Below are 71940 nucleotides of genomic sequence, written 5' to 3'. Positions count from 1 at the left end.
TACGAAATACTGTATCTTTCACCTTGACCGAGGCCTCATTCTCGGTCGGGATATTAATTAAAATCGATAAAAAAAAATTTATGTAAATATTTTTAGGCAAACATACAATAATTTTACTTGTATAAGTAAATTTTTTTGTAACTCCAAAAATATCTTTTGACTTATTACGTCATTTTCAACCATTCTGTGTGTGAGATATCAAGAGTCATACAGGGTACGTGAGTGCGTGCGAGTGCATACAGAGTGCGTGGGTCCGTACGAAGTGCGTACAGAGTGCGTGGGTGCGCGCGGAGTGGGCACAGGGTGCGCGCGGAGTGTGCAGGGTGTGTGGGTGCGTGAAGAGTGCGTTAGGGTGCGCAAGTGGACAACTAATGAGTGGGGTACACAGCTCTGGGAAAATGGTGAGCCAACAACTATAAAAAATTGATCAATAATATATTTAAAAATTATTATTACTATTATTTATATATATTATTTACGCACCCACGTACCTTGCACGCACTCATGCATCTTGCACACTCTGCACTCATGCACCTTGTACGCACCCTGCACGCACTCACGCACCTTGTACGCACCCTGCACGCATTCACGCACCTACTCACTCTATATACTATGCACCTTACGCACACATAAGTTGCTGAAAGTGACTAATAAGCAGGGAGAGTATTTTTTGAATTAAAAGTAAATTTATTTATAAAAATAAAACCGCTATACATTTGCCTAAAAAAGTTTATACGAAAAAAATTTTATCGATTTTAATTAATACCTCTTCTCGGCCAGTGTCCCAAATATGTGGATAGAAATCTGAGGGTCGTACGCCCGTTGGCAGATTAATAAGCTTAGATTGTTGAGATTACCACTTGATTTTCTTTTTTTATCTGAAATAGTTTAAATTATTTGCAATTTTAATTAAATTTGTCAATCCTTTTATATTAAAACATGTGTAGAAACTATTAGTAGTGAATCAAATTTGAAAATGAGAGATTTTTGGTGATATTCCTCACCATGTATGATTTGCAATCCCTATATGAATCACATGTGGGCACGAAGATTGAAAATGGAAAGTTTTTTATATTTTTTAACAACGCATGATCCAGATGGTAGGTGATTTAAGACAATTTCCATCATATGGGGGGTTTTAGATGTGCAAATGATGCGTGTTACGAGTATGGTGGGGATTCTTTGGTCATTTTTCATCATACTATAAGGGTTTTAATATTCAACATGTGGGTCACACGTGATAAGTGTTTTTTTATATTTTTTGGCACATTTTTTATTCTATATATATAACATCGTGGAGGTATTTTTGTTATTACCATTGTAAGAAATTTATTGATATTTTTCATTTTATAGGGTAATTAATATTTTCTAGTTTGTACTATTTTATCGGGAGAACAACTAGTTCACCCCTAACTTTTGATGCATTCTCAAACTGTCACCCACGGTAGATAAAAATCTATTTTTCTTACCCATGACTAAACTATCGTTCAATTTTTCAGTACTATTTAAAATATTAAAACTTTAAAATTTTATCATTTCCCCCCTCTAGGTTTTAAAAACTAATAACTAACTCATCCTCAAAGTTTGAAAAATTTAAATTTCACCCCTAGGGTTTGCTTCCTTCTCCAGCCACCACCGACGGCTGACGCATTCGATCGATCTCTCATCTCCGACTATAAAGGACAACCCTTCGTCGCCCAGATCTGGACGACGAAGCGTCGTCCAGATCTGGAAGAACAAACGAAGGACGACGCTTCGTCGTCTCTTCTGGACGACGCGACCAGTGATGAAGGACGGCGAAGCGTCGTCCTTCGTCGTCTGGGTGAAGCGACGAAGAGACCTCTTCATAGCACCACCGCCATCCCACCAGGAGAAGGAGGAGGCCGATGACGATGTCGGAGAAGACGTCGGGAGATGAAGTTGAAGAATGAGGGTGAAATGCTAGTTTTGAAAGTTATGGGGGGCGGTTGTATTTTCAAAAATATGGAAACCCTAGGTTTGGGGGTGAAAATGTTAGTTTTCAAAGTTTAAAAACTTTAGACAAGGTGAAATGTTAGTTTCTAAAACCTAAGGGGGGTGAATGGTAAAACTATCACATCAATTTTGGGATAAATTTTACAGATTAAATTTAGGGGTATTTTTGTCATTTCATCTAATAAGGGTAAAATAGATATTTTACCCTTATACAAATAGATATCATTCATCTTAACGGCTCATGGGTGGAAAAAGTGGATTTTCATCTGTCGTGGGTGGGAGTTTGAGAACGCATCAAAAGTTGGGGGTGAAATAGTCCTTCTCCCTATTTGATCATGTTTTGTTTTTGCAAATGTTTAGTTTTTTTAAATAAAGTATGAAATGTGCATATGTCATAAAAATTAACAGGTTTTTTTTTTATAAAATATCATTGATAGATACTAACAAAAAAACACGAATCCATATTTGGTAATTTGAGATTTTTACCTCAACGCCACTTTATAGCACAGGTCACCACATGAGGTCACTTATATGTGATGACCAAGATTGCATGACTTTGACCTAGGAGGAGTTTCAAATCACCAAATTTTTTTTAATATATTTATTAATATATTAGCTTTTTAACCGGTGAGAAAAAAAGCATAAGTTTTGGTACTAAATAATGTTATGAGTATATATTTTTAATATATAATTTCAATACAAGGGTAATATATCATCATATTATTAAATATTATTTTATCTTTAATTTAAAATTAATCAATGATATAATAATATATAATTTATATACTCAAATTATATATTTTGTACACATAGTTTTATTGTTTGGCATTTGAAAGTTATTTAAAATCTATTATTCTTAGTAGGTTGAGTATATTTATAGAAAACATATAAATTAAGTTATTTTTCAATTCATTGTTTTGTTCATATGGTTTATTTGACGGCCGAAGGACTATTTCCCATTTAAATTTTAGTGTATTCTCAAAAAAATCTGTGATATTTCAAATACTTAAATATATATCCTAAACAAACTTATTTTAGAATTTTTTATAAGAGACAAAGGTAAATTATCATTTTACTACTAAACCCTAAAAATTTATATCATTTTCTCCCTTTGGTTTGAAAAACTAATAATTTTTCCTCATTATTGAGTTTTGAAAAATTCATTTTTTCCCCATTTTTAAGGTTTCATTTCCAGTGGCTCTAGGAATCTGACCGTCGACTAATCTACTCCGCCAAATTGTTGACTCTAAATTGTTTCATCATCCGCTAGTCTTCTCTAACGAAAGACGATGCTTTGTCATTTAGATCTAGACATCCTTTTGTCGAATTTTCAGATGATGTTCCTTTTGTCAATCAAATCGTCATCATTCGAACATTGTTCATTCGTCTGATTAGTTTTCCAAACCTTAGGGGGAATATGGTAACTTTTCAAAATTTAATGTTGGAAGGAATTGTTAATTTTTTAAAGTAAGGGGGAAATGAGTAAACTTTGACATAGGAGAAGAAGAAAGTTTTCAAGTTACCAAATTTTTTTTTATAAATTTATTAATATATTAGCTTCTTTATCAATGAGAAGAAAAAGGCTAAGTTTTGGTTTTGAGTAATGTTATGTTATATATATATATTATATATAATTTAATATATAAATAATATATATATATATTAAATATTATTTATATTTAATTTAAAATAATTAATTATATTATAATTAATTGATTTTAAATTAAAGATAAAATAATATTTAATCACATGATGATATATTATTTATATATTCAAATTGTATATAATATATATATATATATATATATATTATTATATATATATATATATATATATATAATTTTATTATTTGGTATTTTAAAGTTATTTCAAATCTATTATTATTAGTATGTTGAGTATACTTATAGGAAACATATAAATTAAGTTATTTTCAATTCATTGTTTGTTCTTATGGATTATTTGACGGCCAAAGAATTATTTCCCACTCAAGTTTTAGTCTATTCTTAAAAATACATTAACGGTATTTTAAAAACTCAAATACTTACCTATAGGTTAACTTCTGTTAAAATTTTTTGTAAAAGACAAAAGTAAAATTGTCATTTTACCACTAAACCCTAAAAATTTATATCAGTTTTTTCCTTTTGGTTTGGAAAACCAATAATTTTTCTCATGATTAAGTTTTAAAAAAATTATTTTTCCTCTAATTTCTAAGGCTTCATCTCTAATGACTCTAGGGAATTCGACCATTAGCCACAATTGTCGACTCTAAATCGTTTCATCTTTTGTCAATCTTCTTTGAGGAAGGACGACACTTTGTTATCTAAATCTAGATGTCTTTTTGTCAAATTTTTAGATAACGTTTTCCATTATTCGGATTAGTTTTCCAAACCCTAGGGGAAAAATATAACTTTTCAAAACTTAATCCTGAGGAGAACTGTTAGTTTTTCAAAGTAAAGAGAAAAATAATATAAACTTTTAAGATTTTAAAGTTTATAAGTAAAATGATAATTTTATCTTTATATTTAACTAAAAATTTAACAAGTTTTGGGATAGATGGGTGTTTGAGTTTTTGAAACACTTTGGGTGTATTTTTAAAAATGGGTTAAAACTTGGGTGAGAAATAATCATTTGGCCTTTATTTGACACATCTTTCAGTAGATATTGAAAATGGATTGTTCAGGAGTGAGATGGGTATGGATTTCAACGTACTTTTATATATTTAGCTTAAAATTTGAAGAAGGTCTCTTTTTTTTTTGGTTTTTTGTCGAATTCAACCAAAGTAGGTTATATTCAAATGGGCTAATCTCATCTGACTGACACTGGCGAAAATGTAGGCTTGGCCGAACGCTTGATCTTTAATCTTGATTTATACGAGTTTTGGTTGAAACTTACTTCTTCTTCTTCTTTTTTTTAATTTTTTTTTCTTCTAGGTGTGCTAATGAAGAAATGATTAAAAGAATTGAAAGATCATCTAAATTTTAAAAATTTTGGTATGGTCTAAGTTTTTTATTTGAAATATAGGAAAATAATATTCTTACATTATATTATATTGTATAAAAACATATAATTAGGGCTGAAAATTAAGAAAGAAATGTTGTTAGATTTTTCTAAATGACAATGACATTTTCTGTACTTTAAGTTTAGTCGAAAATTTAAAAATACTATAAATATAAAATATGATATATAATTCGTGTTTAATACAGGAAGAGCGTAAAACACGTGTTTAATACATTTTAGGTTTAAAAGTTTTTTTAAACGTGTTTAATACGTGATTAATATGAAAATACAAATAAGACATGTATTTACTAACTAGGAGTGTTACAACAATTTTCAAATTTAGTTTATATATTTTTTTTTTTTCCTAATGATTCAATTCTTGGTAATTAACTATATATTTTTAATCAAAAACTATTGATATATCATTATATTTGACCGATTCATTTATCAATATAATCCATAAACAAATAATATATTCTCCTTAACCATATGAACAAATTCTGGTTTAATAAATAAATAAATAATGAAATATTGAACTATACATGAAAAATCTTTGTATAATATTATAACAATTGAGTTATACATAATTTAAAACATTATGAATACAATCTTATGGTAAATAGGATGTGAATTGACTTGGACGGACTCAAAGCCCAAAAAAGGTGTAACGGGCTGAACTAAAATTAGGGTTCAACATTTTAATTATTCAAAATTTTATTCAGATTTGGGCTAGGTTGTTTAAGCCCAAATGGGCCCAAAAAAAATCTATTTATATGATTAACCCTTTTCGGTTTTTTCAAGTAAGAATATATTAAGATATCAAGATAGGACATAAGATATCAAGACCATACAAAAGGAGTATTAATTCTTTTTATATAATCTTACAATCTTATGTCCTATTTCACGTTTATAGAGATATTTAATAAGATGAGTTTTAGTTGTTTAATAAGATGAGTTTTGGTTGTTCATTTTGTCGTTTAACATTTCTTAATATGATTTACTTATCCAAAAAAAAAAAAAAAGGTTAATCATATAATTAAATTTATTCCTAGCCCATTCAAGCTTGAACAACCTAGCTTGAACCCAAATAAAATTTTAAAATTTTAAATTTATTTTATTTAATAATCCAAGTTACAATTCGACAGGGTGGGTTTTCGTTGTTTAATAAAATAATATTTAATAAGATAAGTTTTGGTTATTCGTTTTACCATTTAACCTGTTTTAATATAATTCAACTTTCAAGAAAAAAAAGATTAATTATATAATTAAATTTATCTTGGACTCATTCAAACTTGAACAATCTAACTCGAACCGTATGAAATTTTGAATAATTCAATTTATTTTATTTAATAATCTAAGTTACAGTTCAACGAAGTGGGCTGATTCCCTGAATAAGTAAAAGAGCTATATTTTATATTCTGGTCAATTGATAATGTTAAAGTCATATTTATTAATATTAATACCATAATGGTGCATGAATTGACCAACAAACTCTATTTTGGTGATTAAAATACTAATACGGCATTGACTCCCTTAATACAGCTTTTAGGTTGCCTTTTTTTTTTTTTCTGGGTTTTAATATTAATCAATGTTAGAACAGGATTTGGTGACTTAAATTTCCTGGAATTTAACTAATACTAACAACTCCAGCATGTAATGTTAAGAGATTCATAGAGACGTTATCCATGTTCTCATCAATCACCCATCTTTTTTTTGAATTAACATGGATATTCATTCAAGATCTTCAAAACTACAAAGTTTGGACAGATGGAACACCCATTTTATTTTATTTAAGTAAATAAGTGAATACATATTTAACATGGGTCTATTATCCTAACACAATTCAGCATGGTACATTTAGGAACGACAATTATATTTTAATCGGTTAATCTATTTTTTGCAAATAAGAGGTTTTTCAAAATAAACAAAAATATAGATAGAAAAATCTTTGTAAATATGGATGAAGTATGAATGGAGAGATATCTATCCCCGTTTTTTGCCTTATTTCCATACTATCCTGTACCATTTACCCACGTAATTTACAAAAATACCAATTGAATTTTTAAATAATTACAAAAATACTATTAATATATAAATCCCAACCCTAATTTATTGTCTTCTTAAATCCCTATGTATCTCATTACTATAACTTGTCAATCGTCACTCTTGTTTTGTTTTCTCTCTTTTGGTTCATCAAAGAGTTTGTAATTGTTGCTCCTCAAACAGCACATTGTAAAGCTTCACTTTAGCCCTTTTTCTTTAAGTTTTCTTGTTTGTTGATTTTTGGATTTGATAGCATTCATATATGATTATTCTTGTTGAATAATAATGATTGTACAATTACAATTAGACATGAGGATTGAAGATTGAATTTGAGATAAATTGGTTCATTTCTCAGAGAGAATCCTAAATGAGTTGAAATATAAAATTGCACCATGCAAATATAAACGATTCAAATTTGAATTTGTGGGATAGAATTTGTTGTTGATTAATAGATGGGGTCGGGACGGATTTAGGATGAGATGAGAAAAGAGATTATAATTTTCCCATGGTATGAGATAACGATTTTCTATCATTCTTGCATTGGAGACTAGGTGGGAATAAAACAAAGCTTACTATTTAAGGATGGGACAAAGAATAGAATATTTGACCCTCACTTTGTTGTCGTCTCTTGGTATAGTGATAATTCACGATAATACTAATTAATTATTATGCATGGTGGATTTTTCCACCACATGTTTTTGACTTTAGCCAAATGGTAATGTAAAGGCATTAAATTAAATGCCTTGAAAACTTGGTTTGGAAGAAAACCATTTTTGTTGATTGAAGAGATGACAAATTCCCTATAAATACCCTCTCCTCTCCTCATGAATATACACACTTCTTCATCCAAGATTTGCTTCTTGTCTCTTCACTCTTGCCTCTTTCTTCTTCCTTCGTAGCTTTGGCTTAATGAGATAATAATTCTCCTTTTGCAATTCACTCATTTTGCCATTTATTTCATTATATTTATAACACGTTATCAGCACGATTAATTCAGATATATTATATCTTTCCATTAAGTTATTATGTTGCTTATATATTATAAATACGAATATCCTAGTTGTGATATTCTAGTTATCTTTTAATTTTTGTTATGTTTTTATTTAATTTTTCTTTATAATTGAATCATATTTGCAACCCGAAGTTTGTAAAATTGTAAATCTGGACCTGAAGTCCTAAAACCCTTGAATCTAGACCTGAAGTCTGGAATATCATAAATCTGGACCCGAAGTCCTGAATATTATTTGTAACCTAAAGATTACAAAATTATGAATTTAGACCTGAAGTCTGAAATATTATAAATCTGGACCTGAAGTTTTGAATCTTATTTGTAACTTGAAGTTTACAAAATTATGAATCTGGACCAGTAGTCCTGAATATCATGAATCTGGATCTGAAATCCTGAATATCATTCGTAACCCAAAGTTTACGAAATCATAAATTTAGACCTGAATCATAAATATCATTTGTAACTTGAAGTTTACAAAAACCAAGAATCTGGACCAGAAGTCCTGATATTATTTAAATATTTATTTTTATTGTATTCCATTTATTTGAATATTTATTTAGTTTTATATTTATTTATTTGAATCTTTTATTTTTATTTATATCCGATTTACAACTTGAAGCTTGTAAAATCATGAGAATATATATATGAGTTTGAAGTCCTAAGTTTTACGATTTACAATTTGAAGTTTATGAAATCATGAGAATACATATATATGGGTCGGAAGTCCCAAATTTCATCAAAGTTTTTATTTTAGAATAATGATATCACTTTTACAACCTGAAGTTTGCATAAAATGTAAAAAATATGGACTTGAAGTCCAAAATATAATCAGAATACTATTATAATATTCTGAATACTAATTACAAAACCAGAAGTTTTGTAGATATAAGATAATATATGAACCTGAAGCTTCCAAAATTAATCCCAATATTTCTCCTACAAAATCAGCTATTTTATAATTATGAGATAATATTTGAACCTGAAGTTTCAAAAAATTAACTCATATATATTGTTTATAAAACCAGAAGCTTTGTAAATATAATAATAATTAAACCTGAAGTTCCTAAAATTGGATAGATAATATTAAATGAGCTTTTTATATGAGTCTTCACTTAGAATTTATGAGCCTTGAAAAACTAACTAAATAAAATGTTCCAGAAGGATAAATACAAGACTATCATTTTTCGACGTCATATCCCTGAAAGAGTGCAAGTCGAAATATGGATATAATGATAAATCCATTAAATTTGTAGAGAAATTTGAAAGATTGATTTGAACATCAGATTCAATAATACTCTCAATGGCTCTATAATTTAGTATAACTCTGCAATGTTCAGAATCTTTTCTTGAATATGGAAGATAAAATGTTCTCCACATTTTATTTTATGCTCCTATAGTAGCAATATCGGAACAAAAAATTCTGAATTAATATTTTTTTATTATACATCGTTCCTTGAAGTGAACGTAACTACCAGAGGTAGTTATCATGGATGTAAGAAATAATAAAAAATTTCAGTCACACCACCAGAAGTGGACTAAGGCTGAGACGAAGTAAATTATAATACAGAGTAAACCACAAAATAATAAGTGTGATTATAAATGTTATTGGTGGTGTACCTGTAGTACACACAAACATTGGGTGAATCTATATTAAACACCCATAAGAATTAAATTTTTTGATAAGTTAAATTTTGTCAATCTAATGATTCTTGATATTTCAAATCCTTTTTCAAAGAATAACAATATGGGTCACTTGAATAGTGATAAAGATGCCCAAAATTTTTATTAGTCCATCATATATATTTTGAAGTCATAAATATTATTTTGTCTTTTAGTATTATATTCTTTTTCTTTCAATATTCTGTGTACGTTATAACTAACGTAATTTTTAAATAAAAAGAAATGAACTCCAAAATTGAAGCGTTGACTTCAAAAGTTGATTTGGGAGACATATGTTTGGTAGATAGTGCAACAACGCATACAATTTTCAAGGAAAAGAAATTTTTCTTATCTTTAGCATTAATTGAAGCTAAAGTAAATACTATATCAAGATCAATTAATTTGATAGAAGGCTTCGGAAGAGCTATAATTATGTTAAATAATAAGACCAAATTAAACATCAATGATGCATTATATTCAAGTAGATCTAGAAGAAATCTACTGAGTTTAAAGATATAAGAAAAAATGATTATCATTTTGAAACCATGAGTGAAAATGGTGTAAAATTTATCTATATAGCTAGTAATGCCTCCAGAAGAAGGGTTATATTAGAAAAATTTTCTGCTTTATCATCTGAATTGTATTATACAATCATAAAGACAATTGAAACCTATGCAGTATCAAACTAGAAGTTCGTTGATCTAAAAACATTTATGTTTTGACATGACCGTTTAGGCCACCCGAGATGTACAATGATGCGTAGGGTTATTGAAAATTCACATGGACATACATTACAGAATCATAAAATTTTATTATTGAGTTAGACCACTTTAAAAATATTATAGAATATTTTGTTTATTCATAGTTGATTATATGAAGTTAACTACTATTTATTCCATCCACCACCATACCTTGCAAAAGATTACACCTTTGATCTTGCATTCTTCTCGTTGGTGCAAATTTGTACGTCAACATTATAAGATCATTCCTTTTTTTAATGATCTTTGTTAATGATTGGAATTAGAAAGTGCTTGCACCAAACTTTAACATAAGATTGTATGCAACCCTTCATTGCTTGCAAACTTATGTAGGTAACCGATATTACATGAAGTGTATAGCTAGATTTTGATGCTTCTCACTTGAATCATTTGTACACAACACAAAAAATAAATAAATAAAATACTTCAATACTAAACCATGTTTTCAAAAAACTACAACACAACATCATATTTGGATAGAATTGATATGGAAAAGAGAAACAAAGTGCATTAAACTCGTTGAAACACCTATTCGGCTAACTGTATCTAAAGAAACTTTTTTTCCACCTTCACCAAATTCAACCGATCAAAAGGTTTTGGTCAGATTTTACCAAACAAGCAAAACCTATGCTAGATAGTGTGACACATGATTAAACCAATTCAATTTTTTGCGTCCAATTCTTTTATTATAATATATAAAAGAATGGCAGGTGTATGCTTGATTAGGCGTATCCAATTCTTTGCATCCTTTACAAAGGTGTGCAAAACCTCTTGATTACCCTATTTGCTTAACAATAGAACTATTTGTATTAATAATGAATATTTATTTGTATACTAATAATATTGTATCATTATATAATTATATAATTTTAAATTAAAAAAAACTAATATCCAGTTATATAGTGACACATCATTGTTAAAACATAAATTAGTATTCACTGTTAATGCACATAATTTTACTCTTTGCTTAAAGCCCTTCACAATTTTTATATTTCAAGTAATTTGGATAATCTTTGGAACATTCTTGCATTTACAATAAATGTGTACTGACAAGAATCGCTTAGTGTAAAAAAAACCAACTCTACAAGTTGTTTGATGTACCATGAGCTATGAGACAGTCACAATCCATCTTACTAAACTCAATCCTGCCAAACCATTTCTTGTCCAGATTGTTTGCCAAGTGAGTAGGTGGATTGACTTAATGTTGCTAAATTCCACTATCTTTTACAAGAGATTCATTCACGTGAGAGAAAGATAAAGTGAAATTCAAGAACATTGAGTCAAAATCACCTACTTGACATCTAGATGTATACAAAAATAGTTTGGCGAGATAAAGTTCGATGAGATGGAACACAGTTGGCTCATTGCTCATGAAATTTTAACCAACTTGCATGAATAGCTTTTTACATTGACTGCTTTCTCTATTGTACATATTTTCTTTAGATGCAAGAATGTAGCAAATGTGATCCAAATTACCTGAAATAGAAAGTATCTAAGCATAGAGGGCAATCACAAAGTTTTGGTTTAGACAATATCCAAGAAACAAAACCATTTTTGTAAGAAGTTGGTCGAATATATATTGTTTTAATATAATTCTGATACATTTTTAAATATAGTTGGTCAAAACTCTAAGTTTTGTAGGATTTGACGAAAATATGACATATAAAATTATCAAAATTTAGTCAAAAAAGAGGATGTTGATCAAATTCAATCAAATTTGATCAATTCGGTTTTATCTAGTCAAAACTTCATAATTGACACTTTACTTTTGGTCAACTTCTTCTTCATTTTCTAGTACTAAAACTTGAAATTTGGCCAAATCCATGGGTTTCAGCTAAAATATGTAGGTTTAGTACTTAAACCCCATATTTTAACTCCAAACTTAAGGAACATATGATTTTGCCCATGGTTGAATTCGATCGAAACATTGTGATTCGACTAATATCCCTTTCTACCAACCTTTTTCTTCCTCCTACCCTATGTTTTTTTTAATCGAAACTTGGAATGTGATTGAATTCATAAGTTTCAGCTAGAAAACACAAGCTTAGTATATAAACCTTATATTTTGAATTTAAAGTCAAGGTAGAATAATATTATACATCTTAAATTTGAAAACACATCAATGTAGAGATAAAGTGAAAATAAGGAGATTCGGTAAAAATGACAAGATCCACTGAAGATAAAGAATCAAACGAAAATGAAGAGATAGAGTGAATAATGAAGTCAATATAGAGATTGAGTGAAGATAAAAAGTGTTTTATTTATATTTAAATGTATTTTTGTTAATAGATCAATCGAAGCCAAAATATGGTATTGTCAAAAGAGAAAGTTAAAAATATCAGTTTTTAGTTTTAGTTTTGGGGTTAAAATAGCATTGTTTAATATAATTTCTCAACATATTAACTCATCAAAAAAATTCATGACATTGATTACTTTTTGTTGCTGAATAGATAATAATATTTAAATTAACTCAGAAATTTTGCTTTTGGAGATGAACCAAGGTGAAGGGTTTAGAAGTCGATTAGGCACAAATTAATTGGATAAATCTTGATCTTTTACAACGGTGAAGGGAAAAAAAAAATTGATTGGTCAAATCAATTCACAAAAATGTTTGTATGAATTACTATAAAACTATATGTTTAAATAAAGAATACAAACTTATGTATAAATAATAATTAGAAATAAAATAATATTTAATCATACGATGATATGTCATCATTTATACACAAGTTTATATTTATTATTTGTGTATATAATATTATTTTACGAATAAACTGGGTTTAATTTTTTTTTTCTATATCATGTTTGTGTTATCCAATTCAGTTATGCGTAAGGGGGGCTAAATGTTTCTCATCGATGCAAGGTCGTTGTTACTAGAGTTGGATTATATCTGCGTTGTTTAAACTTTGATTTAATAGGTTAAAGTTCAAAATAAGCATTGATTTTGTTTTTATAAAACAAGTTAGTTTGAATTGATTTGAACATCTTAGTTAAATTGATTTAGATCAAATCTAATATAAAATTATTTTAAAATAAAGTTTGAATCTTAACTCATCGATTTGGAGCTAATTTTTTTGTTCATTTAACTTTTTTTTAAATCAAGTTTTACAATATTAACCCACTTTTATGTGTTGCATAGATACATCCAAGGTCTCAACTTAATATATGTTTTATGTACATCCTTATCCTTAAAAACCTTAGCCTGTTAAACTTATTTTCGTTCCTATTTTTATTTTAAAATCAATTCAAAATCATAAAAAAAAAAATATTGCATCAAAATCATCTTAATTCAAGTAAGTAACACTTTATCATATTATTTGTTATTTTATTTGAAGATTTGTAAGACATTTTATCTTAATATCCTTTTTGGCAACCCCTCAACATGGCCTATGGATAGATTTAATTGAATGAGTTGATAGAGAATCGAAGATAATAGTGTGCGCTATGAAGAATGGAAGAAAATCACTATGATATTTATAGTAAAAATTTAGAAAAAATAACTACGAAGTTGTTAATGTTATATGGGTACTTTCTCTTTTATTGTGTTTTGTTTATATTATTTAACCTTCTTGTGAGACCTCAACACATACTATGATTTTTTTGGGACCGTGTCCAATTGATACGGGCTGGCATGGTCGTTTACCTCATCTAATTTGGTGAAGCGAAAGTGTCAATATGAGTAGTGTATATGTTTGTGAACTTCATTTTAATGGTTGTATATACATATGTGTCCTCCATAAAAGCCCGTCTAGCTCAGTCGTAAAGCACACGGTTGTTAACCTTGTGGTCATGGAGCCTCACGTCGGGCGAAGTTCTAATTTTCTGGTTACTTCCTCCGCAACTCGAGGCACAAACTCACAAAAATTTTGTTACATAATTGGAGGGATAAGGTGAATGAATATTACAGAGTCTCCAGTACTCGTTTGAAACGTTTCTTCTATGGGCTTACGCTACTGAATTTTCTAAAATGGTCAGTGTCGAAAATGAGTGGAGAAGATTTGAATAAATAAATTCGTTAATATAATTATAACAACGACATAACTTAATGTCATCTTATTTATATAATGATAAATTTTATTTGAATCACATTTTTTTAGAACGAAATTAATTATATTGAATAAGTTAAATTCTGAATTCAGTAATTAATTTCATAATTATTATATCAGGTAAATAAATTTTAACAAATTTTACCATTCTCCTTTAATTCACTATGCTTTTCTACTCTTTCTTTAGTTTCCTTTTCTTTCTTTTAAAATATTCAAAAGTTGATTATTTTTAATTTGGGTCAACAAAGTAAATTCCCCGGAGACAATTAAAAAAAAAAAAAAAAGAACAATTCAAAACTTGCAAAAGCAAAGCAATCCATAAATGTCAATGTGAACCATTAAGCTAGTCGATGAATATTAATGATACAACGCCCAAAATGGAACGCTAACAAGCATGGTCAAGTCTTTGAAATTTTATATATAAAAATTAATGTTGGGATGAGTCAAGTCCAGGCTAAATTAATTCAAAAACCAACAATCTAGATTGATTGAAATTCAATCTCTTTCTCTCTCTCTTTTTTTTTTTATATAGGTAACGAGAAATTTTATCTAAATCGAACTATTTTTTGAGATTGAATCATAAAATTTTGGATTCTGTAATCAGTCATATTACTACTATATTAAATAAATCAAAAGTTTAATTTTAAAATATCATCAGAAAATATTTAAATTCATATTTTCTTATATATAAATCTCTTTCGTCGTCATTAATAGAATTCATGAGACTTGAATATCCTTTTAATTTCCCCCGAGTTGGAGAGTTGTCGCTTTTATTTCTTCGGTTAATATAAATAACACAATACCCAAAATAGACTGCTAACAAACATGGTCAAGTGTTAGAAAATTTATATAGAGAAATTAATGTTGGGATAAGCCAATTCCAGGCTATATTAACTCAAAAACCAACCATGTGGACTTTTTTTTTTGGATAACGAAGCATTTTACTTAGGTTAAATTATTTTTTTAAAAATCAAATTAATTATATTAAATAAATAAAATTTTAAATTTAATAATCGATTTCATAAATTTAATTTTAAAATATTATTTAAAAAATAATTTTTATATATATGGTCCCCTTCATTGTCACACTCCTGAAATCCATCCGGGCTTGAACATCCTTTTAATTTCCCCCGAGTTTGGAAGTTGTGTCTTTTATTTCTTCGAGAAACACAACCCACCTCCCCTTAAAGCCGACAAATCCTCACCACACCATGCCAACCGATCTCATGCTAAATCTTATTACTGATCGGCGCCATCGTTGTCGCTATCAGAATCACTACTCCAGGAAAAAAGGCATCAGCATCTAGCCTCTACCACATGCTCCCTCCCCTGGTTTCTTTCTCTTCAATTTTTATTGCCACCCATTTTTTTAGAAACTTTTTTTTTTTTTTAATTTTATTGGTTTCAATGAGGCCTCATGTGAAATGGGATCATGCATGTGTAGTGTAACTCTGAAGCTTACCATCTACATCACTGCTGTCAAAAAAAGAAAAGAAGGAAATTTCAGATTTTGATTCGTGTTTCCTCCCCTAGTGTTTCTTATTCACCGGTTTGGTGCCCATTTGTTTCTGCAAAACAGTGTTTTACTTTACGTTAACAGATGAATAATTCCGCCATCGAATTCAATGTTCAAAACGTAAATATTATTCTCAAGCTTAAATGATTCAACGTTAGAATTTTCAAACGAAAATAAAAATGCGAAAAGGACTTGTTCGCACCCAAAGTTTATTATATTACCAAATTGGCATCATCAATTATTAAAAACTTAACTATTCACCTAAAAACTATTAAAATCAACGGAAACAATTAATATTATTGATTCATCTTTATCCTGTGATAAAGACATTTTTTTGTCTGATTTTCAACTTAAAAAAGGAGAGGAAGAGAGAAGCTGATTGGTTACAACGTCAAAAAAAGGGAAGAAAAAAAAAGAAAAAAACTCCAAAGGAGAATTATAATATTTCAAAGTTTAATCCTGAAATAATTGTTAGTTTTTAAAACCTAAAAAGAAAATGAATAATATTTTATTATTTTTAATATATTATTAGTTAAATAATAATTTATCTTTCTGAAACTTAACTGATTCTATTAATTTTAACAATTCACAATTAAGTATTTAAATTTTTAATATTTAATAAATATTAATTTAGAAATACAATGAACGAATAAGTCCTTTGGGCAATTAAAAAAGCAAGGTGTCGTTGATTGACCAAATATGACTGCTTGTATTTTTGCATAATTTTTTGTTGAATAAGAATTGAAATTTGGAATAAAGGTAAGTAGGATCAGCTTAATTAAAGGGATGGTGACATGGAGCGAGTGGCCATTATTTTGCGGGCAGGAGAAAATGAAAGAAGAGGAAGAAAATGCGGTTTGGGTTATCTTCCTTCACAATTTTTATTCATGCACATCCACAAATATTTATAACGGTATTATTCCTCGTTTCAATTTTTATTTCATAAGTTTTTGATCTTTTCTTCTCCATATACTGTAAATAATAAAATTATATATATTTATTTTAAATATATAAATTAATATACATTTGATATATGTCACTATCACGTATTTAAATAATTTTAAATTAAAAATAAAATAATATTCACTCATATAATAACATATATAAGTATGTACATATTTATATAATTAAAATAAATACACATAATATTACTCTTATATGAATAATAAAGTAATAAAATTATGTGTATATATTTTTTATACACAATTTATGAGCAATGCTATGTGTACCTATTTTGGTACACAATTCATATACACAGTTATGTGTCATCATATAATTAGATGATTTTAAAATATGTGTTACCATATGATAAAGAAATATTCAATTACATAATGACACTTTATTTATGTACATAAATTATATACAAAAAATAAATACACATAATTTTATTATATAATTTATATACATAGATAATATGTTGTTTTATAATTTGATAATTTTCAATTAAAAATAAAATACAATTAATTATATATTTATATATAATCTGTATATTTAAAATATGTATAAATTATAACACAGTTAGGAATAAAATAAAAGGACGAAATTATCATTTTATTCACCATTAAAAATGTATGCCAAAGTTAGTGCTTTGCATCAATACTCTGTTTGCCAAAGAGATTAAAAAAAAATAAAATCAACCATGAATCAAAATAAAGACGAATGGTCTAAACAAAGTAAATATTTGACTAAATTTTTAATTGAAAAAAAAAACACCCTTGTGGTGTCGGCCCACAGTCTTCTCATAGGCTAGTGGTACAAGGCGTGGCGCCGTGGACTATATTTATAAACAGAAATATATTATTTTTCAAAAACATTATCATTTTTTAAATTGAAAAATAAAAATTTTATTTTCTGGTAATGAGCTTTACTCTATTTTAGAATAAAAATAAAAATAATATCATATTTTTATATTATGTCCAGTTTAGATAATACTTTATTATTAAAATTAAAAAATTATTTAAATATAAATTATTTAAAAGATTATTAAATATAAATTATTATTATATTTAATAATATTTAATAAAAATTAGTTGATATAAATAATTATTATGCTTAATAGAAAATAATAAGAAATTTCTAGTACATGATTTTACATAATTGTCCTTAGGTATAATTATTATAAAATGTATATCATATTATTTATTATATTAATTAAAAATAAAAATATTTTTATCTTAAAAAATTAATATAAAAATATAATAATAACAAAATTAGAAGGGTTATCAAAACTTGTTAAACATTATAATTTAACAAATTTGAATCTCTGTTATATTTATGAAAATTTTTAATTATTTATTTATAAAATTTTATTTTTTATTATTTATAATTAATGAAAAAATAAATTATTAACATTTAATAATTTTATTATTTAAAATTTTATATATTTTAAATTGAACCTCTCTTTATAGGGTCATTGATAACATTATCACAATTTTTACTCTTATGGTCTGATAAATAAATAAAATTATTTAAATATTCTGATATTGACGGAATATTTATAATTTATTAAATGGTATTGGGTAGTTGATGATCCGGTCTATTTTTTCCAAATTCAGACGCTTAATTTGAGCTTGCCAATAAAAAAAAATACAGCCTGTTAAACACGGTATTTTATCTCCAAAGACATCATTTTCGGCTCAGAGATGTCACAAAACAACATCCCAAAAAGAAAAACTACCTTCTTGATTATAAATATTTTCTAATTATTTAAAAAAGGACAAAAATTAAAATTAAAATGAATAAATGGAAAACAATGTTTTCACATGGTCTGGTCGGTTTTCAAAAAAGCGACCTTCCGGTTAAAAATTGGATCTGATTGATTAGTCAAATTAGTTAAATTATCAATTATTAATTAAATTGATTAAATTATATTTAAAAATAGATTTGGTTTAATTAATATAAAATTTTGATTTTTTTTAAAATTTATTAAAAAATTTGAATCAAAACTTTGTTTATCATATTTAAAAAAATATATCATTAAATTTTACTTATTTTAATATTAAATAAATCAAATTATATATTTAATAATAAATTATATAAACTTTTTAATATTATTTTTTTAATAATTAATTGATTTGACCGTTGATCAACTAATTCTATCATTAATTGAACCAAATCACCTTTTTTATCAAATCAATTTCTGATTTTGTTATTGGTTCTTCAAATAATAAATCAATTTTATTTTTTTAGTAATTCTTATTACACTAAAAAGAAAAAACTGTTTTTTAAATAAATTGTGGTCATATTTTATTGAAAAATTTGAAGGTGACGTAAGCGAAGATATTTTTCTATCGGTGGGGTCGGGGGGGCTTAAACCTCGGATAGCTATGTGAAGGCACAGGTGACGTGGCGGGGGATTTGGCAGCGGTAGTTGTATGGATGACCGGAAGATAACGGCTGACATGGACGTGGCGATGTCAACACAACAGTTTCCTTTGAATATTGGATTCCCATTCAACCATGGAATGTTAAAAAGTGCCGCACCTCACACGTGCATCACACAAAGCACTGAATTTCTAAGATAAAATAAAAAAATAAATTCTGAATAATTAGGAAAATTTGTTACGAGCAATGTCATTCAACCCTTTTTTATTGTATAAATAAATATAAAAGATGTAAAATAATATTATATATATTTATTTAAATATATAAATTTATATATTATTATATAATTAAATATTATTTTATATTTATTAAAATTATTTAATTATATGATAATATGTATAAATATATATATATACCAAAATTCCAAATCATCTGAAAAAGTTAACGGCTAGTTTTAATAGGGGATAATTATGTCAAACATTATAATATGAGCATAATTAACTATCATTTTATTTGCAAGAGTTAAAAGATTACAATAACACCCATACTAGACAAAGTTGTAAACAACTTTGCAAGGGTATTAATGTTATTTCATAAAAATAATTTGAGACAAATGATCTTATTTAACAAATTACATATTCACTTTATATATTGTAGAGACTTTTGTAGCCCTAATAGTTTGAAAAATGATATTTACATATTTAATTAGTTATATTTTGTTCAACTTTTTTTTGGGTATAATTATTATTTAAAAATTTTAAAAAGATTTCCAATTTTTTTAATTTCCAAAATCTTTTAAAATTTTTGCTTTCATCTTTAATATTTTAAAAAAATTACAATCACCCAAAATATACAGTTATATATTATTGATATTTTTATCTATGTTTGTATTAGTGATATTTTTTATTATTTTTAATTTCAATTAATATAAATTATGAGTACAGAATATTTAATATAGCTTTTAGAGTAAGATATTATATAATTTGAAAGTTTTTTCAAATTTTGAAATTTTTTTTAACAAATTTAATAAATCTGGATGAAAAAATCAGTTTTCAAATTTAAAAGGTTAGAAGTATTTCACAAAAAGTTGGGTGGGTATTAGTAATTTAGCCATTAAAAATATATAGTATGGATGAGTTTGTCGTGTACGACATCCTGAAACTCTGACTGCTTTACTGCCAAGTGAATGGCGTAGATTTTAGATGCGTGGAGCCTTCACATGTTCAACCAGCTTTTACTTTTCAGACTTGTGATTCTAATTGAATAACTTTTCATTTCCATTCATTTAATTTTTCAGTTAAAATACAAACGTTAAAAACCAGTTACCAAAATGTTTTTTTAGGGCTGATTGGTTCGGGAATTTAAAAGAATATTTTAATAATTTATTTTTTATTATTTATATTATTTTATTTAATTTATTAATAATAAAATATTATAATAATTTTTTATTATCAATGATAATATGATAAATAATATAGATAGTAATCTAATTCTTATCTTCACTTAAAGTATTAAAAAGTTATCAATATTATTTTAAATTTTATTATAATTATATTATAATTTATTAATTTTTTAAGATAAAAATAAATTTATTTTTAATTAATATAATAAATAATATTTAATAATAATTATATTAAAAGAAATTTAAGAAAAATAATTTACTAATATTATTTTATTATAGTTAACCAAATATAATAATTATTTATATCTATCTATTTTTACTTAATTTTATTAAAAATAATAATCATTTATATTTAATAATATTTTAAGTAATCTATCTTCAAAAAACACTCTCTTAACGTATTATTTTCAACAACCGGGCAATTTTATTAGACTTACCTTTAGTGAATATGAAAATAGAAAAAAATACGAAAATTACATAAGTATAATATATTAAATATTAAAAAATATGTTTATAAAAAATAATTATAAAATTCAAATATAAAAAAAATATGAATTATGTATATACGGATTTAATATAATATATCGTTAATAATACGTTTCTAAAAATAAGATAATGTCAAACATAATTTTAACATTTTTCATAAATGTTCTGGTTAATAATTCGTTTTGAGTTCAAAAATTCAGAACAACGTGTTTAGAATACAAATTAAATAGGAACACAAATAATTCATCTTTTTACTAACTAAGCTTTTCATAAATGATTTATTGTCATATAATTAGATAATTTTAAATTAAAAATAAAATAATACTCATTCATATGATGATATATTATCTTTATATTCAAATTTGTATATAAGAAATATAAACACGTAACATTGTTCTAGTCTAATTATATAATATATCATTATCATCCTGATTTTTGAACAGGAATAATTTTGTATTAGATCAGTTTGTGTCTGGGAAATAATACATAATTTGGTAATATTTTGTAATCAAAACTAAAAAAGGAAAAGGGTGTCATGTGGTATGGTCACTACTTACATTAATTGTCGCAATTTAATTTCATCCAATAGAGGGTCGTCCCACCTTATCTGTATGCTACCTTTTGGACATTATATCATTTGAGAATAATTGAAAAATAAAAAAAAATTCCAGAAAATTTTAAACCATACAAAATAAATAAGTAATTTTATAAATTTAAATGTGAAAATTGATTGGAAAATAGAAACCTTAAGCTTAAGATATATGGTACTTAGTATTTTTATATTTTAGAAAATAATTATCACAAAAAATGTGTTTATTTTAATTATTAACCACATAAAATATCCTCAAATTTTGATTATTTACGCCAAAAAAAGTAGGATGTGTTGTAAATTTAATTAAACAAATATTGAAAGATAAAGAAATTAAGGAAGAATTGAGTAAGGAAGATAAAGGAGACTTGAAGAAAGAATTGAGAGGAGTATTTTTTATGTGTGATCCGGATGCTCAAATTACAAAAGGGGAGGGGTATTTATTGAGGGAAATGCTCCTACCAGCCTGCATATTCATTTAATGCCTTCTCACCAATTTTTTCAATTTTACTGCTTGTTTTCTTCTTTTATTGAATGCATTCACATCACATTTTCAAACTTTACTGAAAATCCACCACACATACAATACTTCTTTTTGAATTTTTATCACTTACAGATAATTATATTAATTTTACTAAAAAAAAACTCAATAGGATAAAAACCAAAACGAAGAAACATAATTATTTAATGTCTTATAAAGTGTGGTTGGACGTGCTTAAACTGTCTCATTAAAAACCTTACTAGGAAAAATCAATAGGACAAAATTTAGTGAAAGAAAAAAGAGTACAGTGCATATTTTGTCCAAAATGTGATGAACTTAAAAACCTTGCTCCCTTTAATAAATGTTTTCCCTGATGAATTCTCCCTCTCTTTGAAGTGAAACTAATTTGGTTGTTTGTTAAGCCGCCACATACTGAGGTTATACACAAAATTTTCAAATGTTAATATCAATAATGTCTTGATGAACAAATTTGCAAGATTCTCACTGAATTTTATTTGCTTGACATCAATCTTTCTGCTCTGCTGGAGCTCATAAGTGTAAAAAAACTTTGGTGAAATATGTTTGGTTTTGTTTCCTTTAATATATCCACCTCTAATTTAGACAATACATGTTTTATTGCCTTCGTATAATATGGAAGAAGTGTCTGTTATAGAAGGAAAACTGCATATATTTTGAATATGATGGATGACAAATCATAACCATATGCATTCTCCATTGGCTTCATGAAGAGTTAGGATCTCTGAATGAGTTAAAGACATTGCAACCAAACTCTATTTGGTGAAGTGTCAGGATATCGTTGTGTTATTATAAATAAAAAATATATCTCGTTGGTAAGTGTTGTCGTCGACACCCAAATTAAAATTTTAAATTCTTGCAATAAAAATATAGTAAAAGAAAATAGAGATCATTCCCTCGAAGAGTTCCAATTAGTACGTCGTCTCAAATCAATCAAAACAAGGAAATAAGAGAGGGTTTTGAATTGAATGCGAATTATAATTAAAAACAGTAAATCAAAATTTAGCAAAATAATCAATTAAACAAACATTGGTCTACGGTTACATCCACCATTGGAACTACGATTGATCATTGACAACCAAAAATATCAAATTAATTATTTAAATATTCGTTGTAGTATTAATTATTTGTCTTTCCTTACGATTAGTTAACAAAAAACATGTATTTCAGTTAACTCTTTTAGATTAACAACTCGGATATGATCTCAAACTTAATTGAGCAATATCATTAAAAATTAGAAAGACCAATGAAACAAGAGAACATAAGTGTACGACGTTACATTTAATCTAGTTGAAAATTTTTCTTAGGAATTATAGTTTCTGATGTAGCAAACAATAAATTCTAGTTGCCACTTCGATTAGATAGATTGAACAATTATGAATTCAATATCTAAACTAATATTAGATCGTATTTATCAATAAACTAATCGTGCGCCTTAGCAATCAACTAATACAGTCATAATAAATAATCCAGGAAAATAATCAATACTTGAATAATTAAAATATGCATTAAAGAACAAAACTTAATCTTACAATTCTTGTAGTTCCATGGTTTCAGATCCCTTCAACCAAGAGAAAAGAATTTACCCACTGTAAACCATCCTAAGCCAGCCAAAATTCCAAAAAAATGTTTCTACTAATTACAATGATGATTTTTTATAGCAAAATAAAAATATATTTATATATATCTTGTCCCTTCACTGAAATCCGAAAATAAAAAGCAATAATAATCCCTTAATCCAGTCAAGTAAATGTGATATATATCTTCCAAAAAAAAAAAGGAAAAGATATATATCTTTCTCCAAAAATATCATTTCTTATCTATCTAAACTAATCCACTTTTCCAGCTAATAATCATCCATTTTCTCAGACCAAATTTTGACTTTTGTAGAATATCTCAACTGATCCGGAGGTCCAGATTTAAATTTCGAATTCTGCTCTTGTCATTTCACGTGCCCACCTCTAGGCAACATCACAGATTTTGTTAACTAGTAAGCTTGCTCCAATTTTAGTTTTCTTGGCCCAAATTCAGCTCCAAAAATGTTCAAACTTCCTAAGTGCAAAAAGATAAATAACTTCATTAGCGTAAATTAAATTTTCACATAACATAAATGAATTAGAAATCAAAATAATGACAATTAACAACGTTATCAAATTCCCCCACACTTATCTTTTGCTCGTCCTCGAGTAAACCACAATTATCAAAAACAAAAACAAGAAAGGTTTCATCAATCTCTTTTCTCATGATACCAAAAAGTGTGCATACCTTAAGATTCAAACCAACCAAGACTTAAGCAACAACACACATCATCATCAAACTTCACAAGGAGATGCACACAAAGACAAATCAAGACAATCGCATTCTAAAGCATGTATGAAGTTTTGGTGAGTCTCCTCACGGTTATCACTCATACCACTCATGTGTTTAATGGTTTGGTGTTTCGCTCAAATTGTTCTAATGCAAACATTCTACCATAGGCTTGCTTATGCACCAAATCTCCACCACTTGGATCATATACATGTATAAATCAAAAAGACTTTATTTTAGGTTATAATGGGGCTTCAAACACATAGATGGAACAAAAATCTAATGCTGAAACTATTACATTTACCATATTTCTCTTGTAATTCCTTGCTAGTTGCTACTGCCTTTCTTTTCCCTTTTTTTTTTGTTTTTTATTTTTTTATTTCTTTTTTCTTCTTTTTTTTTTTTCTTGAATAACTAAGAGAATTTGAGAGTAAATATAAGACAGTAACAATAACAAATCTTCATGTCAACTTCTTTTCATAATCCCATCCTCATGCATTTAAGTTCCTTTTCCCCCCCACACTTAATTTTTCAAGATAGTAAATTGACTAAGCAACAAAATTTAGTTTAAATACCTTGCTAACATTCATAATGGGTGAGGATTTTTACTTGAAGGCTTGGGTTTGCAATATGGTTTTAGATCAAAGAATCAAGGGCTTTGTAAGGCTCAAGGGGCTAATTAGAGAAATTAAAATAGGTTGGTTTTTTAAGCAATAAGAATGCCTTAATCATTTTCATGCATGCATATATCGATGTGGCCTCGAAACGGTTTAAAACAAGTTCTAGATATATATTCACATAGGAGAATACCACTCATCAAAGAAAACATAGATTGATATGTATGTTTCAATAATTTCTTTCGGCTCCAAACTCATAGGTTAAATTGATTCACCTCAACTTCAAACAAAGCTCTATCACTTAATTATCAAAATTTGTTTAAGTGCATACCCCTAGTTAATCTAACAAATGAGTCTACATTGCTCTCATACTTAATCAACTAAATCCTATGGCATGCATATAATTTAATTCATTCAAAATGGCATTAATGGAACTATTTGGTTATCTAAAACAAGGGAGAATACACCAGCTACCATATCAATGAAAAACATATATAAAAACCAAACTTTAACCAGTAACGAACAACAACAAAGACAGATCAATATGACAAATATGGCATAATCAAAAAAAGAAAAACACAAAGAGGAATAGAAAGAAAAACATAACAGAAGAACATAACATAAAGCAGAATAGAAAAAAAAAAAAAGAACAGAAGAACAGATAAACCCTCCCTTGCACTTAAACTAAACATTGTCTTTAATGTTTAAACAAAACATACAATAATGAAACTAAAATATAAAAGAAAAAGGGAAAGAAAACTTCTCTGAATCTGTGGAAAATGAGCAACAGTTCGAATTATGGAGATAGGGGATAAAGTGGCGTGAATCCTTGAGAATTGAAGAATGTTGTTAAATTTTTCTCCATGCGGTCTAATTTTTGTTCACATCTATGTAGCTGTGCCTTTATGTTGCCAAATGAATGAGCATAGGAAGATGATAGAATGTCTGCCCGTGGTCAGGGTGATGGTGAGGAAGATGATGATTAAGGCGTTAAATGTGCATGAGAGAATGAAGACTGTTGAGTTCGATTAACAGGGGATTCTTCGGGTTCCGATGATGGCTTTTGTGTAGGGGGGAGGGGGGTTTCTGATGGGTAGATCTTGCTAGTCTTTGATGTTATGAGCGGGTTCCACCCATGACGTTACAGAATAAGGACAGGGGCTACTAGGGCTTAAGTGGGAGAGAAATGTGGTGTGACGGTGTTGGCAAATATGATTTCATATAACCCAACACTATACTTACACTTAAGCATAAGACCTCTTATGTTTAACAGAATAACAAAGTAAGAGCTGGACTTTGATAGAAACACATGCCCTAGTTCCAAAACACTAAAATGCAAATTGCTCTCCCGTGAACATTTACAGAAGGCTAACTGGAACTTGGCAGACGGAAAAAGATGATTGAACAGTAAAAAAAATTAATTAATTAAAATAAACTTTAAAAAACCATAAAAATAATTATCAATTAAAGATCAAAGATTCTAAAACTGAATTTTAAAATCAAAATTGAATCACATAAATTGAAATTAAAAAATAATGTGTAGAAAATTTAAAATTGAAATATGAATTAAAATAAGAGTGAAAACTTAGGTTGCCTTCCAAGTAGCGCCTTTGTTTACTGTCGTCGGCTCGACATAATGCCTTCGTTTATTTATCAATATAGACGGGATCTCTCAACTCCGCTTCCTCTACATTTTCAGCTTACAATCTTTCATAAAAAGGTTTGAGTCTGTGACCATTAACTTTGAACACTTTCGAAGTTGCTAAGCTCTAAATCTCTACTACACCATGTGGAAACACATTAGTAACAACAAAAGGTCCAATCCAATGAGATCACAATTTACCTAGAAACAACTGAAGTCTTAAATGATAAAGGAGAACTTTTTGGTCAATTAAAAATTCTTTTCTAGAAATTATTTTGTTATGAAATGCCTTTGTTTCCTCCTTATAAATTCTAGAACTCTCATAAGTGTCATTTTGAATTTCTTCTAATTCTTGCAACTATAATCTCCTATGTTCACCACTCTCATCCAAGTTCATGTTACACTGTTTAACAACCCAATATGTTTTATGCTCTAATCCAACTAGAAGATGGCAGACCTTATCGAATACCAACCTGTACGATGACATACCAGTTGGCATTTTGTACGTTATTCTATACGCCCATAGCGCATCCTCCAAGTGTAAACTCCAATCCTTTTTAGTTGGACCAAGGGTTTTCTCAATGATAGATTTAATTTCTCCATTCAAAACCTTAGCTTGTTCGCTGGTTTACAGATGGTACAATGTAGAAATCTTGTTTGTTACACCATACTTTTTCAATCATGCCTCCACTGTTCGGTTACAAAAACGTTTCCCTTGATCGCTAATTAGAGCCTTCAGAATGTCAAACCTACTGAATATGTTAGATTTGAGGAAACTTGAAGCAACTTTAGAGTCATCAATTTGGGTAGCTTTCGCTTCTACCCATTTCGAGACATAATTAATAGCTAATAAAATATAAACGTAACTAAACGAAGATGGAAAAGTCCCTATGAAATCAATATCCCAAACATAAAAAATTTCACAAACTAAAATAGAAGTTTGAGGCATTTCATTTTTCTATGAAATATTACCTGTTTTCTGATAACGTTCACACAATTTACAAAAATAATATGAGTCTCGAAATAAAGTTGGCTAGAAAAAACCACAATCCAGAATTTTTCTTGCAATTGTTTTGACTCTAAAATGGCCTCCATAGGCATAGGAATGGTACACACCTTCTTATAACCTGATCAGTGCAATGTTTTTACAAATACGAATCATCCTATACATAAGACTTTGCATTATTTTTTAGTTTGTCTCTTTGAGCCTTAGCCAAATCAGCTGGTAACAAGTTAGTAACTAAATAATTCACAATGTTCACATACTAGGACACCCTACAGCTTGCTGAAAATAACTACTCATTAGGAAATTGCTCCTGCAGATTCTAGTCTATTTTCACATAAACCATACAGCTTAAATGGTCAGTAACACGATTCTTTTGTCCACTTTTATCTTTGATCTCCAGGTCAAACTCACTCAATAAAAGAATCCACCTTATAAGCCTTGGTTTCGCCTATTTCTTTGTTACCAAATAATTTTTTGTTAGTGTGTGAAATTCCATATTTTTCGACATCTAATTTCCTTGATTTGTAGTCTTTAATTCATTAATTATTCAATTAATTGCTTGTTTTAGGAAATTGGGCATTAATTACATTATTATGAGAAAAGTTACGAAATAAAATAAATTTAGAGTTGTCATTTATCAAGACAGAAAGACGGCAAAATACATAGGAGATGGGTGATTGTGGAAAGGAGAAAATCTCGCTATTTGTTGAGAAATTTACAATTGGAAACTTAATTGACAATTGGAGGAAGTTCAGGTCCTTTGTATGATATTTGACACAAAAAATTTCTCAATGACTGAAGCAGACCTGACACTATAAACAGGGAAATTGCTCCCTGTTTTAAGGATCTGTTTTTTTAGCATCATTTTCTTTCAAAAATAAACACAGTCGCAACCCTTCGCTAATTCTTCAATTAGCATAGGATTTTTATTTTAATTTTCTGTGAAGCCATGAACATAAACATGAACATAAGTGGCTAACTCCTTTCTTTAATTGAGTAATCGGGATCATGGTTCTATAACGATTGTGAGATCTTTTTTACCCATTCTTTTCTTTTAAATATTTAACCTATTCCTTATTTTATTTATTGTTGTCTTGTTCAATTAAATAAGAGACGTCTTATTTACTTTGGATTAAAAAAACTTTGCTTGATTTTTTATTAGAAAGTGTAGATTTTTTATTCATTTTAGGATCATCATGATTGATATCTGTTTGATTGTTTCTCTTTTTGTTTTTAGGGACAATGTCTTTTGATACAACAAGTTTACCACACTTCTGATGTGCAGTAGATTGATCAGTTACAGTTCGATTAGACTATTCAACAGTCACATTAATTATTGCTAGTGCATTTGTAGATGAAATATATGATCTTGTCACTTTTGTTGTATCTATAAATACATCATGCATTTGGTTGGCAATAATTTGTAAATGCACTATTCTCTACCCTTCAATTTCACTTTAAGATGTGCAAAGTTCTAGATGAGACATAGTAAGTACATACCAAGTAAGTTCGTGCATAACTTCAGAAGATATTTTCTTTTTTCTTAAAAGTGGAAATGTTGTCTCATCAAAGTGACAATTTGTAAATCGTAAAGTAAAAAAATCACCTGTTAATCGTTTTAGATATTTAATAATAGATGGTAAATTATATCTAATATAAATTCTTTTGTGCATTGAGGAGACGCAATAAGGATATATACAACACAACTAAATATTCTCAAATGAGATATATCAGGTTGATAACCAAGAACCACTTGTAAGGGAGGATATTGATGATAAGAGGAAGGTCGCAAGCGAATTAATGTTACAACATGTAATATGACATGTCCCTACATATAAGTTGGTAATTAAGTTCTTAGTAATAAGGTATGAGTAATTACTTGGAGTCATTTAATAAGAGACTCAGCTAATTCATTTTAGATGTGGACATGTAAGATTGGATATTCAACATCAATCCTCATAGATATGTAATAATTTTCAAATGTTTTAGATGTAAATTCACTAGCATTATCTAACTATATTGACTTGATTGAATAATCCACGAAATATGCCTTTAATTTGATAATTTGTGTTAATAGTTTAGTAAACACAACATTTTGAATTGGTAATAAACAAACATGAGACCATCATATAGATACATCAATTAAAACCATAAAATAACGAAATGACCCACTTGATGGATGAATAGGTCTACCTATGTCCCTTTGAATCCTTTGTAGAAGTGATTGAGATTCAATTCTAATTTTAAAGAGATGATTTTATTACTAATTTACCTTGTATATAGATGATGCATAATTTTTCATTGAACAATAAAATCTTATGATTATTTCTACGTATCATTGTGAATCCTAAGTAGCCTAAACGATCATATCAAAGCATAAATACTTTTGGATTAGAGAATTTCTAGTTCGATACTGCATAAGTTTCAATTACCTTTATGATTGTATAATACAATCAAGATGATAAAACCGATAATTTTTCTAGTATAAGCCTTCTTTTGGAGATATTACTAGTTATACAGATGAATTTTATACTATTTTTACTCATGATTTTAATGTGATAACCATTTTTCTTATATTTTTAAAACTAAATAGATTTTTTCTGGATCTACTTGAATATAATGCATTATTGATGCTTAGTTTAGTCATATTTTTTAACAAAATTGTTATTCTTTTAAAGCTTTCAATCAGATTTATTGATCTTGACACTAGGACTGGGTTCGAGCCGAATCGAGCTCGGCTCGCAGCCAGCTCGGGCTCGGCTCGATTTTTTTATGGTCGGCTCGAGTTCGGCTCAGCTCATTTATGGCTCAGCTCAGCTCATTTTTCATATCAAAACGACACCGTTTTGTATATATATGGGGATCAAAACGACGTCGTTTTATATAAAAAATTAAAAAAAAAATTACCGAGCCAACTCGAGCTCGACTCAAGCTCGATCGAGCCGAGCAGAGCCCGGCTCGTTTCGAGCTCGAACCAAGCGAGACGAGCTCGAGCTCGAGCTAGCTCGACTCGAATCCAGCCCTACCTGACACAATATTTACTTTAGCTTCAATCAATACTAAAATTAAAAAAAAATTCTTTTCCTTGAGAATTGTATGCATTGTTGCACTATTCACCAAACCATGTCTCCATCATCAGCATTTAAAGTCAACACTTCAATTTTAGAGTACATATTCTTTTATTTAAAAATTATGTTAGTTATAACATACAAAAAATAGTAAAAAAAAGGAGAATATGATAATAAAACATAAAATAATATATATGACTCTAAAATAATTTAAATGATGGGTTTAATTATAAAATCTTGGACATTCACATCACTATTCAAGTGACCCATATTTTTATTCTTGAAAGAAGTTTTGAAACATCAAAATTCATTAGATCGACAAGAGCTAAATTATCAATGAATTTAATTTTTATGGATACTTCATATAAATCTACCCAATGATATTTATGACCGAGTCTGTTGTTTTGTAGTTTACTCTGCATTTTTCTTTATTTTGTTTTAGTCTTACTCTACTTCTGATGGTATGACTGAAATTTTCTATTATAACTATTTTTGGATCGAAAATTATTTCATCCATAATTTTATTCACACCATGATAACTACTTCTGGTAGTTGCATTCACTTTAGGGAATGATGCAATACTTGTAGGACGATTTTGATGATTTTTAACAAGAAAATATTAATTCAGAATTTATTTTCTCAATATTGCTACTACAGGAGCATGAAAAATAAAAAGGTGGAGAATATCTTCTCTTTCACATTATTTCAATTGGGGAAAAATTTTGAACATCGCTAAATTGCACTAAATTATTATAGAGTCATGGAGAGTATTATTGAATCTGATGTTTAAATTTATCTTTTAAATTTATCCACGAATTTAATAGATTTATCTTTATATCTATATATTCGGTTTGCAATCCTTCATGGATATGATGCATAAAAAATTTGTAGCTTTATATTTTTCTTTCTTGGATATTTTATTTAATCAATTTTTCAAGACTTATATATTCAAGGTGGAGAATCGTGTAAAAAACCTATTTAATATTATCTATCCAATTTTAGGAATTTCAGGTTCAAATATTGTCATATTTACAAAACTTTTGGTTTTGTAGATAATATATATGAGTTAATCTTTGAAACTTCAGGTTTGAATATTGTCTCATATTTACAAAACAACTGATTTTGTAAAGAAAATATTGAGATTAATTTCTAAAAACTTTAGGGTCATATAATATCTCATATTTACAAAACTTCTGATTTTGTAATTAATATTCAGAATATTATAATACTTATTTTAATTATATTTGGACTTCAAATCTATATTTTTCACAATTAATACCAACTTCAAGTTGTATATGTGATATAGTTAGTACAAAATATAGACTTTAATAAAAGTTGAGACTTTAAGCGCGCGCGCGCGCACACACACACACACACACACACACACACACACACACACACATATATATATATATATATATATATATATATATATATATATATATATATATATATATTCACAATTTTACAAATTTTAGATTGTAAATTGGATACAATTATTATAATAAAAATAAATATTAAAATAATATTTAGGACTTCTGACTTAGATTTATATTTTTGTAAACTTGAAATTACAAATGATATTCACGACTTCAAGTAAAAATTCATGATTTTATAAACTTCAAGTTATAAATGAAATTCAGGATTTTAGATCTAAATTTATAATATTCAGAACTTCAAGTTATAAATAATATTTAGTACTTTCAATTTAGGTTTATAACATTCTAACCTTAAGGTTAGATTTATAATTTTACAAATTTTATATTATAAATAAAATATAATTATAAATAAAAAAACAATAGAAATTAAAAGATAACTGCGCATCTTATATTCACTTAGTGCGTCCCCACCAATTTTTCCAAATTTACAGCTTTTCTTCTTCTTCTTCTTCTATTTAATGCATTCCCCTCACATTTTCAAATTTTACTGTACGTGGTGGAAACTCCACCAGACATGCGACAGGAGGATGGTAAATTGTTGCCTGTAACGGGTGCGTTTGCTAAATCATGATGGAAGGTTGCAAATTAATCACAACCATTTAGATAAAAGTCAATGGGTCCCAATTCTCACTAACTTCGTTTGCGGCGACCTGACGCCGAATAAGCACATTAAGATCCCCTGGACACGACCGCATTGCATTGGAACTCACCAAAGATCACTAATTTTCCCAACACGCAAACAATTTACCGTGAGAATTCGAGTTTTTGACAAGAAGTCACGGTAATTTCGGAATTGAAATATGAATTTAATTTTGATTAATTTCCAGCAAAAGACAGCTTCTTTGTGAACATGAAGCCCCCTTCAGCATACGCGTGGTGTGGGGGCTACGCCCTTCGGTTTGCGCGTCTATATATTTGATTGAGCTGCTCTGCTGGTTGCGAGACTACCATTTGCAGGCATTTTCCTCCAATCAAATTGATTTTGCCCAGGCTTCGTTTGTAAAAAAATAAATTATAATATTTTTATTCATCTGAACTCGCTGTTGTATTTTTAACAAAAACCATAGGCAAACGAGCCTTAGCTGCGACTTAAGCAGTGAATCTGAGACCTATAGGAATTTATGGGATTTTAGTCTTTCTGCAGCTTCAGTCCTTGACCCTGATGATCATGAGAGATAGAATGTAACCATGGTTAATAAACCATGGTTAAATTCCCTCCCCACTGAACCCTTTAAATACCCCACATCGGGTGCCTTCATTTCGCATCAACTTCTCAGCTTTCTTTATCTGCTGCAGCTGCACTTTGATGATCGAGCCCATCGTTTATTTTTCTTTGATTTCTCTTTAGTCCAGTTCCTTTTCTTTCTTCGTCCTTTCGTTTCGCCTTCGCACTATCTGGTGCAGTCCCTCTCTGGCTCTCTATTTTTATTCTTTGTTGATAAGATAATTCTATTCTGTTGTTATTTGTTATTTTCATTATGATCTACTATTCTAAATTTGGTACGTGTGTATGCTTCTTTCATGTGCAGATAGAGATGGCAAAGAGCGGTAGCGGAGAGTTCAGCTTCGGAAACGGAACGGCGAGGAACGGTCTGCCGAAGATCCATACTACGTCGCAGAGGAAACAGAGCGAAATCTGTCACGATGACAGTACGCCACCTGTTAGGGCCCAGACCATCGACGAACTTCACTCTCTTCAAAAGAAGAGATCTACTCCCACCACTCCCATTCAGGGAACCCAGGGGGCTTTTACCAGCCTCTCTGAAGAGGAACGCTATAAACAGCAACTCCAGTCCATCAGGTTCATTTACACACGCAATTCACCAAATAAAAATAAAACTAAGTTTATAAGGAAAGAAACTTGAAACGAATTAGATGAATGACGTAAGAAAGTGGGACCAAGAGTAATAGTGCACTCAATCCCTGGGTGATCAACGGTGATATATTAAGATGGACTTTCTGGGCCCCACTCATTAATCTTGGGTGTGGTGCCACTCATGAAACGACGGAGTTTTGTATCCACGTCAGCGGACGCATTTGATTTGCGTGGTTCCGATAAGCCGGTGAAATAATATAAAATTTAAAATTTAATTTACTAAAATATGCCTCCATTTGGATGTAAGATTTTAGGTCAGATTTGTAAGGGTAATCTTGTTATTATCTTAGGAATGAGGGGTGATTTAACTTTTGCTGTAAACACATGTTTGTGGGTTGACTTCATTGACCAATTGCTGTTGTTTGTTAAACAGTGCATCTTTGGCGTCGCTGACGAGAGAAACAGGGCCGAAGGTGGTGAAAGGAGACCCAGCGAGGAAGGCCGAGACCCCAAAGCATTCAGCCGTGGTGCACCACTATTTCACGCCGACGATCAGCGTCAGTGACAGTTCCTTGAAGTTTACCCATATCCTTTACAACCTCTCTCCTGCAGGTCTTACCCTAAATTCAAAACAATTTATTTCTTAAATTCATTATCTCCATAAATAATTTACTTTGTGGGTTTTCAGAGTTATATGAGCAAGCCATCAAATACGAGCAAGGGTCGTTCATCACCTCAAGCGGTGCATTGGCAACCCTCTCTGGAGCCAAGACTGGCCGCTCTCCAAGAGATAAGCGTGTTGTCAGGGATGAAACCACTGAAGATGACCTTTGGTGGGGAAAGTAAGTGCTTGTATATTCTCACTTAGTTTTTATTTTAATCTGTGACTACAGAAATTTAAAAAGAAAAAACCTATTATTCTTTCCAATGTGAAAATGATTTAATAAGTAATTTGTTTGTTTGAATGGACAGGGGTTCACCTAACATTGAGATGGATGAGCATACGTTCCTGGTCAACAGAGAAAGAGCTGTTGATTATTTGAATTCCTTGGACAAAGTAAGTCTACCGACTTATTATCTGCTATCTATATTATGCTTTTCAATCATACTGCTGCTAGTCATACAAATTAAGGGACATTTAAGGATTTATGTATGATTTCTTTCTGTTTGATAATATAAAATAAAAATAAGGCAAGCTACTGAAGAATTAAGAACACCTATCTAAGTATATTTTATAAGGGTAAATACATCAGATCTCTATGGTCTGAATACTTATGTAATAGCCCCCTGTTTTGAATTTCCTAATCTAGATGTTCCTTAAATTGTTTTTGAAGAGTGAAGAAACAATGAATTATATAAAATAGAAGGTAAAAATTTCTTTTAAAGGTGGCTCAATTTTTGTGACATGTGATGTCTTAAATAAGCACCTCTCAAAATTGTGTAAAAAGTTTATTGAACATTAAATAAAAAAAATGAAAAGCCTAGAACGGTATAGCTTTCATTTTAGTAGAAGATTTATTGATGGTGATATGGGCTTGGAATCTTTCTTGTCGTCTTTGCCAAGTTGGCTTATGGCCCTAAACTATTGGGATTTTCCTGGTTGGCTTAGGTCCGCTATCTATGTCTGTCATATTCAGCCATACAAATCATATCATATTCATTTACTAAGACATGTAAAAATAATTAAATTAGTACATATTTAGTTACCGTAGTTAATTCTAAATAACATTCTATTTATATTGATAGATGGAAGCATGCTCTATTTATTTTAATGATTGATAATGGGTGTTGAATGAAAAATTTGCAGGTCTTTGTGAATGATCAATTTTTGAACTGGGATCCGCAGAACAGAATCAAAGTCAGAATTGTTTCTGCCAGAGCATACCATTCTTTGTTCATGCACAACATGTAAGTGAAACATATTATAACAAATTTCAGCTGTTTTTTCAAAGGTCTTAGCCCTGCCAGATAAGTCTCCTTGTCGTTGACATAATGTTAATATCATTATCCTATCTTGAGTTTTATTATCATTCATTGATGGAGGAAAGTGGTTAAACAATGTACAATGGAAATATAGCTTAGTGTACAATTGGATAACTGGGTGGGTGGCAGGTGTATCCGACCCACTCCTGAAGAGCTGGAGAATTTCGGTACTCCGGACTTCACTATATACAATGCTGGACAGTTCCCGTGTAACCGATATACTCACTACATGACATCCTCTACTAGCATAGACCTTAATCTTGCTAGAAGGGAAATGGTCATCCTCGGCACACAGTACGCCGGGGAAATGAAGAAGGGCCTTTTCAGTGTAATGCATTATCTCATGCCTAAACGTCAAATCCTCTCTCTACATTCGGGCTGCAATATGGGAAAAGATGGAGATGTTGCCCTCTTCTTTGGATTGTCAGGTATAGTATCATCGGATCAGGGATATGATCTGGTGCTAACGTGCGCAAGTAATACGTGCCTTCTTACTCGTCCTTAAACAACTTATTGTACATCTTTTGACATATGTTTGTTTGTATGCCCTTTCTTGTATTTATGGAGTTTGTACTCTTATTGATGAGTTCATTTCAATACTTTTGATGTTAGGAACTGGAAAGACAACACTGTCCACTGATCACAATAGGTATCTAATTGGAGATGATGAACACTGTTGGAGTGAGAATGGTGTGTCGAATATTGAAGGTGGTTGCTATGCCAAGTGTATTGACCTCTCAAGGGAGAAGGAGCCTGATATCTGGAATGCCATCAAGTTTGGCACCGGTATGTTCTTCATTTTCTTTAGTCCTTATTTTTCTATGATTTAGGTTTTAGTATGTCATGAATATATATATGAAAACAATTCAATTGATTGTAAATGGCAGTGTTGGAAAATGTGGTGTTTGATGAGCATAACAGGGAGGTGGATTACACTGAGAAATCTGTTACAGGTAAATAATCAATTTTTAGTAATTTATGTATTACCTAAGTTATATTTAATTGCAGTTGATCTTACCCATAAATGGTGCTTTAGTTTGCTGCCACATCATTTAATAAATTTTATCATAGATTAAATCGATTGCATCCTATGGGATACCTATATAGTGTGTGATTAATATGACAGTGATAATATGAAATCAACTAATTTGCTTTGCCGAGTGGGCAATTTAAGTAAAACGCTTAGGTATGTTGGCTTTTTTAATGCTTCATCCTAAGGATTCAGGAAAAAAAAGGTCTGCAACCGAATTTGAATAGAGCAAAATTTTACAAGTTAAAGGAGCTAGCAGAATTTGAATTTTGATTTCTCTGGATTCAATTATGTTAAAATTATTCTGCAAAAAAAGATGTTTTGATTTGATATACATGCAATATTTGTTTATACCAGAGAAGTTCTTATGTTGTGTGCTTTTTTCTTCTTATTTGCAGAGAACACTCGGGCAGCCTATCCGATTGAGTATATACCCAATGCAAAGATCCCATGTGTTGGTCCACACCCTAAGAATGTTATCCTATTGGCCTGCGATGCATTTGGTGTGCTCCCACCAGTGAGCAAGCTGAGCCTGGCACAGACTATGTACCATTTCATCAGCGGCTATACTGCTCTGGTATTACACCATCTTATTGAATTATAACTGTTATTAAAATCCAGACATGTGACTATGGTGGTTATTTAGCTATGTTTCTGCTGCTCCATTGACTCAACTTGATTGTAATTTCAGGTTGCCGGTACAGAGGATGGTATAAAGGAGCCAACAGCAACATTCTCAGCTTGCTTTGGTGCTGCATTCATAATGTTGCACCCCACCAAATATGCAGCGATGTTGGCTGAGAAGATGCAGAAGCATGGTGCAACAGGGTGGCTCGTTAACACTGGCTGGTCAGGTGGAAGGTATATATTGTAGATTTGGATACCTATATTGAACTTAAATAATCCTTTGTCAAACTCTGGTAAAAGAATGAACTAAAATCTTCCTGTTCTTGCAGTTACGGTTCTGGAAGGCGCATCAAGTTGCCGTATACACGTAAAATCATCGATGCCATTCACTCTGGTATACTGTTGAAGGCAAATTACAAGAAAACAGAGGTGTTTGGGCTTGAGATCCCCACTGAGATTGAGGGAGTGCCTTCAGAAATCCTGGATCCAATTAACACTGTTAGTTGTCTTTTTCTTGAACACATCCATACATTGTGACTAATTTAAAATGTGCTATTTTGAATCACCTAATTTCATTGTTATTTGTGCTGCAGTGGGCGGATAAGAAGGCTTACAAGGATACATTGCTGAAGCTGGGTGGCCTATTTAAGATAAACTTTGAAACTTTTACCAACTACAAGATTGGCAAGGATGGGAAGCTGACTGAGGAGATCTTAGCAGCTGGCCCAAATTTCTAATTGAAGTTAGAGAAGAAATAGGAGAAAGTACATGGGTGGTGGGGGTGGGTTTAATGTGAATGAAAATAAAAGAGGCTTCGGTTTGGTTATAAATTATGTCCAGTCTTCTTCTCTATGGTCAATTGATATGTAAAATTGTTACTTGATAATATATTTAGTAACCCATGTAGTTCAATGCCAGTTAATATATTTTTAATTGCTCTTTTGTTTCCCGAGCTTGTCCACATTTGCCTCATCAATCATAATAGTTTCACTACATATAAAAGAAAGAAGCTGAAAACAGAAGAATGTATTGGAAATAAGTTGATAGAACAAGAAAATGTGTTTAAAGAGGATTCGGGATAATAAAATTGGTAAAATACTAGAATTTTTAGAGAGTTTTGAGTTTGAGTTTTTGTCATCTTTGTAAAGATTTGATTTATCAAATAAATTGGATGTGGGTTTGGTTATTATGTCTCAGTGTTCATTCATCCAATTAAGGTTCTCCGATTTAACAAAAAAAAAAAAGGTCTCTTGAAGAATAATGGAAATAGAGTGAGTTCTCAATTGTTGCTATCTCCTAAGCTGCCAAAGAAGTTAGCAAAAGAGCAAAAAATTCTTGTTGGTAAAATGACAATGCATTAAATTTATAACCAAACTTTGCCATGCTAGTTTTTGATAATTCTCGATGAAGTGCATATGCATTGTTTTGTTCTTATATTTGAAAAATTGAATCATTTCAGTAAATAATGTAACTAATAGAAGTCTTTGATTTGAAAAAAAAAATTAGGCATAGTCTTTACGTGATAAGTTGTGTAAAATAATATGTATATATAATTAGCCAAAAGACTATTTTCAGTCCAATGTTTAGTATAACATTTTTGGTCTAATAGCTGGTTTATTATTAATATATTATTCACTTGGTTTTGCTTTTAGATTTTATAAGTCAAAATGTATGTTAACAATATAATAAACTCACAAACTATTTAACCCCTCAAACAATATGAGATGCACACTCCGTGCTTTGCCATCAATGTGGGATTCATTGATGGGGGTTTGAGAGACCAATTATTTATTTGTTAATTAGTGAATTCCATTTAATAGAAATATAGAATGAACAATGTTATATGTGTCTACTTTTGAGTACATATCATTTGTAATTATGTGATTATGAATTACTTTATCTTTACAGTTAAAGTTTTTTTTTTTTTTGATAAGTAAACATGTATTAACAAAAAAACAAGAAGACCCTCAAAAGAGAAATCGGAATAACCAAAGCTCAACCAAACTTGAGAAAGGCTAGCAGAGAACCAACACTAGACAGCCCTGAACAAATTTGATGAACCATAAAACAACCAACAAGAAAACAACACAACAATCCAAACCACACCACAAAAGAAAACACAAGAAATAACAACCATCAAAACCCGGCAAAAGGCCAAAATCCCAAGCAGCCACCAAGAGACCAGCAGAAGGCAACTGGGCCTAGGCGACTGGAAGAAGATGAGGCACCCAAGAAAATCTGGAAAATCTAGAAACAAACCAACAGAAAACTTGGCAAGGAACCAAGGAGAGCAGCAACAGGAAGAGGGCAAATGGACCAGAGACAAGCAGTAGCAAGACAAAGCTTCTCTAAAAATCCTCAAGTGTAGACAAGGAGAGGCAAAGAAAACTGACTTCAAATTGCTGCACCAGCTTAAGAAAAGGTCACGAAAGCACACTTTGGCTGAAGCAGACAGAAGTAGCAGACCAGAAAGCATCCGAAGCATCATCTAAAAGCAACTACTTGATAGGAAAATGTAGCCAAAGAGGATGGAACCTAGCAGAAGAAAGCTCCAGGAAGCAGTAGAAAGCTCTAGGAAGTAGCAGAAACCACTGAGTTTGTTGCAAAAAGCCAAAGAGGAAGGAACCCGCCCAAAGTTGGTTGCATTCCCAAATTAATATACATTAAATATTAAAAATTCAAACACCTACTATAGGAGGTTAAAATTAACAGAATCAATTAATATTATCAATTCTTTTTTAAATTTAAAAAACTAATAATTTTTTCCTTTGATTAAACTTTAAAATGTTGCATTTTCCCTCTAAGGTTTTTTTCTTTTTTCCTTGGTCTTTCCCGATGTCGTCATCGACCAATGCCTCTCTCCCTCCCCTTTTCTTCCATTTTTACGACGCCAGCTAGAGACGAAGACGTCATCTTCATCACCAAACATAAGCGTCATATTTTGGGAAGAAAAGGTGAGGGAGAGAGAATTTGTTTTTACTTCTGAAATTTAACTAATTATGTTAATTTTAAGGCCAAACGACTATTTCCCATTTAAGGTATGTTGTAATGACAAGTTTTCACCCTTTAACTATGGAAACAACAAACACCCACCCATGACTAGTTAAATTTAACAAAACTCTAACGGTGGTAAGGGTAAAATCGTCATTTTCTCTATAATATTAAAAATAAACTAAAATAGAATCTACTTTTGCCCCCCTAAACTTTAAAAACTAAAATTTTCCCCCCGCCTAAGTTTTAAAAAATCGCAGTTTCACCCTAGGGTTTCGTTTTGAAATCTCCGACGACATCTTCGGCTCTATTGTCGACGACCTCTTCCTCCCGAAGCATCCTCTCCTTCCGGTGATCTCTTTCCTCCCATTTGAGCGCCCGATCGGCGTCGAAAAAGCGATGGAAAACGAGACGAAGTTCTTCGTCTTCCCAATCGTCGTCGTTTGGGAAGATGATCGTCTTCTCAGACGAAGACGAGACGACTCGTCGTCTTCTGGGAAGATGAGTCGTCTTCATCTGGGAAGACGATCGTTTTCCCAGACGATGAAGACGAGATCGATCTTGTCTTCGTCGTCTAGGAAGAAGATTTCTCTTCCCAGATGACGTATCTCTGTGCCGGATGGGTTGGGGTAGAGTTGAGGGGGGCCGTCGGTGGAAGAGAAACCGTCGGGAGAGGAAGACGGTCGGTGATGGCTCCGGAGAAAGTGAAAGGGTTTGGAAATAAACCCTAGGGGGGCAATGCGATCTTTTCAAACTTAGCTTAGGGAAAAAATGTTAGTTTTTAAACTTTTAGGGGGGAAATGAGATTAAATTTACCACCGTTAGAGTTTTGTTAAATTTAACCGGCCATAGATGGGTATTTGGTATTTCTATAGTTAAAGGGTGGAAACTTATCATTACAGCATACCTTGGGTGGGAAATAATCGTTTGGCCTAATTTTAACCGCTTATAAGTGATTGCTTGAGTTTTCAATACTTAAAAGGTATTAATTTGTGAATGCAACAAGCTTAGCGAGGGAATAAATCCTTTACATATTCTTTAAGGCCAAAGGACTATTTCCCATCCAAAGTATGCGCATTTCGCAAGTTTCCCCCTATTAATTTTGAAAATCTTATTTACCTACTCATGGGTTGTTAAAATTAACTGAGTTCATTAGTTATATCATTTTCCCCCTTAAACCCTAAAAACTAATAATTTCACCCCAACCCAAGTTTTAAAAAACAACATTTTCCCCCCTAGGGTTTCTAATTTTCAGATTCAATTTTTCAGCGTCGTTTCTTCCTCTCCGACCACCTCTAGGCAACACCTCTACCTCTCTAACACAGTCTTCTTCTGACAGCTCTCTTGGGAGTACTAGTCCATGAAGACTCTTTGTCTCCAGGTGACGCCTTTTCCTCTCTGGCACAGTCTTCTTTCGACGGCTCTCTTGAGAGTGATCGTCAACGAAGACGAGTCATCTCCATCGAGATGAAGACAAGTCGTCTTCGTCTAGACAGAGACGACTCGTCTTCGTCTAGACGGAGACGACTCGTCTTCGTCTAGACGGAGACGACTCGTCTTCGTCGACAACCACTCCCAAGAGAGCCATGGGAAGGAGATCGCATCGGAGAAGAAGAGGCGTCACTTGGAGGTCATCAAAGAGGAAGAAACGACGTCGAAAAATTAAATCTAAAAAATTGAAACCCTAGGGTGGAAAATGCTATTTTTTAAAACTTGGGTTGAGAGAAATTGTTAGTTTTTAGGGGGAAAATTAAAACAAATTTAAGTTTATTTTTTATAATACAGACAAAATGACGATTTTATCTTTGAAACCGTTAGTTTTAATTGTCCACGGATGAGTAAATGAGATTTTCAAAGTTAATAGAGGAAACTTGGGAAATACGCACACTTTGGGTGAGAAATAGTCCTTTGACCTATTCTTAATTAAAAATCATTTAATCACATATGACATAATCAAATGTGTACTTATATATATATATATATATATATATATATATATATATATATATACACCTCTAGCAATAATACAAATTCTTACCAGCCACATGGTGACATGTCATTGGACTACTTATTAAACTTTTAAAAAATCACTTAGCATTGGGCTGTGGTTTTACAATTTTTTCATTTTAGCCAATTTTCTTCTGTTATCAATATAATGCTATTGATAATATTTAAAAATATAACTAATGAAATGAGGACGCGTGTAAGGGTAAAATAGTCATTCAATGTTAACAGAAGAAAATTGGCTAAAATGAAAAAATTGTAAAACCACAGCCCAATGCTAAGTGATTTTTTAAATGTTTAATAAGTAGTCCAATGACATGTCACCATGTGGCTGGTAAGAATTTGTATTATTGCTAGAGGCAGGGATAGGCTGGGTAGGCTCTGGCTCAGCCTATTGTGGCCATGTGTTAGACCGGGTTAGGCCTTAAAGTCACACAGTAATGTGCCTTTAAACCGTGTCGGCTCATAAAAACTTTAAAGCCTAAGATCTGACTCTATACAAAAATTGTAAGGCCTAAGCTCTAACTTTAATAAATTTTTTTAATTATGTTTTCTTTAAATAAAAAATATGTTAGAAAATTAAATTGCGATTAAAATGAAAACAAACTTAGGCCAAAGGACTATTTCCCACCCAAGGTACGTTGATTTTCTAAAGTTCTCTCCATTAACTTTGAAAATTTCATTTACCCACTCATAACTGGTTAAAATTAATAAATCCTAACTCCTAAAAAATCTATCTCATTTTCCCCCCTAAAAGTTTAAAAACTAACATTTTCTTCTTCAAGCCAAGTTTAAAAAAATCATATTTCCCTTCTAGGGTTTAGTTTCAAAATTCGGTCACCTTCTCTGACACCATCGTCGCCCGTCTTTCCCTCCCGACGGTTTCCCTTCCTCCGACGGCCTGCCTCACCTCTACCCCAATCCCTCTGGAGTCCAAAAACGTCCTCTGGGAAGAGGAATCGTCTTCCCAGACAATCTCGTCTTCGTCGTCTGGGAAGACGATTCCTCTTCCCAGATGACGTTTTTAGACGCTAGAAGGATTGGGGTGGAGGTGAGGTAGGCCGTCAAGGAAGGAAAACTGTCGGGAGGGAGAGAGGGCCGACGATGGTGCTAGAGAAGGTAACCGGATTTTGAAACAACACCCTAGAGGAAAAATGTGATTTTTTCAAACTTGATTTAGAGAAGAAAAGTTAGTTTTTAAACTTTTATGAGGGAAAATAAAATCATATTTAAGTTTATTTTTAATGTTAAATATAAAATGATGATTTTACCCCTAAAATTAACAGATTTAATTACCCATGGGTGGATAAATGAAATTTTCAAAGTTAACGAGAAAACTTTAGGAAATCAGCATACCTTGGGTGGGAAATAGTCCTTTGGCTACAAACTTATTTATAATGAGTGAGTTGAGTTTTTATGATCAATCTCATCAATCTGAGATCTAAAACATAAGTTTGATTAAATCTTCTATTTTGTTTTATCTTTTTATAGTGCATGAAAAAAATAAGTGATTGTATTATTTGATATGTAAAACTTTGACACTTACACTTTTACACTTTGTAAAAAAATTCACATTTAAAAGAATAAAATCTTTCTTTTTTATTCACTCACTATAAATAAAACAACATCTAATAGCAACATATTCCAACCAAACTCAAACTCATTCTTTTAAATTTAAAATTTTTATTTCTTATAAATATTTATAATTTTTTATATCATAATTATTAATTAATTAATTATATTATAATTTAAAAAAAAATTATAAATAATAACAGACAAAAGTAACCCATGGGCCTAAAACCTAAGACCCATAACCTGATCTAGAAGGCCAATGGGTCAAACCTAATAAGCTATGGGGTCAAATCAGGCTTTATTCTCATGTTTCAGACCGAGTCTATATTTGACCCGATCCAATTTACGTAGACTCAAAAAAATTTGTCAAGTAACAAAATATTTAATAAGTGGGCCGATAGATGATTGACATGTGGGCTGGTGGGGTTTTAAATGTAAATAATTTATTGTTAGTAAACATGTGGTTAAATTGTCAAATATTCATGTATCTAGGTTAGGGTTTCAAGATACTTGAGCTCCGTATGTGTTTGTGTAACACCCCTCCAGTCAGATACCCCCTAGGTTAGGGTTTTAAGATGTGTGATTTTACGAAAACATAATTTACTCGCAGAAACATAACAATAAATACATAGCTGCCTTAGGTTAAAATGAGTGTTACCTGTGAAGGGCCAAAGATTCTGCCCCATTTTAAGATTCTGGGGACATATTCGCAACATTAAATCATCAAAGAATATGATAGTAAAGAGAAAAATGGAAGTAGACACAAGAAATGTGCTGCAAGCATTATGGCTCACTTGTTGAGACCCCTATGAAGGATTTGATATTGATGTGATGTACTAATAAACTACAAGAAAATGTTTACAAACATGCTCTCCAGCCTTGTGCCTTCCGCATAAAATCTTCCAAAGAACTTCAATAGAATATTCAAAGCCAAGGCTCTCCCAGTTTTGAGTGGGATGAATAATTCCTGATGGTTAATCAACTTGACAATAAATCCATGGAACAGATGCAAAGGGTAACTTTCTTGAATGATATCCAAGAAAAGTGTATTCTAAAATAATTCATAGAATTAGAGGAACTATTCTTCCTGGATGAAATGATAATGATAAAGACACCAGAAAAGACATCTACAAAAGCTTTGTATAGGGCTCCACAAAGAAACAATCCAATTGATCAAGATACAAGATGAGGATCATATTCATAGGATTTCGCACTTCTTGACAAATATGATTTGTTTCCTTATTTTTTGTGAATATTCTATTATGGGTAATGAGGAACTTATTATTTTTAACTCTTGGGTTCAAGAATTCCTACATAATATATGCAACACAAAAGCATAAACAAATATAGCATTTTCAAAAATGCAAACCAATATAATAATTAACGAGGTCATGATAAGGATGAAGGAAATGACTCTGTTGAAAGATGCATTAAAATAACAGTGAAAAGCTTTTACCAAACAAGTTTTTCACTCAAGAAACCCACTAAGGTTACTTGAAACTGCACAAGACCATATGTGATTCTCAAGGAATAAGTCTCCAAGCTTGATGCACGATTTCATCATTTATATAAGGGCGCAAAGACCACATTAGGCGGTAGCTCTCTAACTCCCCTGACAGTGACTTGAGATTTAGATTAGTAATAATTCTTTCCTGCAACAGAGTGGTGAAATTGTCAACTATTGAATTACAAAAAAGGTCAAAAGGTTCAGCACCATGAGGCTGGGCTTGCAGGTGCATTGCTCCACAAACAAATGTGAAAAGAAACTGTATCAGAAGTTTATTACCTGCATGACACAATCCTGCTTCACCATACCGTAAATGATTCCCATCAAAGCAGCAAAGTCTGTCATTTCAGGTCCTTGACGATGACATGACGTACTTATCTACTAAGGACAAAGAGGTTTCAGTGGCAATGAAATAATCTTGATGACATAAAATTAAGATCAAGGTATACCATCAGAAGCTGGTTTTACAAATTTACTAGGCATTCATTTTACATTGTAATGGAAATTCCCAGCACAGAAATAGTAAAAGATAATTAAACATTAGCTTAAGAAATCAGTCAAACCTACAGCAAAAATTTATTTAACTCCATACAATTCGATAAATTTTAAAACTCATAGTTGAAAGGCAATTTTGTGAAATGTGGTATAAATCTTGACATATCTATTTGCAATTTTGATACATCAGGAGGAGAATTATGTCAATCTACGCTTAAACCCATATTATTCTTGAGGGAAAAAGATGCTCTGGTGGTGCCAAAGCAGCAGGCTAACTGGGCAGAGCATGAATGAGTATATGGCATATGTGTGTAATCTGGGCTGAATAACTAGAACAGATTATAAGAAGACATTACATGCAAAAGAGCAACAAAGAAACCAATGCAAATCACACAATATTGTATTCATTACTGAAAAACAAGAGAGCAAACATAAAAAGGAAAAGAGAATTTATGTAGACATTCTAAACTGAAAGGTTACAACAACATTAAACCCAACCTTATCCGTAGTGTCTTGCAGATCCAATCCACTGCCCCCATCTTTATCCCAGAAAGGAGCTAAACATTCATTTGCAGTTTGAATTGCACCAGCTACATCTTCCAGTAGACTTTCAAGTTCATTGAGTATGCCTTTGGCTGCAAATTCAATAATTAAGAGCATATTAAACTATATCTTTAAGCCTTAGCTCTGGAAAGTTGTAAACAAGAATAAACATCAATAAACAAACCACAATCTCACTTCTAAATTAAGCATGTGGTTACATAGAACTGAGTTTCACTCATAGTTCAATTCTTCTTACACACATTTCAAATAGTAATGGTTACTTGCACATTGTCAAAAGACAAAAAACTGTAAAACAAGTTCCGACTTACACAAAACAAAGTACCAGCTGTCCTTAGTTGGGACACATCAATAATTAAGAGGTGATGGAAGGCAGAGTATTCAATGCCAATTATAAATGAATACCATTTATGGCACTCAAGAAACACAAATTCACAAAAAAAATCAGATACTATTGTACAGGCATTGTAAATTCAAATAAACCGTGGCAATAATGAGAAGAAATGTGATAAATTTGAAAAAAAAATGTTACCTCTAATAATATGATCATTAAGTCCAAGCAGGCTAGTACGCACTTCTGTGTTTACATTTAAAAGCACAAGATTTAAATAAGTTACAGATCACCACAATCGTTATACTGTCAAAATACTTAAAACCATACGAAAGTGAATTTTGCTGCTGCAGTTCCGCTATGTTACTGGGTTTGTATCATTACCCGGCCAATACTTATTTTTTTCTCGTAACATGATATAGCACACTGTAGATAGAACACCAGACTTGTAAAGTCTCACAAACGTATAGCATTCCAAATATGAAACCTCACCCAAAAATCAGAAAGGTTCAAACAGAATTGGGCTTACACTTGCTCATACTTTGCAGACTGTCATGAACGTTGATACAGCCAGCTTCAAAATATGATTTAACTCTCTGGGTTTCACTAGCTTTAACAATATTCTCAATCAGCTTAGATGTTTTATCAATAGGAGGCCGTCGAAGAAATTCTACAGGAAATATATATATATATATATATATATATATATATATATATATATATATATATATATATATATATATATATATATATATATATATATATATATATATAAAGAAAAAGAAAAAGAGTGAACTTCGGTTCTAAGGTGTAACATTCGAACAAGTATTAACGCACGATTAAAGCACGCACCAAGTCCTTGCTGATACGCAGTAAGTAACTTGCTTCCCGAAGCACCCATTTCCTCAAGCTTTGCATACCTATATTAAAAAACAGTCAATGAATCATGTGATTGAAACTCCCAACGTTGAATACATATACCACAAGTTTTATTACCTCGTCATAAATTCTTTGAATATCTGAAAAACTTTGTCTTTCCATTCGGATTTCAAGTTGCTTTCTTCACTTCCCATTTTGCTAAAATTTAACTAGCTCTTGAAGACTCTTCTCAGGTATTTCATCAAACACTTGGTCGATGCTCTAATTTTTTTTTTTTTTTTTCAATTCTCGGGTATCTAATGGAAGCGGCTCAAAAATAAATAAATAGCCTAATTTCGGCCGTTATAACGTTTTACATTATTTTGTGCTGGAGCCGCTATTTATAACGTGCGCCGTGCCGTTTTCCTATTTGTAAAACTAAAGTTTACCGTTTGCCTTTTATAAGTCTTTTTTTTAATTATTATTTATTTAAAAGTTTACAGAACGATTAAAAACGAGTTCACTCGAACAAACTGGGCCTCCAACTCGGGGAACTGAAATTTTGAGGGTGCGCACTGCGCTTAGAGGCGTATTATAGCTTGATCCTCTCTTGTTCTGGGTCCGTCGGTTTGCTCTCTCTTTAATCAATTATCTCCCCGTACCCACACCACACACATTAACGCAATAAACCTCCGCAGACCGCGAGGAATTCCATTGAGGCCACCTTCTTCTATGTTCTCGTTTCGTTTAATCAAAGTATCGATCTCGATCTTCCCTGCGTTTCTCTCTTCAAAGTCGCTGAGAATCGCTTGATTCAGGTAAAAATTCAATTATTTTTTGGCTTTCAAGGTATTTCTTATGATCTCGAGTGATTTCTGAAATATTGATTTTTTTTTTCGTTTGATTTGTTGTCTATTAATCCTCTTAACTCAAACTTGATGGATTTGAATTCGATTGCATCGGATTAGTGGAATTGGACGTGTTTTGTGGAAATTAAGATTTTAGGGTTTCGTAAATTTCATTGATTTAGCTTCAAATTTCTCAGATTGTTGAGTTTTAGACTTTAATTTATTTTTTTATGAATTTTTAAGTAAATGATGGGATTTCTGTCGATAAATGTACGCGTAAGTGATAAATTTGCGATTTAAACTTAGTTTGATTGCATAATCATTTCAATCAATTGCTTGTGGCGCATTCAGGTTTAAAATTTGTGGCATTGCAATTCAATTAAATTTGTAGAAATTTCTTTTGATTTTATTACGAGGATGTATGTGAATTTTTTTTTTTATTGCTGGTACTTCGGGCATCAACAGGGTTTGAGCAATAGGCTAATCAGTGTATTAAGCTGCAATGCGGGCATATGATAGATATGTAAGCCTCTTTTGAGATATTTTCTAAGTTCTTTTTCTTCAAATACAGTAAAAATTTCTAAACAATGTAATGATGATTAGTATTCCAATTATTTGGTATTCTTTTTGTGTTTTTGGTGTTCTTGTAGGAAGCTGAAGAATATGATGAGTATGAGGATGAAGGAGAAGAGCAATATGAAGAAGATGGTGAAGAGGGGGAGGAGGAGGAATATGAAGAGGAAGAACATAAACCAACAGAAGAAGAGTTGAAAATTCTTGCATATAGGCAAAAGCTAAAAGAACTTCACAGAAAAAATTTAAAAAAAGAAAATGGTTATGATCGAGCTAGTTCTCAAAACAAAAAGAACCAACTTCCATATGACAAGTAATGTGGTTTTCTTATTTACTTGTTTATTTATTTTAGTTTGCTTGGTTTGTGTTTTGCTTTCTCCTGCTACTAATTATTTTAGCTTTGTTACTTGGATTGTGATATATCATTGTTGTGAATGAAATAAGTGTTTCATTCTTCGCCATTGAATTTATTTAATGGAACTTTGTTTCAGTTATTTGTATCATTCCGGCTCTGGTACACGAAAAATATGTATGCATGTTGGGAAATTGGCATGACTGTTATCTATCTTACGTTTTTTCTAGTGAAAGTTGTGTTGGCATTCTACATTATAATATTGAAAAACTTTCTTTATAGAGTTAGAACTTTGTTTGAGCTTTTTCTTTTACAATTGGCAGAAGGCACTGTTGAGAATGTGTTCTTTTTACAATTGGAAGATGGCAAAGTTGAGTGATCATGAGCGGTTCTTTGGTTGTGCATTCATCTCTCTTTTGTGTTCCCATTGAAGGAGTAACAGAAGAAGAAAGATATAGGAAATATGGAAATCAAGGGAATATAGGAAAGATTAGGGAGAACAACAAGAAAGGGAGGAAAAGTCAGAAGAATGAGAGACTTAAGAGAGAAATCGATAAGCCAAGAGAGAATAACCAACTTTTACAACCATATTCAATAAATCATGTTCATAATAGTAAGAAGAATCTCTATTTTTAAGCTTTAGAAATAAATCCTTGTCCTGATTCTAATAAAACATGAATTATAATCTAAAACAATTTGTAAACAAGAAAAAAAAAGCTGTGAGATTCTGTGGCAAATAAATCTCAAAGATAATTAAAATAGACTAAGCCTTAATCCTATGTCATGCAGTCTATGTTTAGAAGCTACTTTGGAGTTTGTTACTGTAAGTTTGGTAATATTCTGAGCTTCACAGCGGTTTAATTTTTTCCTGCATTTTGTATCAGCTTATATACCTTGTTTTTGCATCACTTTTGTAGAGATATTTGAGTGTTAGATCTGAATTGTCCGTTATTCTAATTCTGAATTTAATATTCCTGCAGTTTTGGATCCTTCTTTGGCCCTTCTCAGCCAGCTATTTCTCAGAGAGTGCTTCAAGAAAGCAAGTCAATATTAGAGACCCAGCATTTGGCTTCCAGGCTTTCAAATTCCCAGCATAAGGTATGTTTCATAAATCTTTTGTTTTCTGGTTATCGAATAGATGTTGCAAATTTTGATATTTGTCTTAAGTTGCTAATGGACTTACGAAGTTTATTGTTTAAAATGGATGGACCAACTGATATGATAATGTTCTATTTATTAATTTCTTTTTTTTTTTTTTTTTGAGTGTTACAGGAATGATTATATATTTAATGTTAATAAAAAATTGAGTATTTGGGTTAATTTTGTCTTTTCCTGTGTTGGTTGAGAGTTTGCACAAGAGAGTGGTCAGACTATGTAGGATTCTTGAGATGGTATAAGTTATAATGAATTTTGTTTCTTTTTATTTTGTCTGGTCTTTCTGTTTTCTTATTTCTTAGATTGCTTGTCATACTTCTTCTGAAATCTACCTTCTTTTCTTTCCTTCTCCGAATGAAGTTTCAAGATGATATTATCTAAATGCATTGCTATAAAAGCACATAATACTATTCTTTACTTTTTAACCTAGAAGTAGTTCTACAGTCCAATGTCTAGAGTTGTTTCTCTCTCAGGTTTGTGGGTCATTGATCCTTAGGGTAATCTACTTACAATGTTTTGAATCTAGTGGCAGTCAGAAGATGTGCAAAATGCAGTTTCTGTAGACATTAATTCTAATTCAATCGAGATGTTTCTATTTAAATGGCTTTGCTTCCCTTTGCAGAATGGAAAGACCTCTGCTTCAAATATTACAGGATCAAAGAATGGAGTACATATTCGGAAACCTAAAGTCAATGAGGTACTGAAAGCAATTTTTTTAAATAGCTATTACTTTGAAATGGACCTCTGTTCTCAATTAATTAATTCATCTTTTTAAGAAACCTCTATTTTTATGTATTGAATGTCATGGATTTCTGAAATACAGATGCAAAGGAAAGTTGAAAGGATTAAGGTATCCAGAGATTACTCCTTTCTATCTGATGAGGCAGTGCTTCCAGCACCTAAGAAGGAGCCTATAACTCAAAATGTCTCGGTTCCAAAATCTGGTGTGTTGCTGCTTTGTACATCAAATCTGAATACTGGTTCTTGGAATTTAAAATACGATATTTTTATTGAGAAAACTTATACAGGTTTTTTACTTATGTTCAAGAGGCGCAATCAGCTCAAGTACCACCAAGGAGCAAACAATCATTGGGCAGTAATGGCAGAAGCATTCATGCTGCCCATGATGAAAGGAAAGTAATTTCTTCTAATGGCCACATGCATTTAGCTCGTGATGACAGGAAATCAGCTTCTTCTAATAACCAAATGAATTTGGCTCGTGGAGAAAGAAAAATAGTTTCTCCAAATGGCCAAATGCATTCTAAATCAGGAACTAACAGGCCAACTTCTGCAAGTAAACCCAATTTGACACCAATGGATACTCGAAGGCAGCATTATAATAGCAATGGAATAGGACCTGGCAAGCCTGCAGGACCAAAACCCCAGCCTTCGAAAATGCCTGTGGCCTCTATGCAGAAGAGGGCTTCTATTCCTATTCCAGTTGCAAAGAATCACTTACCCGGTGCAAAGGTACCACCTTCTTCAAAGGCACTACCATCTGTTCAGAAGAAACACTTAGAACAGAGAAGGGGCTCTGAAGAACTCCATAGGAGTAAAACAATACCAAAACAAATGATTGCTTCTTCAAAGCCGCAGGTTTTAACCATTATACTAGTTACAAATTCAACTTGTAGGATAGTTTGAGTGTAATATTTTGTGGCTGAATGCTTTGCGTTTACTCTCTTTCCTGATATTGTTACAGATAAGCAAGCCTATGAAGCAAACTTCATCACATGCTCCAGATACTCGCCCCAAGAAGAGACCAAGTTATTCTGATGATGAAGATGCCGAGGCTTTCAGTATGCTCAGGAGCATGTTAGGGTAAATCTTGCTCTGAGCCTATATATATGTGTGCATGTGTGTGTTAACTGTGAACATTTGTGCATTTGGTTTCATTATGTGCTCTCTGTTTAAGGTTGTGGGCTAATGAAAGTCATTGTTCTATTACAGACCCCGTAAGTTTGCCACTTACGATGATGATGATGATAGTGACATGGAGGCAAACTTTGAGGATATTATGAGGGAGGAGAAACGAAGGTTTGTACGCTTGATTTTCTATGAGGATGCTGTTTAATTGTCTAGTCCCTTTGGCTTTAATGGTTTTTATGTTTCTATATGTAAAAGTGGGGCTACTTACCATTTTTATTGTTTTAGTTATCTGGTTTTCAATGTTGATTTTCATCCATCTCTTAAAAGTGGTGTAATAAAATATTAAAGTCCTCAATCCTGAGAGTAGATGGAGAAATACATAGAAAAAAAATCGATTAAGAAAGCCTCCTTTGAAATCATTCAGAAATGAACTTTGGCTCTCTTAAAAGTTTTGATTTTTTCAGGGATATGGAACTCTACATTTCCTCTCCCCTTTATTGAAATAATTGTCATTTATAATTTTATATGGAGTGGTCTTTGTACTTTGATTGTTCACTATCGAGTGAATTCATTTGGATCATATTTAAGATCTGATGTTCATGTCTCTTTTCAACATTGTTTTGATACAGTGCAAGAATTGCACGACAGGAGGATGAAGAACAACTTCGTCTTATAGAGGAAGAGGAGAAGCGTGAGCAAATGAGAAAGTTGGCGAAGAAGCGTAAGCTGAGCCAGCAGCATTGATTATACATACATTTATCACAGAATTAGAAACCCAGAAGTCCCCTTTGGTTTTTTGTATCTTCTTTCGTTGTAGTTCTAGCACTAATTTGTGCCTTTTTCTCACATAAATTATAGCCCTTCTGAATTTATTGTTTGTAGTGCAAGAATACTTTCGCAGCGGCAGATGTTGTGGGTGTAAATAACAGTAAGGTTTTTGGCGTATCATTTTGAGAAATATTGGATTTCAATTATTTATATAATATCTCCACACACTTATGAGGTGAATTGTTATATAATTAAATATTATTTTATTTTTAATTTTTAATTATAAAATTATATAATTATTGTAAGTTGTTATTTGTGAAATTATATACTATCATAAATCATTATTTAATAATAATGATGTGTTACTGTATGATTAAATATTATTTTATTTTTTATTTTTAATTATTTAATTATACAATAATATGTTATTATTTATTCATATAAATACTATTTATTTAACTTATAATTTGAATAGAACAATGTGTATATTTTTTATATATAATTTATGATAATATATTATTTATGTATTCAAATTATTTATAAAAAATACACACATTATATTGCTCCTATATTTCTTCATGCTTCTAAGAAGCATAAAAATCTAGGATAATAAAATGATATATCCTTATATAATTAAATATTATTTCATCATTAGTTTTAACTATTCAATCATACGATTACAGAACATTGTTTATATATAAAATTATGTTCATAACGCTATTTATTTAACATATAATTTAAATAAAAAACTATGCATAAATATTTATTTTTATATATAATTTATGATAACATATTATCTATATTTAAACTATATATTAAAAGTATATACAAATAAAACTGCTCTTATATTTCTTTTTAACCCATATAAATTAAACAATTATGATGATGGATGAAAAACAATTTTTACAACTTGAATATTTATTTCGACTAAAACACCAACTAATAGATTTATAAGAGCTACAACTACAAAGGCACAGTACCAAGAAACAGAATCAGTAACAGCTCTGGAAGTGAGCAAATGCCTCCTTGGAAGCCATGGAGAACTTTTATAAAATAAGGCAAATTCTTGTACAAACTTCAGTGATGCTCATCTACACTATTTGACTTTGCCAACAACTTCCATACATTTAACATCCCGGTTCCATCATCAGTGAAAAAGAGGCCATCAGGACCAATTTGAACTGCTCTAACTTCACGTTTTGAAAATATTCTGCCCCTCTCAGTGAACCTATGCCAATAAAAGTTGCAGTGTGTTAAACAAGCAAGAGAAAATAGAGGTATCGAACAGCCAGTGGATTATAATTTATTCCCATAAATTAGAGAAGATGACACTCACGATGGTAACTCATAGAGGTGGATAGTTTTGTCATTACAAGCACATAGTAATACTGGCTGTCCATCTGAATCATTGAACCCACAGAGTGCAAGCACACCCTGTAACAAGAGAATTACAACAATATCAGTTCGAAGCCAGCATTTACATTTAATCAACAGGATATCAAAGCTATTCATGCATGGCCCAGAGATGTCACATGTGCATCCCACAATTTCCAAGAGAAAGTAGAAGATGGAAAAGTGGGACGTGGGATATTTTTTATTAAATCCTAAAACTATGATGCATCACATATAAGAGAGCTGAGATCAAATCACAAGATGAAACAAAATCAGAGGAACTAGAACAAAGGAGCCCACAGTTCAAGTGCAGATAGAAAATGCACATACAACCAAAATCATTTAGTTAAAAAAAAAAAAAAAACTAAACCACATACATGTTCTTCATTATGCGTATAGGTTACTTCCAAGTTTCCTCCTTCTGTAGCAACCCAAACTTTTATCGTCTGATCCAGGGAGCAGGATAACAGATACTGATCCCAGCATAGAAGAGACATTGGTGCATCAGTATGACTGTCGAGTGTCATAACAGGCTGTAAAGTATCAAGTTCCCAAACCTAGTTTAAGAAAAGAAAAAGAGAAACAGATTAGTAAATCAGCAAAAATATATCGATGCTTATAAATCAGGTTAAATTAACATCTGAGTTAAAAGATAAATTCCACATCAGAATCATACTAAAAGAAAAAGTAATTAGACATAAGCCACATGACATAATATATACTCCAAAAAACAAAGGAGTGAAAACACCAGCCACCAATACTCAAAAGAAAATTCAATAACAACAAAAATAAATTAGCTCTATTAGTAACAATAAAAATGAAATTACTCAGTGAGTAATAGGCCAGTGCCACATAATATAGATTCATCAAAGAAGAACACAGCCTTGGGTATTTAAGATGTCCACCTTCCAAGACAGCAAAATGGATGTCATAGCTACTAGAAGGAATTCTTGAAAATAACAACTTACCCTTATTGTATTGTCCATGGAACCAGAGTAAAGCAATTTGCGCCCAACAGTTAAACATGTCACATCGTGAGAGTGACCTCTTAAAGATCCCACAAGAAGAAAAGGATTCTCAGTTCCAGGACTGCCTTTCCACACCAAAATACCACCATCCTGCAAAACCCAATGGCAATTAACTTTCCAGATCAATTTAATGACCAGAAAAGATTATGCGAAAATCCAAATGGCAAATGTCATCCACAAATGTGATTTTGATGTTAAACAACAAACAAGACATGTCAAATTCACAAAAATATGTGGTGAATAAAGACATCAAGAAAGCTTTTACTTTCATAAGATCAACAGAACTTTTATTAATAATGAACATACTAAAATTATATCAATTGCAAAAAATAATTTGAATTGTTCAAGTTACCTGTGCCCCAGCAAACAACATTTCATTAGCAACAACCATGCAATAGACTTGGCCGACTGGTTCATTAAGGTTAAATTCAACTGCGGACTCAATGTTCCATGCCTACAACATCAGCAACAAATACCAAATCAACTTCTATAAAGTTAAAAGATAGAATAGATTACAATAAAGGAATCAAAAAAATATATTTAGCTATAGGCTAACCTTAACAACATTGGGCATGCCTATAAAGATCCATGGCCCCTCACAAATCAAACAGCCAACTTCTTCACCAAGATTGATTACACCAGCACATTGGCCAGTATGACAGTCCCAAAGTCGTACTGTTCCGTCTCTACTGCCTGAATAAAGCTTGTCTGACCCTACAGGAAGGGCAATCCCACTAATAGCCTGTCATCAAACATTTAAACATTCCACAAGTTTCCTTAAAATCATATATAAATGATAATTGTGTAAAACCATAATAGTAAAAATGGCGAAGCTAAATATGAGACCAAAAGCACTATATAGAATAACCATGCAAGCAACTGGTACACATCTGTCAAATTATCTCCTTCATTGAAGCCAAACAGAGGTTAAAAAAATAAAAGTAACCTGAATAACAGATCAGAGATCACAAGCATACCTTCTTGTGCCCATCAAGTTTTGCCAGCATTGAGATCCCAGTCCCACAAAACCATGAATGTATAAGCCTGCAGCTATCACCTTTCACACAATTTCCAGATAGCCAGTGTTGACAGACCTTTGGTGGTGTCTTCAAAGTGCTTATTTCGTTTCCTGACTCAACATTTCCAGTAGAAGAAGCCAAAGAGATCTTAGGTCTGTTATAATCAGGGGAAATCCATACATTCTTTCCGCTACTAAAGTTGGGGGGATGCTTCCTTGGCCGGTTTTCAGGTAAATCAGTTGAAATTTCAGGGTTAATAGTAGGGGTTGGTGGTTGTGAATGCAAAAACCTACAAGGGTTTCTATTGCACTTTCCAACCATATCGAATTTACATAATATGCCGCTAGAAGGCTGCCGTCCAACAAGTAAGGATGATTTTTCCCTTTGACATGAGAGTCCCCTGGGTACCTTAACGTCCATACTATAATGAAAAAGATATAGAGAAAGAATCAATGAACAACACAGACATATTAACCGTTTCTTCAAAGACGATCCAAATTATAAACGGTCCCATCAAAAATCCAAATATCAGAAGCTAAATCCACAATCTCTGACCGTTGCATCAGTTGCAGGCGAGAAAATCAGAATTTTTCAAGGAACCAAGAACATCGACAAACTATTAAAATACGAGAACACATGACGAAGGACCAAATTGCGTCGAACACTTTGATGCTCCCATTCCAAGTAAGAAAATAAAAGAAAGAAGAAAGGAACAACACTAATCCTATCCAAACAAGCAAAACTTCATCCAAATCCAAAGTACACTAAATCTTGAAGAATAAGTGAGAGTGATCTTGATATTCCACAAAATTAAAAGTTCATTCTCCGATCCTTAACCGATAGCAACATCCTCTACTTGAAACCCTAAAACTAGACCTACGAGAAAGATTAATAAAAGGAGAACCTTAATATGTGTCCAAGCATAGAAAAAACCGGATCGGATGATCACGAACTTGGTAATTATAGCTTCTTCGATGTTCATTCTATACAACCCAAAATAATAACAAGGCAGCCTTGATTGAGAGAGATATAGCAGCAAACCTGAAATTCCAAGAGGTCGAACTCTAACAATATCGAAAATTGAGAATTCAAGAACACAATCGGGAAGGACGTAGAAAGCGAAACGAGAGAATTGATATTATGATCCCGGAAGAATTCTTTGAGCGGGTCTGCTTGCTTATGCGATCATACGTATATATAGAGACAGGCATGTTGCGTAGCTTTTACGAATTCCTTGCGGCAGCCAACACGAGTCTGCCACGTGTGAATATCACGTGCTTAACGCGTGCCATGTTACCGTTTGTTTTGGGGGTACAATTAAAATTAAAAAATATGCAATCAAAAGTTACGGCTACCGTTACCGTTACCGAAAACATCAAAATTGTGGTTGTGATCAAAACTCGGACCAACCAAGCAGCTCAATTGGTTCAATCAGGACCCACTAGTCAATCTTGCTCAAGTTGGTATTTAAAATTAACTAGTCATAAGATCCAATCAACCCCACAATATTATGCTAATCAATTATGCAATTTTTTTAGTTAAATTGATATGATATTTATTTAATTTATGACCCAACCTATTGAGGATCTCAGTGATGCAAGAAACTCAACTAATACATAACATGTAAAAGACGCTAGTAAACAACTAAAAAGAATTTTCTAACCTAAACTAATTTTATCAGTTCAGTAATAAAGAAAAATAATACCTGGAAATTTTAAGCTCCCATTTTCAAAATTTCATTTGTGTACCAGGCACTTGAACATGTCTTTGCCTCTCTGGCTTCGTCGCACCGAAGTCATGTTCAGAAAAAGATCTTGCACAAATCTTTGGAAGTTTGACACAAATTGAAGCAAGCAATCATGATTTGACCAATAGAGACGCATGTCGAAGACGCTAAAGAAAGGGGAGAAGGTGAATCTAGTCACAGCGCTTGAAGTATTTTGCCAGAGAAATAAAAATCTAACGAGGAAAAAAATATAATATTTTAAAGTTTAATCATAAAAAAAAATTATTAATTTTGTAAACCAATGGAGGAAATTAGGTTAAAATTTATTTTTTTAATATATTATTAATTAAATGATAAATTTATTCATAAAATTAATTGATTCTGTTAATTTTAATTATCTATGTATAAGAGTTTGAATTTACAATTATTTAATGTATACACTATTCAACAAATATTGGGTGGGAATAAGTCCTTTGGCCTAAATATTATAATTTTTTTGTTTAAAAAATATACTGCGGGGCTTACAAAGTTGTTGCCCAAAACTATTTTCACCCCAGGTTTAGTAAAATGACAATTCTCATCTATTAATTTTAAAAAGCTAAATATCCATTATTTAACTAATTTTATTAGAATCTTAAATGATTGACTTTTTTTGTAATATAATAACAAAAAATATTTTTTTTATAGTGTTTAATTGAAAATACAAAATTACTCCTTGCATAAAAGTTAAAATTTAACCAACATAATTAATGATAATTTACCAAACTGAAATTGAAATTTTTCAAATTTTCCAATTAATTATCATAAATGAAATTTAAATATTGAAAATTTCAATTTATCATACTGTTACCATATATATATTACAACCATATCCACCTTTGTTTTTAATTAGTCCAAATCATGTGTATTCTATTTTTGAACAAAAAGATCGACCAAAGAGATTGGATGAAATGTAAAATTTTCGTACTTCATAAAATTGATCTCTTTCACTCAACTAACATTAATTTATTATTCCTAGTCAATCTCAAAACCATCTTCCCTCACAATATTCTTGACAGGATGCTGCACAAAATACTCATTTGGATCATCTTTCTCAACCACCATTTTCTTCTTCTTTCTCCCTTTACCTCCCCGGCATCCTTTTCATCATCATTGACTTTCGAATCTATATTCTTTGTTTTTGAAAACATTATCCTTATTTTCCAAAACTTTAGAGTTCATATATGTTTAAAGTTAGATTATTTTATAAATTGTGTACTTAGATTTTTCAAAGTTATTGATGGGAATCTGTCATGTGACTAAACCTTGGGTGTTACATTGAACTAAGTCAAGCGTAGTTTACTTTGCCGTTGAGTTTAACCGTCGAGTGTCCAATTAAAAGCGGAAGTATCTTCTAATTAACAGACTATTTTAGTGTCAATCTCAGTTTCAATCTCTATCTCAAACTCAAACTCAAACGCACACTCAAACTCTATCTCTATCTCAGTCTCGATCTGAATCAAATTATTAAAATCAGTCGCTCTTTCTGGAGTTGATTGGGGTGAGAATGACGACGAAGCCTTTGATCAACGTTCCGATCTTCCCTTCCCTTCCTCATTTCTCCAAATCCAACACCAAATCTCTCAAGCTCCTTAAAGGGCCCCCACTTTCTTGCATAAGGTACACACTTCAATCCCTCTATTCTATTTCATTTCCTTAATTTTCAATTTGTTGGTGTTTGTTGATAATTTGTTTAATTATTTAATTTGCAGGAAGAATGGAAGCCTCAATGGCTTCTCTAGCCTACCTTCAAAAATGGAGTGAGTATTCCTTTTCGTAAATTTTTGTTTTTGGCTACATTTACTAAAAAGTGGTTTGTTTTTCAATTTTAATTTTGTTTAATGTAAGACTGTATTTAACTTTTATGCTGCAATTCTAAACGGTTTCTTAATCTTTGAAATTTGTCTTTGAATGTGAACCAGCATCTGTCTATTGCTCACTGTGTTTTTGATAATGTGTAATTTTAGGTCAAGTGATCATGATAAGGCAGATGAGTCTCAGGTGTATTATTGTTTATATGTATAGTGGTTGCTTCACTTATGCTTTGGTTTTCTTGTTTTAATGAGGGTTTGTGTCTGTTGACTACAGGAAAATTTTCAGACTTCTAATATGGAGCAGGAAATAAAAAATAATGACGTTTGGCGACTCTTTAGAGAAGCTCAGCAGAGTATATTTTTATTTAATTACCTTATTTTGTTCCTTTATGAATTATTTAATGATTTATACCTGATATATTATGCTAGCATTATACTTATTTTTTTGTACTGTGTTAGATATTTTATATTTGAACAAACAACGTCTTTGGGCTGTTGAGGAGCTGAACAGAAGGAGCAGAGAAAAAGAAATTTTGATTGACAAGTTAGAGCAACTGGAAGCTGAAAAGCAGAGCCTTGATGTTAAAGGTGCTACTAAATTAAGGCTTAAGGAATATTTTTAGTTGGAGCTATCTGTTATAATTTAATATACTCTGTAATAGTTCTATGCTTTCTTTTATTCTGGATATGAGCATGGAATTTGTTAGATTTTTAAGTGCTACATGATATATCATAAGGACATCCTCTTCCATTTGTTTTACTAAATTGTGCTACTAGAAACTAATAATCAGTGTCAATTCATGATTGGTATTGCATGTAGATTATCAAGGAGTACAAATAAGTGTTTGGTTTAGAACATATAAAGTGGTACCAGTTTATGTTATATGTGATGTGAAAATGCCTTTCATATTGCAGTTAAGTTTTGAATTTACAGGGCAATGTACTTCTTTTTTCTTAGGCTTTAATGCATTTATTTAAGTATAAAAAGGAAGCTTTTGTTTTAGATATTAGAGGTTCAAGTTAAACAATATCTTTATATGGGTTTTCTTCTTAAATCAGACAAGCAATCAATTTATTGGGAGTTGCTGCTTCGGATAGACTCAATGGTTCTCACTGGCTTGATTAACACCGGGGAGGCATCTGATTTGAGAAATCTGGTCCTGGATTCTAAAGTTAGTGTAGCTGACGTTTTCTCTAATGTCCTACAGAAAAGTGATGCTGAGCTTTTGGCTGAATTTAGATATCTCTCTGTCGAAAGCAAAAAGTAAAATTTTAAACAAGAAGTTGTCTCTTTTTCTTTTTTTTAAATTTTTATACTTTTTGGAAATTAACTCTTAAGGATAATGTTCCAGATTATGTTTTGATAAAATATCCCTTGCCTAGAAACAGGAAAGTTATCCCTGTATGTTAGAGATCCATGCTGATTGCGGACATAGATTTATTGCTATCCTTGAATGGGTTTGCTTAACTGGAGATTTCACTGTTTAGATGCCAAACCTTAGTATGATAACACAGAAAATATTGGATCTTGAATTATAAAATGTCTAGACTGTATGGAAGCCTATATTGACTCTCTGTTTTTGCTTGCTCAGTGAAATTAAAATTTCTGTTGTTTCGTCTGTGTTAGAGTTGAACTGAAGTGTCTCTGACACTGCATGATTAGTTGATTAAACTTTATTAAACATTTAATCCCCAGCAACAGATATCTCCTAAAGGAAACTCTGGTTGTAGAATAGAGTAGACTATCAGGTGTTCACAATTTCCATGAATCCCAAAAGTTTAAATTCATGGTTAAGGGCCCATTAAGTTACCCAAGTTTTAACATGCAATTAACTCACTCAGAAGTTTAATTAATAGAAGTATCATGTGGATTATACACACACAAACATGCAGATCAACTTGCTCGATGTTGCTTCTTTTAGTCAACTTGGCATGTGAAAATAGTATTCATTCTTACGGCCTGAAAAATAAAAGATTTTTATTTCTTCTGGTGAATGTCTTGTTGATGAACCACTATCTCTAAAAGCAATAGTTCATGGGTGTGGTGAAATTCTGGCCCATGGTAAACTTTTTGTGTTTTCTTTTGATAAGCTCTGTCATGTGTTCTTTCAAGCGTTTTAACAATTTGAAAATTTTAGCATCAGTTTTTTATTACAGATCTTTTATTCTAATTATCATGTTATTTATCATTGCAATCCAGGAATGCTTATCACATTATCCACATCTGCACTGAAATGGAACCGTTGGTCTCAGTTGGATCTTTGGCTTCATATATAACAGGCCTATGCTGTGCACTACAAAGGAAGGGTCACCTGGTGGAGGTTATTTTGCCAAAGTAATTGATGGATCTCATCTTTTCAATTGCCAATATAATTTAACGAGCAAAAGAGGCCTAGATCTCATTGTGTCATACTTATTTGGCGACCCTAAAGAATGAAAAACACAAAACAGCTTAAATCTCATCCTTTATGCTATCTTATCAAGTGAATTGCTGGCTTGATCTTTCTCTTGTTCTTGCCAGAATTTCATCAAACTATTTCCATAAGAATCCTAATATATTTTAGCAATTGCAGTAACCACACTAATTATCACCTTTACTGTATTGTCTATATCGTGACACCAGCTGCTGTTTGTCCATCATGTACAGCACTTGCATTTATCAACTACTGACAGAAGGATGCCAGCTTTATAGTGTTTTTCCTTTGATCTCGTCATTCATTGTGGGAACTAAATAACTCTTTTCATTCTTACATCTAATTAGGCACATAGTCAATCTGGTCATTACAAAAGTTCCCTATAAAACAACAGTGCTCCTACACTTTCTGTTCAGATTACCTCTTTGGTGTAGCCATGGTGTAATCGGTTAACCTCCAATACATCTACTTTCAACTTCTTTGCTTAGATCCTTGGCAGCAGCTGGAACCATGTGCACCTGCCATAGGGAGACAAGACTAAAGAGAGTTTTAAAGAATCTGCAGACCCACTTAGATATGATGTCTTTTGACATGGAATCTAGGTTTTCCAGATGAAACTTGTGTTTCCTTTCCATATGGTTAGTGGTTTTGACATAAAGACCATCTATAGGATCATATCTCCAAATTTAGCATTGCAGAGTTGTTGTGGATTGCTCGTAAAAAATTGCTAATCATGTCTCTTCCTGTCTTAAAACTGGGTCTCCTCTTTTGACAATAAGTTGATTATTTCTAACAAAAAAGATTTTATCTAATATTTGGAATTCTATTTACTTTTGTTTCTAATTTTGATAGCAAACCTGAAGTGCTTGTTCATATTACTTAAGGAATTTCCTGCATAAATAGGTATGCTAGTATGGACCTAGATGATGTCCATGGGCTGCGGGAAATTGAGGCAGAGGCCTATTCATATTTTAATGGTCAATTTCATGGAAACAAAATTTGGACTGGGTGAGTTTTGATTCTTTCTCCATACTTTAATTTTTACTGGTTCAAGGAAACTTATTATTTGTATATATTGTTGGTTATCAGTAATTATTTGTTGGCATGAGGAAGCCAAGTGAATGAGAAACTGCATTTTGTTATATGTAACTTTAGGTCTTTTGGATTTAGTCTTACCTTTTGATGTTCATCGTCCAGTGTTGTCCATGGAATTGGAGTTACTTTCATTCAACCTTCAGACTATTCATCATTTTTCAACCGTGATTGTGTATACGGTTACCCGGATGACTTTGAAAGGTGGGTAACCTTTATTTTCTTTAACAATTTAGTCATCTGCTAAATTTCATTATTTTGCAGTAACTATTTGGTATGTGACAAGTTGTCCTTTTGATGCTGTCAGGTTTACCTATTTTTCTCGTGCTTCTTTAGATTATATTATAAAATCTGGAAAGAAGCCTGATGTCTTACACATACATAACTGGGAGACTGCTATAGTTGGACCACTTTTCTGGGATATATTTGTTAACGAGGTGCAGCTTAAAATTCTTCTCTTGCATTATTTTCTTTTCCCTTGAGGCAAGACTCTCAAAGTGTGGTTTGGTTATGTGCTGTTTTTTTGTTGTTGTTTATTTATTTATTTTTGTAAACTTATCAGGATTCTTGTGGTTTACATGCCTTTTGTTTTCCTTTTTAACATTTTAGTGATGAATAAGAAGATTTATTCTTGTGCAAATTGTAATAAGTGTGCTATTGCTCCCATTTATAGGGCCTTGGAAACACTAAAATATTGTTAACATGCCACAGCCTTGATTCACAGGCAGGTTACAATCCTTTCTGGAACGACACTTTCCAATCAGTCCTTTTGATCTGAACATAACATTACTTGCTCAAATGTTTTAGTGCCTTGTGCATCCTGATAAGCTTGCACTCTGTGGACTTGATCCTGATAGACTTCACCGTCCTGATCGTTTTCAAGACAATACAAAGACACATCTAATCAACACTTTGAAGGTAGTCACTTCTGCTTATATATTATTTTTTTCCCCCAGCCTATTATTTTATAATGAAAATTTGAGGCAACATTCTAAATTTAGATTAGAGTCTTTAAAAGTGCATCTTGTTTGTACAGATAGCATGGATGATACTTTTTTATTCCCTGGAAAGGTCTATAGTCTATATCTGTAATTGGCTATGGTTTTGGAAAGGATTCTTCTCCTTTGATTCCTCAAATTAACATGACATACCTACCTCTAACAATATGCGAACTTAATTACTAAGAATAGAGGATTAGATATCCTATCATCATGAAAGACAAAATCAACCATAACATTTAATAATTTTCTCACATGCCATGAAGAAGAAGACTTCTATATTTTCTACTTGGAAACACAAAAACTTATAGACAAATTAGGGTAAGGTCAAATTTGACATTGAATTATAAACCTTGAAATGTACGGCATGAGAAAGAGAGCTTATTCTTCTGTTAACTGGGATTAATGATTTGATTAAAATTCTGCAATTTGGGGTGTTGCATATCAATATTATTAAATCAAATAGCCAATTCAAGACACTACTGTCCTTGGAATGGATATGTTATAATTCGATTCTTAGATGTACATTGCTGACCCACATTTCTCAGTGTTTATATATCAATATTATTAAATCAAACAGCAGACAATTCAAGTATACTTTTCCTGTATTTATTTCTAATTGATATCTTAAGATGTACACTGTGGACCCACATATCTAAGAAACCATGCAAAATTGACCAGACACTGAAAAACTATCTCACTCTGGATTATGTCCCTTGTGTCATCCAAACATATTGTGCTTTTGAGTTCATCCTTTTGTATGATATTGCCTTCCATCCATTAAAATTCATAAATATTATCATCTCTTGTTTCTGTTGGATTAATGGCATCAGTTTATTATTTAATTTTCTTGAAACTTGCAGGGTGGCATAGTTTACTCCAATAAAGTCATTATATTATCATCCATAAATTCAAAATGTGAGATCATTCGTAGTTTCAGTTATGGACTGGAATCTACCCTAAGCATTCACCAGTAAGTTTACCTTGTGTGCCATTTAGTTTTTTCAATTTTCTATAAGCTATTTATTTTTTACCTTTTTCTGTCTCAGTTATGGTAATGGAGATGCAGTGAAAATCATGTGCTACCACTAATTGATTTGCTATTATGTTCTTTATCATATATTTGTTCATCATATTTGAAAGAAAACCCTAACTTTTTAACAATCTTCTGCCTTTTCTTTACATCTGGTTGTAGGAACAAATTGCTTGTTGCTCCTTGTGGATTTGACAACTCCAGCTGGGATCCTTATTATGACAAATTTCTTCCAGAAAATTATTGTTCAGAGAATCTACAGGGTAAAACTGCTTGCAAAGTTGCATTACAGCAGCAACTGGGGTTATTCAAAGATGCTGCTACCATTCTTGTGAGGATCAAACTTTGGCTTTGCATGTTTATAAATAGTCACTGAGTTTGTAATTATTTGTTTATAGTATGGTCGCCTTAGTTTAGTGGTATTGTTGAGATAGATACTGATAAGGAACTGTGCCAACAATACAACCCCACTCACAATATTCAACACAGCACGGACAATCAAAATAACAAGTAGAGAATTTTATTTATCCTAGGATCTCTCTTGACACACCAGAACAATAATTTAACACTATGGAAATGAAAAATGAACAACAATGAAAAGAAAAGATATCCTGGCAACATGAGGGTACCAGTCCTCCCTTGGCCAAAGGCCCCTTAATGCTTATTGAATTCTTCCTTGTTCTTCCATCCTTAACTCTTCTCTTTTCATAGTTCCTTCTTGGCTTCAGTTTCTCTTATTTTCCTTAATCTTTGCTTGTTTGTTTTGCTGAAACTTCCGCTGCTATTAGCTTACTGTCTTCTGGTATTTTGCCTGTAACTGAAATATCCTCTTATAATCTGTTTGTAACTTCCTTGTGTTTCCTTTTGTTTACCTGCTTGATTGGTAGCCTAACAAATAACAGTAGGAGCAGAATATTGCAATTTATCTAACCTTAGAACATACTCTGTGATATATTCTCAGAATTTAATTTATTGTATGTGATGAGGTGTAATGGAAGATTAGTACAATTTCATGAAATATTTATTGGAGTATTTTACATAAGCTGGTACATATATTAAAGCATAGTGTATTTGTTAATATAATGTTGCACTAGATTTTCACACAGACCTTTTAAGTTATCTTGCTTCTGTTGTTATAACCTGAAATTCTACTCAGAAACGGCAATGAAATTTTATCAGGTTGGATGCATCTTCTCAGAGGTATCAGATGTTGTTTTGGAGAACCTGAAGACACTTCTTCGAGATGCTATCATGAAGGGCATCCAGGTCTATGATTCTGTCCTTGTTGTGTAATTTTGTATTACAATTGTGTGGCTTAGTAGATGAACTGTGGAAAAACCTTATTGCTTTGTATTACAAGGGTTCATTCAAGATGATTAGAAAAAGGAAGGCTTTCTTTTTATGTCTTATCTGATAGACAACTTAACAAGACTAATTTCTGCCAACTTATGTGGTTTGTATTTCAATTCTTTTTTCAGTGGATTTGAATTTTTTCCCTGTTCCTTACAGTTTGTCTTCATGGGAACTGACAAAACACCAAGTGTGAATTGGGCGCTGGTATCTTTGCAGGACGAGTTCAAAGTACAGTAAAGCTGCCTTTTTGCTTATCATTTTTTTTTGTCTGGTATATTATCCATGATCAGATTGAAAATCTTCCTCTATTTTAAAGCTTTTTCATTTGAAGATCTAAGCTGAGTCAAACCTATGGTTAATGATTGTCATTCCTTAAGCTCATTGTTACATTATTTGATTTTGCAAAATAATTTTTCCAAGAGTCTTGTTCTACCAACAGCGTTTTTTGTCCTCATTTTTTTCATGCAAGCTGAAGTTAAATAATCTAATTCCGTGTTCTATCTTTACAGGGTGGACATATTAGATTTTTGGATATCTATGATGAAGCTTTAGCACACCTGATCTTTGCAGGATCTGACATTATATTGTGCCAATCTTTCCATGATCCTGTCCTTCAAGTGCCAGTAAGTTATTCACAGTGTTGATTAAAAAATTTTAAGCTTGTATAGCTGTTGGTGTTAGCTATTTCTTGAAATTGCATCTTTGAATTATCATAGGAATCCAGGCTGTCACTTGCAAGAGTTTTGTTAGTATACTCACTCAAAATGTTTTCACATTTGTATGCATAGTCACCTTATGCCCTGCTGCTAATGTGGCTGGATGCTCAGTCTGATGAGGGCCATACCTTCCTTCATATTCAGCATGAAAGATCTTTTCTCCCATCTTTTTGCAGTTATCTGTTCCTAACACAGTTGTCTATCATTCCATGTGCATTATTTAGAAATCAATACAGACTTCTTATTAAAATTTGCTGTCACCTGAATGTCACAACCTTTTTCCCTTTTCTGATTTACTATATGAGTCTAATATCTATCATATGTCTGTGTACTATTAATGTAAATAATGTAGCTTAAGGCCCTAAAATATGGTGCTGCTCCAATATTGGTAGCCTCGGATGATATCAGATTCAGGTAACCATGCATATTTGAAGTTTCTATGCTTAAAATCAAATGTTGCTCCACAGTGAGAAGTGCAAAGATTAATCTATTGTGTTTATTGTCTTGACAGGCATGATCTGGTTATTGACCATGAGACCACTAAATTTTCTCATTACATCAACTCTACCTTCGGAAATATGACTCTAAGCCAGGCTTTGAACGAAATTGTGAGTGTCTTCTTGTGCAAAGCTGTAATATATTCTCAAGTAATCTCAAAGCAATTAGTTGATTACCCGCCTAGAAACGCTGCTTTACCTTTTAGTGCTTTTATGAAAATGGTTCTCTTGTTGTTGTGCAGAAGAACAGCCCATCTACATGGAAACAAAAAATCATGGATGCCATGTCAGAAGACTTCTCTTGGGATTCAGAATGCTGCGACATTCATGTTTCTGCATACTCAGCCCTAAAGAATCTGTAAACCTGGAACAGGTTTGCTTGTGTATATATATATATATATATATATATATATATATATCAATCAATGCGTTGATAGTGAATATAGATAATTATTTTGAGGTTGGCATAAGTTGTGTCTGCATGCATAAGGAGCCGGCAGCATGGCATTTAATTGCCATTTTCAGTAGCTTGAAGGGAATAAGTCAGAATAATAAGTTGCAGGTTTTAATCCTTCAATTTTAGAGCCATTTTAAGTATAGTGAATAGTCATGCACTATTGCGTAACGGTTTTGTTAGGTAAATAGGTGCATAAAGTGAGACCAAACAAAAGATGATTAATATTCTGCGCAGTCAAGTAGTGTGTTAATAAATAGATTGAACAGCAGCATTTGATTTTCTTAAGACTTATGATGTTAAATTAATTGCAAGATTATTTAGAATAGCAAATGTAGTTGCTTTAGCTTGTCATGATGGAGAATGGAGAGCGTTCCAGGACACATAGTTACGTTGGAAAGGAAAAAACAGAGTCCAATTGCATGATGGAATGAATTATGAGGGGATTCCTAACCAATAAAATTATGTGTACTTATATTTGGTATGTAATTTATGTATACAGATAATGTGTTATTATGCAGCTGGGTGACTTTAAATTAAAAACAAAGTAACAACTAATCTCATAATAATATATCATTTTTGTACACGAATTATTTACCAAAAATGGATATACATATAACATTATTCAAATAAAAGAAATTGTACCTCCACTTTCCATAGCTATTTGGATTTGAATAGACTTGATAGTTTGTGTCATCAAATCGTGTTCATATAATGTTAGCTCGGGCTTCATGTCAAAGTCTTTTAACTCTAATCTAACCCAAATTAAAATTGTATAAACAAATTTTAACTTTAATCTAACTCTTAAATATTCGACCTAAATTACTTTGAAATTACCTATTGTTTTCAATCTTTAAAGTGTTTTTACTGTTTTAATTTTTTTACTAAATTACTTAAACTTACTATTAATAAAATGCATAATATAACATCATATTTTTATTAATGGTTTTTAAAAATTATATATTAAGAGTGTTAAAACACATCAATAATTTAATTAATCAAATTATATTGTTAATATTTAATAATAAAATAAAATATATATATAAAAATAAAAAATAATACGAGTAATTATAATTATAAAAAAATAATTATATGTAATTTATAAAAATTTTAACGGCTTCAAATCGTAACTAAATCTTTAATTGTTGTTTTGTACAGAATAGATTAAAGCAAAATAGCTATTAAGCGATAACTTTGGTTTACTATGGGCATCGACTTATTCATTTTCATATTCTATTGTTTTTTAGTTTGGAAGAAACAAAATACTTTTCCTGAAGATTCCACAAATAGATATAGAGAACAAAGTTACTAGAAAGATTGGTATAGTGTTTCAATATTTATATAATATATTTTTAATAAATTTTATTAAAGTTATATTTTTTAAAAATATTTGAGTTCATTTGGATTATATTACCTAATAAATTTGAGTTAATTTATTTTATTGTGAATTCTAATATTACCTAATAAAGTAACATTCTAACATTACTTAATTTAATTTAAGTCATATCAAATTGATTTAAAATAAATTTTGTGTCAAAAAAATTTAACCCTAATTTAATTTTTTTTTGTATCATATCAAATTAATAGATTATATTAAAAATTATCATCTTTAATTTTGAATAACTGACATATCTCTTCTTGTAGATAAAAAATCCATCTAAGTAATTTAAATTGTAGAGCTCTAATTTTCTAGTTTTTGCAGAGTCGCAGGCCTTCGAGCGATAAAAATCATACGCAATATTTTGTACGACTAGAGATCCAAATATTTATAAAGAAAAAAAATCATATATTTTTCCTTCATAGAGTTGGTGTTTTAGGGCATATAATTTTGGCTAATGTATTTGAACTTTATATATTATGTATATATTGCATCATGTTTATTATAAATAATAATGGCACTTCTGCATAATAGTTTTACGTATATTTTACATGTCATACTGAATGTTGTTAGAATGGTGAAACAACAACGACAAGATTAAAATGTATTGTAATTGTAAATACCTTATGTTCATATACGGTAGTTATCTTAAAAATGTTTGTAATTTCAATATTATCCGAACAAAGGACATATATAATAAGGTAAGAGTATCGTAGTGTTGAATGAAACTATTGAAAAATAGTGATAAATATTATGTGTCACGTGTCAAAGTTGTTTAGTGATAATCTAGTGTAACTATATTGTCTACGTATTCACTATATTAGGATTTTATATAAATGGTGTCTTAATGTTTATAATAAGGTTTTTCTTCTCTTTCAAAACTACAATTTTCTAATAACTTTTGCTTATGAATGAGCATCTCTCCTCTTGGAATGAACATTTGTAACATAAAAATATCTTCTTGCCCTTTAGCAATTGTTCATCCTTCTTGAACGACTCACACATATTAAGCCTCCATGAGCAATTGTTCATTAACCTTGAATTAAATTTTAAAATAATTATAAGAATATAAAATGACTAGAAAACTATTGAAACGTATTTATTGGTGTTACAATTTTAAAATAATTATAAGAATGTAAAATGACTAGAAAACCATTCCTCTACCACCTCAACTACCGCTAGGGCAGTGAATTTGAATTTTAATAAGGCCAAAGGACTTATTCCAACCCAAAGTATCCTCTTTTCGTA

The 71940-nt window shown here is 31.1% G+C and overlaps 5 protein-coding genes across 14 annotated transcripts; 3 read left to right on the top strand and 2 right to left on the bottom strand.

Moving 5' to 3' along the window:
• Positions 1-33572: 33572 nt before the first annotated feature.
• Positions 33573-38804, top strand: LOC123199121 (phosphoenolpyruvate carboxykinase (ATP) 1-like). The gene is made up of 13 exons (XM_044613974.1): positions 33573-33797; positions 33929-34200; positions 34649-34827; positions 34904-35057; positions 35188-35272; positions 36023-36123; positions 36328-36626; positions 36811-36984; positions 37086-37151; positions 37627-37805; positions 37920-38089; positions 38185-38353; positions 38449-38804. Exons 1-13 carry the CDS (start codon positions 33588-33590, stop codon positions 38590-38592), a joined length of 2202 nt encoding a protein of 733 aa, XP_044469909.1. The 5' UTR covers positions 33573-33587; the 3' UTR covers positions 38593-38804.
• Positions 38805-45682: 6878 nt separating this feature from the next.
• Positions 45683-48539, bottom strand: LOC123199343. Of its 7 annotated transcripts, none has more exons than XM_044614296.1 (8): positions 48313-48539; positions 48169-48236; positions 47846-47926; positions 47701-47742; positions 47518-47562; positions 46923-47059; positions 46209-46307; positions 45683-46074 (listed from the first exon to the last, which is right to left on the bottom strand). In XM_044614296.1, exons 1-8 carry the CDS (start codon positions 48387-48389, stop codon positions 45946-45948), a joined length of 678 nt encoding a protein of 225 aa, XP_044470231.1. In that variant the 5' UTR covers positions 48390-48539; the 3' UTR covers positions 45683-45945. The 7 variants fall into 7 exon arrangements, with proteins under 7 accessions (XP_044470231.1, XP_044470229.1, XP_044470228.1 ...); XM_044614294.1 differs by having other exon boundaries at positions 47518-47559; positions 47846-47986; positions 48313-48534; XM_044614293.1 differs by having other exon boundaries at positions 47846-47986; positions 48313-48533.
• A 168-nt stretch (positions 48540-48707) lies between these two features.
• Positions 48708-53949, top strand: LOC123199341 (protein spt2-like). Of its 2 annotated transcripts, none has more exons than XM_044614291.1 (10): positions 48708-48992; positions 49488-49545; positions 49673-49908; positions 50928-51045; positions 51725-51799; positions 51926-52046; positions 52151-52698; positions 52805-52923; positions 53053-53139; positions 53601-53949. In XM_044614291.1, exons 2-10 carry the CDS (start codon positions 49525-49527, stop codon positions 53713-53715), a joined length of 1440 nt encoding a protein of 479 aa, XP_044470226.1. In that variant the 5' UTR covers positions 48708-48992; positions 49488-49524; the 3' UTR covers positions 53716-53949. The 2 variants fall into 2 exon arrangements, with proteins under 2 accessions (XP_044470226.1, XP_044470227.1); XM_044614292.1 differs by having other exon boundaries at positions 49478-49545.
• A 638-nt stretch (positions 53950-54587) lies between these two features.
• On the bottom strand, positions 54588-58362 carry LOC123199609 (zinc finger CCCH domain-containing protein 48-like). 2 transcript variants are annotated; one of them, XM_044614640.1, is made up of 8 exons: positions 58220-58362; positions 57137-57599; positions 56716-56901; positions 56512-56613; positions 56100-56249; positions 55509-55688; positions 55076-55173; positions 54588-54967 (listed from the first exon to the last, which is right to left on the bottom strand). In XM_044614640.1, the coding sequence occupies exons 2-8, from the start codon at positions 57596-57598 to the stop codon at positions 54817-54819; spliced, it is 1329 nt and encodes a 442-aa protein (XP_044470575.1). In that variant the 5' UTR covers position 57599; positions 58220-58362; the 3' UTR covers positions 54588-54816. The 2 variants fall into 2 exon arrangements, with proteins under 2 accessions (XP_044470575.1, XP_044470574.1); XM_044614639.1 differs by having other exon boundaries at positions 57137-58351.
• A 1896-nt stretch (positions 58363-60258) lies between these two features.
• LOC123199756 (probable starch synthase 4, chloroplastic/amyloplastic) lies at positions 60259-69815 on the top strand. Of its 2 annotated transcripts, XM_044614809.1 has the most exons (20): positions 60259-60563; positions 60656-60703; positions 60911-60944; positions 61032-61110; positions 61217-61345; positions 61817-62021; positions 62958-63092; positions 64075-64179; positions 64369-64467; positions 64571-64700; positions 64937-64987; positions 65071-65181; positions 66125-66234; positions 66457-66625; positions 67474-67560; positions 67804-67875; positions 68157-68270; positions 68716-68777; positions 68875-68971; positions 69103-69815. In XM_044614809.1, the coding sequence occupies exons 1-20, from the start codon at positions 60451-60453 to the stop codon at positions 69220-69222; spliced, it is 2070 nt and encodes a 689-aa protein (XP_044470744.1). In that variant the 5' UTR covers positions 60259-60450; the 3' UTR covers positions 69223-69815. The 2 variants fall into 2 exon arrangements, with proteins under 2 accessions (XP_044470744.1, XP_044470745.1); XM_044614810.1 differs by lacking the exon at positions 60911-60944 and having other exon boundaries at positions 60491-60563.
• Positions 69816-71940: the final 2125 nt, after the last annotated feature.

This window comes from Mangifera indica, chromosome 16, assembly GCF_011075055.1.
Source record: "Mangifera indica cultivar Alphonso chromosome 16, CATAS_Mindica_2.1, whole genome shotgun sequence".
Lineage (NCBI taxonomy): Eukaryota > Viridiplantae > Streptophyta > Magnoliopsida > Sapindales > Anacardiaceae > Mangifera > Mangifera indica.
This window is presented reverse-complemented; position numbering and strand designations above follow the sequence as displayed.

Bases quoted from the DNA above. Each gene is read 5' to 3' on its own strand.
- LOC123199121 (XM_044613974.1), top strand. From the start codon at position 33,588: ATGGTTAATAAACCATGGTTAAATTCCCTCCCCACTGAACCCTTTAAA. The intron at 34,201-34,648 runs GTTCATTTACAC...TTTGTTAAACAG, and splicing joins CAGCAACTCCAGTCCATCAG to TGCATCTTTGGCGTCGCTGA. The intron at 38,090-38,184 runs GTATATATTGTA...CTGTTCTTGCAG, and splicing joins ACTGGCTGGTCAGGTGGAAG to TTACGGTTCTGGAAGGCGCA.
- LOC123199343 (XM_044614293.1), bottom strand. From the start codon at position 48,389: ATGGGAAGTGAAGAAAGCAACTTGAAATCCGAATGGAAAGACAAAGTT. The intron at 48,237-48,312 runs GTAATAAAACTT...TTTTTAATATAG, and splicing joins TTCAAAGAATTTATGACGAG to GTATGCAAAGCTTGAGGAAA. The intron at 47,987-48,168 runs GTGCGTGCTTTA...TATTTCCTGTAG, and splicing joins TGCGTATCAGCAAGGACTTG to AATTTCTTCGACGGCCTCCT.
- LOC123199341 (XM_044614291.1), top strand. From the start codon at position 49,525: ATGCGGGCATATGATAGATAT. The intron at 51,046-51,724 runs GTATGTTTCATA...TTCCCTTTGCAG, and splicing joins TTTCAAATTCCCAGCATAAG to AATGGAAAGACCTCTGCTTC. The intron at 52,924-53,052 runs GTAAATCTTGCT...GTTCTATTACAG, and splicing joins ATGCTCAGGAGCATGTTAGG to ACCCCGTAAGTTTGCCACTT.
- LOC123199609 (XM_044614640.1), bottom strand. From the start codon at position 57,598: ATGGACGTTAAGGTACCCAGGGGACTCTCATGTCAAAGGGAAAAATCA. The intron at 56,250-56,511 runs GTAACTTGAACA...TGGGTTTTGCAG, and splicing joins TGTTGTTTGCTGGGGCACAG to GATGGTGGTATTTTGGTGTG. The intron at 55,174-55,508 runs GTATGTGGTTTA...CTCTTGTTACAG, and splicing joins ATACGCATAATGAAGAACAT to GGTGTGCTTGCACTCTGTGG.
- LOC123199756 (XM_044614809.1), top strand. From the start codon at position 60,451: ATGACGACGAAGCCTTTGATCAACGTTCCGATCTTCCCTTCCCTTCCT. The intron at 67,876-68,156 runs GTACAGTAAAGC...CTATCTTTACAG, and splicing joins CTTTGCAGGACGAGTTCAAA to GGTGGACATATTAGATTTTT. The intron at 68,271-68,715 runs GTAAGTTATTCA...TAAATAATGTAG, and splicing joins ATCCTGTCCTTCAAGTGCCA to CTTAAGGCCCTAAAATATGG.